The 72,089-nt window shown below is 34.5% G+C and overlaps 4 protein-coding genes and 2 pseudogenes across 6 annotated transcripts; 2 read left to right on the top strand and 4 right to left on the bottom strand.

Annotated features, from left to right (window-relative positions):
* Positions 1-22,477: 22,477 nt before the first annotated feature.
* Positions 22,478-23,531, bottom strand: LOC120148154 (annotated as a pseudogene).
* Positions 23,532-24,626: 1,095 nt separating this feature from the next.
* LOC120148234 (leucine-rich repeat protein 1-like) lies at positions 24,627-27,743 on the bottom strand. The gene is made up of 6 exons (XM_039161401.1): positions 27,363-27,743; positions 26,388-26,459; positions 26,090-26,233; positions 25,512-25,583; positions 25,329-25,400; positions 24,627-24,949 (listed from the first exon to the last, which is right to left on the bottom strand). The coding sequence occupies exons 1-6, from the start codon at positions 27,569-27,571 to the stop codon at positions 24,877-24,879; spliced, it is 642 nt and encodes a 213-aa protein (XP_039017332.1). The 5' UTR covers positions 27,572-27,743; the 3' UTR covers positions 24,627-24,876.
* A 1,593-nt stretch (positions 27,744-29,336) lies between these two features.
* LOC120148233 lies at positions 29,337-37,700 on the bottom strand (annotated as a pseudogene).
* Positions 37,701-54,643: 16,943 nt separating this feature from the next.
* LOC120148229 (zinc finger CCCH domain-containing protein 24-like) lies at positions 54,644-59,600 on the top strand. The gene is made up of 14 exons (XM_039161396.1): positions 54,644-55,252; positions 55,613-55,705; positions 55,797-56,111; positions 56,203-56,275; positions 56,415-56,547; positions 56,621-56,774; positions 56,928-57,008; positions 57,248-57,370; positions 57,492-57,665; positions 57,756-57,890; positions 58,129-58,224; positions 58,351-58,668; positions 58,976-59,019; positions 59,119-59,600. Exons 1-14 carry the CDS (start codon positions 54,698-54,700, stop codon positions 59,363-59,365), a joined length of 2,541 nt encoding a protein of 846 aa, XP_039017327.1. The 5' UTR covers positions 54,644-54,697; the 3' UTR covers positions 59,366-59,600.
* Positions 59,601-61,609: 2,009 nt separating this feature from the next.
* On the top strand, positions 61,610-64,638 carry LOC120148230. Of its 3 annotated transcripts, none has more exons than XM_039161398.1 (8): positions 61,610-61,705; positions 62,096-62,596; positions 62,757-62,919; positions 63,066-63,354; positions 63,590-63,662; positions 63,751-63,841; positions 64,112-64,191; positions 64,301-64,638. In XM_039161398.1, exons 1-8 carry the CDS (start codon positions 61,658-61,660, stop codon positions 64,484-64,486), a joined length of 1,431 nt encoding a protein of 476 aa, XP_039017329.1. In that variant the 5' UTR covers positions 61,610-61,657; the 3' UTR covers positions 64,487-64,638. The 3 variants fall into 3 exon arrangements, with proteins under 3 accessions (XP_039017329.1, XP_039017328.1, XP_039017330.1); XM_039161397.1 differs by having other exon boundaries at positions 63,063-63,354; XM_039161399.1 differs by having other exon boundaries at positions 63,063-63,354; positions 64,112-64,223; positions 64,260-64,485.
* Positions 64,639-65,454: 816 nt separating this feature from the next.
* On the bottom strand, positions 65,455-65,757 carry LOC120148153. Its single transcript, XM_039161335.1, has one exon. It carries the CDS (start codon positions 65,755-65,757, stop codon positions 65,455-65,457), a length of 303 nt encoding a protein of 100 aa, XP_039017266.1.
* Between the last annotated feature and the right edge of the window lie 6,332 nt (positions 65,758-72,089).

The following is a 72,089-nucleotide window of genomic DNA, read 5'->3' as shown; positions in this document are numbered from 1 at the left end:
GTCTCGAATGACCACATAGAAAATTCCTTAAGAATCATATGCATATGCTAAGGATCAAGTATGTGTCTCAAAAGACCTCACACATGTTCCAAAGAATGCATATATGTCCCGAAGGACTGCGTAGACCCTCTACTCTTGGCGTGCCAACTATACCTATAGTTCTCATCTACATAACATGGGCTTTTCTAAGTTTACATAGTATATCACATAGACATATCATTTACATTTCCTTACCTTCATCACATAGTACATATAACTTTGCATACATATTCGTTTAAAACATATTACACAATGCACATAGTATTAATTCCCATTATGTTTCATAATATGAGATGAATCATGTATCAATGTATTAAATCTAGACTTATCACAAGTCTAGAACTGGATACAATACAATAATCATGTTATGCATATGCATTCACCTATTTTTGTTTGCTTTTCCCTCGATCGATCTTACTGGGAAATTGTTTCGGAACTTGTTTAGGCTCTGAATCTACATAAATATAATTTTCAAAATGATTGTCAGATGCCTAAACCTTGTAATTAACTTCTAATAGTTTAAAAAAATTTAAGGAATTAATATTTCATTTTTCCTTTAGGGGGTATTGATACCCTACTTAAGGTATCAGTACCCTAATGGCATTCTGTAATTTTTCGTTCAAGGGGGGTATCAGTACCTAACTGGGGGGTATCGATACCCTTATGATATTATATAATTCTTCTCGTTTAAGAGGGTATCGATACCTGTTAAATGGGTACCGATACCCCTAGCCCAGAAAGGCCATTTTAAGCACGAAAATCTCTTTTCAGCTCAACTCTTCATATTTCACCTAATATCCCTAACTTGCATACATATACTTGCACTCATTTCTACTTAATAATCACTTCCTTAAACTCAATATCATATTCTTTATATGACATTCAAGAATCACACTCAATTTCCAACATGTTCTAATTCTCATTCTAACACTTCCTATTCCTTAATTCCACTAATGACAAGTAAAATTTAGTCTTGAAATCTAATTAATACCTTTCTATCAAGATTTCACTTATTCACCCCCTTACTTTAATCCTTCCTAACTCCATCCTCTTGTTGTTTTAGAGCAAATTAAACTTCCCTTAATTAACTATTGTCTAATAGTCATAAATCAACCATAAATTCATCAAGGAATTCACTAACAAGAGATCTTACCTTTATCTTGGGTCTCACGTATAAGAAGATGAAGAAGAGGAAAACTTTGGAAACTTGTTTTTGGTTTTCTATACTTCCACGTGGGTTAATATAATATTAACCCAAATAATTATCTTGATATAAAAAGACCATCTTGTCATTCTAATCCTCATTCTTTATAAATTGATCCTACACAATATAGCTCAAATAAGTCATTAAACTTTTCAATTATTATACTTTAATCATCAAATTCTGAAACTTTTCAATTTAGTCACTAACCTAGTATTGAGAATGTTACAAATCTCCCTCATTAAGAAAATTCGTCCTCGAATTTTTCTTGCACGAACAGATGGGGGTATTGAAGTCGCATATCTTCTTCACATTCCCACGTGGCTTCTTCTACCTTATGATTTCTCCATAGCACTTTTACCAATGAAATCGTTTTATTCCTTAACTGTTTGACTTCATAAGCTAATATTCTCATTGGCTCTTCTTCATAAGTCAAATCAGGTTGGACTTCTACTTATTCGGGTGCAACGATATGAGAAGGGTCAGATCTATATCTTCGTAACATGGACACATGAAAGACATTATGGATCTTATCCATTTCCTATGGCAAAGATAATTGATATACCACTGGTCATATTCTCTTAACAACTTCATATGGCCCGATGAATCTAGGACTTAACTTTCTTTTTCGACCAAATCGTAATACTTTTTTTTCCGTAGAGATATATTCAGAAACGCTTTATCTCCAACTTCAAATTCAATCTCTTTTCTTTTAAGGTCAGAATAAGACTTTTGCCGATCAAATGCCACTTTAAGATTATGTTGAATTTCCCAAACTTTCTCTTCCACATCTTGAATCAAATCCAGACCAAGCATGCTTCGATCTTTGAGCTCATACCAGTTTAATGGTGTACGACATTTCCTCCCACATAATGCCTCATAGGGTGCCATTTTAATACTAGAATGATAACTATTGTTATAAGCGAACTCTGCCAGTGGTAAATATTTCTCCCATGATCCTTTGAACTCAATGACATATGCTCTCAACATATCTTCCAAGATCTGAATAGTTCTTTCTGATTGTCCGTTCGTCTGGGGGTGAAAGGTTGTGCTAAAATTTAAATGAGTACCCAACGCTCAATGTAATGATTTCCATAATCTCGAGGTGAATCGAGGGTCTCGATCAGAAATTATAGAAACAGGTACTCCATGTAATCTAATAATTTCTCTGATATACAGTTTCGTGTACTTCTCCATAGAGAAATCGATTCTGACGCGAAGAAAATATGCTGACTTGGTCAATCGATCAACAATTACCTAGATTGAGTCTCTTTTGTTTGGAGTCAAGGGTAACCCCGAAACAAAATCCATCACAATATTTTCCCATTTCTATTAAGGAATGGAAAACGGTTGTAATAATCCGGACGAAACATGATATTCAAATTTAACATGTTGACATGTTAAACACTTAGACATAAATTCAATGATGCTTCGTTTCATCCTTGGCCACCAATATCGATCTTTTAAATCCATATACATCTTGGTTCCACCCGGGTGCATCGTCAATGGACTGCAATGAGCCTCTGTCAATAAATCTTTCTTCAACTCCTCATTGTCAGGTATTACAATTCTTTCTTTATAATACAAATTTCCATCCAATTTAACCTCAAAATCTTCAATCTCTTTATTTTTTACTTGCTCTATTCATTTCAAACATATTTCATATTTACTTTGTAATTCTCCAATTCGATCCAACCATGCTGGTTTAAGCTTTAACTCTGCACATAAACCACCGTCTTCAGCCAAAGATAACCTTGCATCCATAGCTCGTAAGGCTGCAAGCGTCTTTCTACTCAAAGCATCTGCTACCACATTAGCCTTCCCTGGATGATAATTAATTATTACATAATAATATCTTAAAAACTCAACCCATCTCCTTTGCCTCAAATTAAGTTCTTTTTGAGTCATCAGATACTTCAAGCTCTTATGATCGGTATACAAATAACAACGCTCTCCGTGCAGATAAGGACGCCAAATCTTGAGATCGAATACCACTTCAGCTATTTCTAAATCAAGGGTGGGGTAATTCTTTTCATGTAGTTTCAACTACCTCGATGCATACGCTACTACCTTCCATTCTTGCATTAATACACACCCCAACCCATTGTGGGACGCGTCACTGAATACGACAAAATTTTTGCCAGATTCCGGTTGAACCAATACAGGAGCTTCTGTCAAAATTCTCTTTAAAGCTTCTAAACTTTCTTGACACTCCGAAGTCCAAATAAACGGTACGTTCTTCCTCATTAGCTTTGTTAAAGGCAGTATTATCATCGAAAAATTCTTAATGAATCTTTGATAATAACCGGCAAGTCCAAGGAAACTCTGGACTTTCGATACATTCTTTGGAACTTCCCAGTCTATTATAGCTTTTATCTTTTGAGAGTCCACTCTAATCCCATCGGCATAAATCACATGCCCCAAGAAAATTACTTCATTTAACCAAAATTCACTTTTGGACAGTTTAGCGTAAAAATTCTTATCCTTGAGAATTTGCAAAACTATCCTCAGATGTGCACTATACTCTTCAATGGATATCGAGTACACCAATATGTCATCAATAAAGACAACCACAAATTGGTCCAAATATGGTTAAAATCATGTTCATGAGATCCATGAAAGCAGCAGGTGCATTCGTTACTCCAAATAGCATTACGATGAATTCATAATGGCCATATCTCGTTCTAAAAGCAGTCTTTGGAATGTCCTTCTCTTGAATCTTCAATTGGTAATAACCAGAATGTAGGTCAATCTTCAATAATACTGAAGCTCCTTTTAACTGATCAAACAAATCGTCAATGCGCGGGAGGGGATTCTTATTCTTGATAGTTACCTTATTAAGCTGGCGATAATCAATGCAGAGACGCATTGACCCATCCTTATTCTTAACAAATAACACCGGAGCTCCCCAATGCGACACACTTGGTCAAATAAATCCTTTTTTAATAACTCTTATAATTGATTCTTTAACTCTTGCAGTTCTTTCGGAGTCATCCGGTAAGGTGCCATGGCAATCGGAGCTGTTCCCGGTATTACTTCGATTTGAAGTTCTACCTCTCTATCTGGAGGTAATCCTGGCAACTCAGCCGGGAAAACATCAAGGAAATCTCGAACTATTGGAATCTCATCTAACCCTTTTTCCTTAGCTCTTGTATCTATCACATTTGTAAGAAAACCTTGATATCCTTGTAATAATAGCTTCTTGGCAGACATTACTGATATTACATTTGCTAAAGGATTAAACCTTTCACTGATCACATTCACTTTTATTCCTTCTAGACTCTTCAGGGTTACCTTTTGCAATCTACAATCGACATTCCCATAATAATGAAACTGCCAATCCATTCCTAGAATTACTTCAAACTCGTCAAATGGAAGTTCCATCAAATTAGCAGGGAATTCAATTCCCTGAATCTTTATGGGACACCGCTTACAGACCTTGTTCACCTGAGCACTATGTCCTAAAGGATTAGTTACTATCACCTCATTACTCGTAGCTTATAATGGAATCCTCAATTCCTTTACTAATTTACTTGTAATATACGAATAATTAGAACCAGGATCAATCAGTACCAATACTAATTTATCAAAAGTACCTGCTATACTATCAGGATCATCACGATCTTCACTTGTCTTTAAATTGTATACCTGTGCGGTAGACTGAACTTCAGGTTGGACGGAGGATTCAGACTGGTTCCTTCCTCTGCCTCTTCCTCGTCCTCTCTGCGAGACAGAACCCACTCTCTCAGATGGTGCAAGCTCACCAACCTTTAACGGGCAATCTCAGATAAAATGTATGGCATCTCCGCAACGGAAAAAAGTCCCAGCAGCCATCCGACATACCCCAAAATGGTTCTTTCCATAATGTTGACACTGTCTCGCTTGGCCCTGATTGGATCTCCCAGCACTATATCCCACCGACTGTGTCTGTCTAGGTCTTGCTTGACTTGCTCCTCTAGCAGAGGATCCAACTGATTATAATCTAACTTGTGGTCGAAATCCTGAATTTCTTCCTCTTTTTGGTGGTGCTGAGCTGGAAGAAGCACCCGTCCTCTTTGATGTTTAAACTATTAAGTCCCCAAATATCTCATTTTGAGCTCTTTCAAGAGCTTTTGTACGATTAATAACCTCCTGGAACGAGGACAAGTTTAATACTATCATTATTTCCTTAAGCCTAGGGCGCAAGCCCTCCACAAACCATTCACAAGCATCTTTTTTAATAGGCATAAGCTCAGCTGCAAACCGACTCAGCTTGTTAAACTCGCATTCATACTCATATACAGAGTGGTTCATTTATTTCAAATTCATAAACTCATGCTTCAGTTGCCAAATAAATCGGTCTCCGATATACTTGTTTTTAAATTCTTCTAAAAACAAAGACCAAGTCAACTGGTCACTTGACATCCTCATGGTGACGTTCGTCCACCATATCCTCGCTTGACCCCTTAGTAAAGAGACAACTCCATCTAACTTCTCCACCTCAGAGTAGTGGAGACCATCTAACATGATTTTTAAATCATTTAACAAAAGATCCGCCGCAACCGGACCTTCCTCAGATCAGAATTCATCAAAATGCTTAGAGCATACACAACTTAATAGTTTGGTTACATGCCAACATTCATTTACATAACAAAATGACCTACTATTAAGTTGCTTCTGATCTGATACTTGCAGAAGTAATGTTATCCAACTGTTTAATCTGTCTCGTCTACTTTCTCGGATCCTACATGTGAAACACTCACACGCTAAGTCGTCGACTTAGTGAGGCAATATAATAATAGCAATTAAAGTAATGAAAATGACGTAATGAGATAAAGTGCAATGAGAATATGTATTTAATCAATGCAATATCCATAACAATGTATCTTACACATAAGCATATTAATTTAACATTCATGAATTCACAATAATAAGTTTATTGGCCCATGATACCATACTGAGACCCTAAGGTATATCAGTAATGTAAGGTTGTGCACTATGCTATCACCACAGCTCGTATAAATGCACCGAAGTGCCACGTAGAATTGCACCGAAGTTTCGCGTAGAATTGCACCGTAGTGCCATATAAGATGTCTCGAATGACCACGTAGAAAATTCCTTAAGAATCATATACATATGCTAAAGATCCAGTATGTGTCTCAAAAGACCTCACACATGTTCCAAAGAATACATATATGTCCCGAAGGACCGAGTAGACCCTCTACTCTTGGCATGCCAATTATACCTATAGTTCTCATCTACATAACATAAGTTTTTCTCAGTTTACATAGTATATCAGATAGACATATCATTTACATTTCCTTACCTTCATCACATAGTCCATATAACTTTGCGTACATATTCGTTTAAAACATATTACACAATGCACATAGTATGAATTCCCATTATGTTTCATAATATGAGATGAATCATGCATAAATGTAGTAAATCTAGACTTATCACAAGTCTAGAACTAGATACACTACAATAATCATGTTATGCATATGCATTCACCTATATTTCTTTGTTTTTCCCTCGATCGATCTTACTGGACAATTGTTCTGGAACTTGTTTAGGCTCTGAATCTACATAAATATAATTTACCTAAACCTTGTAATTAACTTCTAATAACTTAAACAAATTTAAGGAATTAATATTTCATTTTTCCTTTATGGGGTATCGATACCCTACTTAAGGTATCGGTACCCTCATGGCATTCTATAATTTTTTGTTCAAGGGGTATCGGTACCCAAATGAGGGGTATCAGTACCCTTATGACATTCTGTAATTCTTCTCGTTTGACAGGGTATTGATACATGTTGAATGGGTACTGATACCCCTAGTTTAGAAATTCCATTTTAAGCACGAAAATCACTCTCTTTTCAGCTCAACTCTTCATATTTCACCTCATTTAATATCCCTAACTTGCATACATATACTTACACTCATTCCTACTCAATAATCACTTCCTTAAACTCAATATCCTATCCTTTATATGACATTCAAGAATCACACTCAATTTCCAACATGTTCTAATTCTCATTCCAACACTTCCTATTCCTTAATTCCACTAATGACAAGTCAAATTTAGTCTTGAAATCTAATTGATATCTTTCTATCAAGATTTCACTTATTCACCCCTTACTTTAATCCTTCCTAACTCCATCCTCTTGTTGTTTTAGAGCAAATTAAATTTCCCTTAAGCTTAACTATTGTCTAATAGTCATAAATCAACCATAAATTCATCAAGGAATTCACTAACAAGAGATCTTACCTTTAGCTTGGGTCTCACGTATGAAGAAGATGAAGAAGAGGAGAACTCTGGAAACTTGTTTTTGGTTTACTATACTTCCACGTGGGTTAATATAATACTAACCCAAATAATTATCTTGCTATAAAAAGACCATCTTGTCCTTCTAATCCTCCTTATTTATAAATTGATCCTACAAAATATAGCTAAAATAAGTCATTAAACTTTTTAATTATTCTACTTTAATAACCAAATTCTGAAACTTTTCAATTTAGTCACTAACCCAGTATCGAGGATGTTACAAATCTCCCCCATTAAGAAAATTCATCCTCAAATTTTCATTGCACGAACAGATGAGGGTATTGAAGTCACATATCTTCTTCATGTTCCTACGTGGCTTCTTCTATCTTATGATTTCTCCATAGCACTTTTACCAATGAAACCGTTTTATTCCTTAACTAGTTGACTCCATAAGCTAATATTCTTACTGGCTCTTCTTCATAAGTCAAATCAGGTTGGACTTCTACTTGTTCGGGTGCAACGATATGAGAGGGGTCGGATCTATATCTTCGTAATATGGACACATGAAAGACATTATGGATCTTCTCCATTTCTGGTGGCAAAGATAATTCATTGGTCTTATTCTCTTAAAAACTTCATATGGCCCGATGAATCTAGGACTTAACTTTTCTTTCCGACCAAATTGTAATACTTTTTTCCATAGAGATACCTTCAGAAACACTTTATCTCCAACTTCAAATTCAATCTCTTTTCTTTTAAGGTCAGAATAAGACTTTTTCCGATCAAATACCACTTTAAGATTATGTTGAATTTATCAAACTTTCTCTTCCACATCTTGAATCAAATCCAGACCAAGCATGCTTCGATCTTTGAGCTCATACCAGTTTAATGACGTACGGCATTTCCTCCCATATAAAGCCTCATAGGGTGCCATTTTAATACTAGACTGATAACTATTGTTATAAGCGAACTCTGCCAGTGGTAAATATTTCTCCCATGACCCTTTGAACTCAATTACACATGCTATCAACATATCTTCCAAGATCTGAATAGTCCTTTCTGATTATCCGTCCTTCTGGGGTTAAAAGGATGTGCTAAAATTTAAATGAGTCCCCAACGCTCCATGCAATGATTTCTAGAATCTCGAGGTGAATCGAGGGTCTCGGTCAGAAATTATAGAAATAGGTACTCCATACAATCTAATAATTTCTCTGATATACAGTTCCGCGTACTTCTCCATAGAGATATCGATTCTGACGGTAAGTAAATGTGCTGACTTGGTCAGTCTATCAACAATTACCCAAATTGAGTCTCTTTTGTTTGGAGTCAAGGGTAACCCTGAAATAAAATCAATCACCATATTTTCCCATTTCCATTAAGGAATGGAAAATGGTTGTAATAATCTGGACGGAACTTGATGTTCAAATTTAACCTGTTGACATGTTTAGCACTTAGACATAAATTCAGTGATGCTTCGTTTCATCCCTGGCCACCAATATCGATCCTTTAAATCCATATACATCTTGGTTCCACCCGGGTGCATCGTCAATGGACTGTAATGAGCCTCTGTCAATAAATCTTTCTTCAACTCCTCATTGTCAGGTATTACAATTCTTTCTTTATAATACAATTTCTCATCCAATTTAACCTCAAAATCTTTAATCTCTTTATTCTTTACTTGTTCTATTCATTTCAAACATATTTCATCTTTACTTTGTAATCCTCCAATTCGATCCAACCATGCTGGTTTAAGCTTTAACTTTGTACATAAGCCACCATCTCCAGTCAAAGATAACCTTACATCTATAGCTCGTAAGGCTACAAACGTCTTTCTACTCAAAGCATCTTCTACCAATTAGCTTTCCCTGGATGGTAATCAATTATTACATCGTAATCTCTTAAAAACTCAACCCATCTCCCTCAAATTAATTTCTTTTCGAGCCATCAGATACTTTAAGCTCTTATGATCGGTATACAAATAACAACGCCCTCTGTACAGATAATGACGCCAAATCTTGAGAGCGAATACCACTACAGCCATTTCTAAATCATGGGTGGGGTAATTCTTTTCATGTAGTTTCAACTACCTCGATGCAAATGCTACCACATTCTCTTCTTGCATTAATACACACCCCAACCCATTGTGGGACGTGTCACTGAATACAACAAAATTCTTGCCAGATTCTAGTTGAACCAATACAGGAGCTTCTGTCAAAATTCTCTTTAAAGCTTCAAAACTTTCTTTACACTCTAAAGTCCAAATAAACGGTATGTTCTTCCTTAATAGCTTTTTAAAAGGAAGTATTATCATCGAAAAATTCTTAACGAATCTTCGATAATAACCGGCAAGTCCAAGGAAACTCCGGACTTCTGATACATTCTTTGGAACTTCCCATTCTATTATAGCTTTTATCTTTTGAGGGTCCACTCTAATCCTATCGACATAGATCATATGCCACAAGAAAATTAGTTCATTTAGCCAAAATTCACATTTGGATAGTTTAGCGTAAAGCTTCTTATCCCTGAGAATTTGCAAAACTATCCTCAGATGTGAGCTATGCTCTTCAATGGATTTCGAGTACACCAGTATGTCACCAATAAACACAACCATAAATTGGTCCAAATAGGGTTAAAAATCATGTTCATGAGATCCATGAAAGCAGCAGGTGCATTCGTTACTCCAAATGGCATTACGATGAATTCATAATGGTCATATCTCGTTCTAAAAGTAGTCTTTGGAATATTTTTCCCCCGAATCTTCAATTGGTAGTAACCAAAACGTAGGTTAATCTTCGATAATACTGAAGCTCATTTTAAATGATCAAACAAATTATCAATGCGCGGGAAGGGATACGTATTCTTGATGGTTACCTTTTTAAGCTGCTGATAATCAATACAGATACGCATTAACCCATCATTGTTCTTAACAAATAACACTGCAGCTCCCCAAGACGACACACTTGGTCAAATAAATTCATTTTTTAATAACTCTTGTAATTGATTCTTTAACTCTTGCAGTTCTTTTGGAGCCATCCTGTAAGGTGCTATGGCAATAAGAGTTGTTCCCAGCATTACTTCGATTTGAAATTCTACCTCTCTATCTGGAGGTAATCCTTGCAACTCAGCCGGGAAAACATCAGGGAAATATCAAACTATTGGAATCTCATCTAACCCTTTTTTCCTTAGCTCTTGTATCTATCACATTTGCAGGAAAACCTTAACATCCTTGTAACAACAGTTTCTTGGCAGACATTACTGATATTACATTTGCTAAAGGATTAAACCTTTCACTGATCACATTCACTTTTATTCCTTCTGGACTCTTCAGCGTTACCTTTTTCAATCTACAATCGACATTCCCATAATAATGAAACTGCCAATCCATTCCTAGAATTACTTCAAACTCGTCAAATGGTAGTTCCATCAGATTAGCATGGAATTCAATTCCCTGAATCTTTATGCGACACCGCTTATAGACCTTGTTCACCTGAGCACTATATCCTAAAGGATTAGTTACTATCACCTCATTACTCATAGATTCTAATGGAATCCTCAATTACTTTACTAATTTACTTGTAATGTACGAATAATTAGAACCCGGATCAATCAGTACCAATACTAATTTATCATACAGCTGGAAAGTACATGTTATAATATCATGATCATCACGGTCTTCACTTGTCTTTAAATTGTATACCTGTGCGGTAGACCGAACTTCAGGTTGGACAGAGGATTCAGACTGGTTCCTTCCTCTGCCTCTTCCTCGTCCTCTCTGTGAAACAGAACCCATTCTCTCAGATGGTGCAAACTCACCAACCATTAACGGGCAATCCCGGATAAAATGTCTAGCATCTCCGCATCGAAAACAAGTCCCAACAGCCATCCGACATGCCCCAAAATGGTTTTTTCACAATGTTGACACTGTCTCGCTTGGCCCTGATTGGATCTCCCAGCACCAGACCCCATCGATTGTGTCTGTCTAGGACTTGTCTGACTTGCTCCTCTAGCAGAGGATACAACTGATTATGATCTAACTTGTGGTCAAAATCCTGAATCTCTTCTTCTTTTTGGCGGTGTTGAGTTGGAAGAAGCACCCGTCCTCTTTGATGTTTAAACCCTTAAGTCCCCGAATCTATCATTTTGAGCTCTTTCAAGAGCTTTTGCACAATTAATCGCCTCCTAGAACGAGGAAAAATTTAATACTATCAGCATTTCCTTAAGCCTAGGGTGCAAGCCGTCTACGAACCATTCACAAGCATCTTTTTTAGTAGGCACAAGCTCAGCTGCAAACCGACTCAGCTTGTTAAACTCGCATTCGTACTCATATAAAGAGCGATTCATCTGTTTCAAATTCATAAACTCTTGCTTCATTTACCGAATAAAATGGTCTCCAATATACTTGTTTTTAAATTCTTCTAAGAACAAAGACCAAGTCAACTGGTCACTTGACATCCTCATGGTGACGTTCGTCCACTATATCCTCACTTGACCCCTTAGTAAAGAGACAGTTTCATCTAACTTCCCCAATTCAGAGTAATAGAGACCATCTAATATAATTTTTAAATTATTTAACCAAAGATCCGCCGCAACCAGACCTTCCTCATATTCTCCCTTAAATTTGGGAGCTCCCAAACTTCTCAACTTTTTTGCTACATTCATTCTTTGAGTTGGTGGGGAAGAGGTTGAAGACGCGTCAGAATAGTGTCCAACGTCCTGAAAAAAGTGTCTTGATCTTGTACAGACACTCCCTGAGATGTCTGTCCTTCACCTTGCCTGGCCAGGGCAGGTGAATTACTGCTTTCAACAGGCCTATCATCTCCCGCTCCACCTCGGGAGCTACTATGTCCGGACATCTAATAAGAATAAACACATTGTTCTATTAGAAAAACAACATACTCATATAGTACCAGATCAGAAGTTCTCATTATATGTTGGCATATATTCCATTTAAAGACTCTATAGACTCTGGTTTATGCCTAGAATCGGCTAAATCATAGCTTTGATACCATTAAATGTAACAATCCCAACCTGTACCCAAACTGGATACGAGTCCGAGGTGTCATATTGACTTTTTAAAACAATATTCTTAACAAAATTATAAAACATCTGGACTTATATAACTAAAATACAATAATATACATAGGTTTATACAAAATTCATCAAAATACTCAGAGCATACATAACTTAACAGTTTGGTTACATGCCAACATTCATTTACATAACAAAATGACCTACTATTAAGTTACTTCTGATCTGATAGTTACAGGAGTAATGTTGTCCAGCTGCTTAATCTCTCTGGTCTACTTTCTCGGATCCTACGTGTGAAACACTCACACGCTAAGTTGTTGACTTCGTGAGGCAATATAATAATAGTAAGTAAATGAAATGAAAATACCATAATGAGATAAAGTGCAATGAGAATATGTATTTAATCAATGCAATAACCATAACCATGTATCTTACACATAAGCATATTAATTTAACATTCATGAATTCACAGTAATAAGTTTATTGGCCCATGATACCATACTGAGAACCTAAGGTATGTGAGTAATGTGAGGTTGTGCATTATGCTGTCACCACAGCTCATATAAATACACCGAAGTGTCACGTAGAATTGCACCGAAGTGCCGCATAGAATTGCACCGTAGTGCCATATAAGATGTCCCGAAGGACCACGTAGAAAATTCCTTAAGAATCATATACATATGCTAAATATCAAGTATGTGTCTCAAAAGACCTCACACATGTTCTAAAGAATACATATATATCCTGAAGGATCGCGTAGACCCTCTACTCTTGGCATACCAACTATACTTATAGTTCTCATCTACATAACATGGGTTTTTCTTATTTTACATAGTATATCACATAGACATGTCATTTACATTTCCTTACCTTCAACACATACTCCATATAACTTTGCATACATATTCATTTAAAACATATTACATAATACACATAGTATGAATTCCCATTATGTTTCATAATATGAGATGAATCATGCATCAATGTATTAAATCTAGACTTATCACAAGTCTAGAACTGGATACACTACAATAATCATGTTATGCATATGCATTCACCTATATTTCTTTGCTTTTCCCTCGATCGATCTTGCTGGGCAATTGTTCTGGAACTTGTTTAGGCTCTGAATCTACATAAATATAATTTTCAAAATGATTATCAGATGCCTAAACCTTGTAATTAACTTCTAATAGCTTAAACAAATTGAAGGAATTAATATTTCATTTTTCCTTTAGGGGGTATCGATACCCTATTTAAGGTATTTGTACCTTCATGGTATTCTGTAATTTTTTCGTTCAAGGGGGTATCGGTACCCAACTGGGAGGTATTGGTACCCTTATGACATTCTGTAATTCTTCTCGTTTGAGAGGGTATCAGTACCTGTTGAATGGGTACCGATACCTGTAACACCCCCAACCCGTATCCGACCCGGATACGAGTCCTAAGTGTCACATTGACTTTTCAAACATTTATTCGTATAAAATATTGAGTAATTTAAAAACTTTTATAACATTCAACTTATTCAAAACGTTTACAAAACTATTCAAAGTTTATACAATATATTCTTTTGAATACATGTCAACTAGAACTTTATATATTAAAGTACATATTAATCACCTCTTTTCTGATCTGACATTGAGTAAGGAGAACTAACATGTCTTACTCCACATCGCTCTTTACTCCTCTCCATACCTACGTGTAAATCACTTACACGCTAAGTCGTTGACTTAGTGAGGCATATAAAACATATAATAAAACCACAAACCATTTCATATAACATAATGCATACTTATACATATATCATTAATATACTTATCAGTACTCATATCATTATTACTAATTTCTTTCTATCATGTAAGCATGTATTGAAGCTTTGTATACTCACCATCGAGTATCCATGTCATTTCACAACAAAGCATATATATAGTATCATAACAAGTTATTTATTATCTTTAAAGCCCTTGCATTAACCCATGTATACATTTGAGAACTTAAGGTATGTGAGTATATTGAGGTTGTGCACTAATGCTGTCACCACAGCTCGTATCAATTCCCTCATGGGGTACCGAACCTTAGTTCAGTATTCATCCCGAAGGACCAGTCCATAGATCCCGAAGAACCTAGGTAAACAGTCCATATGTCCCGAAGAACATAGGTAAACAGTCCATATGTCCCGAAGAACATAGGTAAACCCTCGACCCTTGGCATGCCAACTATACCACTAGCTCTCTTATCACATAACATGGGCATTAACATTCATAACAGTTCAATTTACTTATTCATATCCTTTCTCTTATGAACATATATCTTTTCTTTTCAGTCACGTACCAAATGTACGTGTAATCATTGATCTTATAATCACATGTTCATTCTCTTCGGTCACATACCATATGTATATGTAAACATATATCTAATATCATATAACACACATCACAAATGCATGTATTCACATAAATCATTTCTTATAGCTTTATTCATATCACATATTCATATAAGCTCATATCTTATTTCACATATACTTTCCATATAACTTATATATCTCATAATTACACAAATAATAACATTGATCACCAATCAAATAACATTTTAGGAGTTACTTCTTACCATAGTAACTCCATCACTGGCTCATCGCAAGCCAAATGTTTATTCAATAATATAAGTACAAATTAAATTGCACTCACCTTAGTTTTGCTTTGATTCGATTATAATCCTTCAATTGATCTGGAATGGGATCACGTTCTATATCTACATCATCGTACATAGATCTATATTAGTATTATAACTAATATACTCTAATGGTTCACTCTTTAGACTAAGAGAAAAGGCAATTTCATCTTTTAATGAAGGTATGCATCGATGCACTACTGATGCATCAGTGCATAAAATGCATTCGATGTTGTATTATTACTGGGATGCATCGATGTCGATGCACTAATTGCATTCGATGTTTCTATTTTAAAAGAGTGCATCGATGCACTACCTGTGCATCGATACACCTTCAACAAATTTTTGGGTTTTAACCTTGATGCATCGATGCACTATGAATGTGCATCGATGCACTCTGCCCATAACCTCTTTTTGAACCCGAAAATTCATTCATTTTGGATTAAATCATTCATGTTTCATCCCCTTTTTCCTTCTTAACTCTAGTACACATACTTAAACCAATATATACTCATTTATTTCATCTTAAACCTTAATATTCTCTCATCTTTATTAACTTCAAGAATCATACCAGATTTTTAACATGTTTTAAATCTAATTATAATACTCCATATTCCTTAATTAGATTGATGACAAGTCAAATTCCTACTCAAAATTCACTTACTAACTCTTTTCCAGAATTTCCTTCAAAAACTCATTTTCTTTAATCTTTCATAACTTCTTTATCTTTTGATTTTAGAACAACTTAAGCTTTTCATAAGCTTAAGTATTACCTAATGATCAAAACCCACTCTTAAAATTAACAAATAATCAGCTAACAAGGAATCTTACCTTTGCAAGCTTGGCTCTTCTCTCTCTCGTACATGAAGAAGAAGAAGAAGAAGAAGATGATGAAGAGAATATCTCTTCATCCTTATCCCCTCTAACATATATATCCTTATCATATCTATTTTTAATTCATTTATTAGTCAAATGAACATTTTTCCCTCTACTTCATTTGATAATTACTAACAACTTTTAGGATTTATTTCCAGATAAATCATTGAACTAATCCATTCTTCTACTTTAATCACCAAATTTCTGAAACTTTACCATTTAGTCACTAACCCATAGTTTGGGATGTTACAATACCCCTAGCCCAGAAATGTCATTTTAAGCACGAAAATCACTCTCTTTTCAGCTCAACTCTTCATATTTCACCTCCTTTAATATCCCTAACTTGCATACATATACTTACACTCATTCCTACCCTATAATCACTTCCTTAAACTCAATATCCTATCCTTTATATGACATTCAAGAATCACACTCAATTTCCAACATGTTCTAATTCCAATTCTAACACTTCTTATTCCTTAATTCCACTAATGAAAAGTCAAATTTAGTCTTGAAATCTAATTAATACCTTTCTATCAAGATTTCACTTATTCACCCCTTACTTTAATCCTTCCTAACTCTATCCTCTTGTTGTTTTAGAGCAAATTAAACTTCCATTAAGCTTAAATATTGTCTAATAGTCATAAATCAACCATAAATTCATCAAGGAATTCACTAACAAGTGATCTTACCTTTAGCTTGGGTCTCACATATGAAGAAGATGAAGAAGATGAGAACTCTGGAAACTTGTTTTTGGTTTCCTATACTTCCACGTGGGTTAATATAATATTAACCCAAATAATTATCTTGATATAAAAAGACCATCTTGTCCTTCTAATCCTCATTCTTTATAAATTGATCCTATACAATATAGCTCAAATAAGTCATTGAACTTTTCAATTATTCTACTTTAATCACCACATTCTGAAACTTTTTAATTTAGTCACTAACCCAGTATCGAGGATGTTACAATAAAACATTCATTGGAACATATTACTAAAACTATCACTTTAAATACATTAAAAATTATTTTCTTAAGTTCAATTACATGCCAATTAAGTTTCAAAATGAGTATGATTTTCTCAATGTTACTGATGAGTCAACCTTTAATTGATGATAGTTGTTGCTGTTGCACTCCTTACTTGGCAAATCTTTGATTTTTACCTTTGTGTGAAAATAACACACGTTAAGTTTTACTTAGTGTTGCATAATATTGTAAAAGAACTATAATTTATTCATAAGCATGTCCTAACTATCAAAACCATGATATATCGTCTACTTCGTGAGACTCCTTTACAATCTTTTTAGTCAAATCAATGAATGACACCGTTTTAGGTCAAAATGCACTGTTAAACATTTATTCTTTCCTCTAAAGGCATTTAACCTTTCGTTTAACTTGCATTATTGACACCTTTCTGCCAAATGCACAGTTAGGCATTTAATCTTTTACCCAAAGGCATTTAACTTTCATCTAACTAGCATGATTGGCACCTTTATGCCAAATGCACATTTAGACATTTAATCTTTTACCCAAAGGTATTTAACCTTTAACTAACTAACATGATTAACACCTTTCTGCCAAATACACAGTTAGACATTTAATCTTTTACTCAAAGGCATTTAACATTTCATATAACTAGCATGATTGACACATTTCTTCCAAATGCACAATTAGGCATTTAATCTTTTACCCAAAGGCATTTAAACTTTCATCTAACTAGCATGGTTGTTACCTTTCTGCCAAATGCACAGTTAGGCATTTAATCTTTTACTCAAAGGCATTTTAACCTTTCATCTAACTAGCATGATTGACACATTTCTACTAAATGTAGAGTTAGATATTTAATTTTTTACTCAAAGGCATTTAACCTTTCATCTAACTAGCATGATTGGCACCTTTCTTCCAAATGCACAGTTAGACATTTAATTTTTTTACTCATAATATAAATTATACACACATTATAAACATATATCATATAAGGTAAAACATACATTAATTTAAACATTTGAGGTGGACTTATTGTGAGTTTTCCTCAATCCATATAATTACAATATATGCACTCACCTGATATGCTTCCCAAATATTTTATGGTGATGTCCAACTACTCAGTAACTTTGTCCTTGCCCTTTTTCTTGCTTGACTCGGGAGCTTGGTTATAATCTACACAAGCACACATTTAGTACACATACCATACAAATGTTAGTATATTCTCTAACATTTATACTTTAATAATACTCAAAAGTACTATTATTTTCAATTTCTATTACAATTTCAACCTATCATATAATTCATGGCTCAATAGTATCGATACTCATACCATGGTATCAATACTTCTATATTATGGTATCGATACTCCTTTTCAATGTCGATACCATTTCAACATTCTGGAATCCATGGTATCGATACCCCATCAGTATCGATACTAATTGCATCAGTACTGATATCGTTCATTGCATTTCTACCCATTTAAACCTATAGTATTGATATTGTTCTATCAGTACCGATACTCTTACCCATATTTATCATTTTCAGCTCGATTTTACCCAAATTTGGTCAAATTCCCTTACTTTAACCTCCAACAATACTATTACACTTTTCCTTACTTATCTCAACTAACTTTCCTTCATTTAGCTTCTTATAACATCTAAAATCTCCCAAAACATCTCAAACCAAGAATCATACCATTTTTTTCTAACATGTTTTTAATCATACCTAGAGCTTCCAATTTCTTATTTACTTCTTTGGCAAGTCAAATATACTAATAAACATCAATAAAAACTCATATTCCAACCTATCATTCAAAAACACATTTCCTTCAATCTCAAATAAAATATTCATCTCTTAGTTTTAATCTTCTTTAACCTTCCTTAAGCTTACACATCACTTAAGGTTGTAATAATAAACCATAATCGAAAGGAAAAACTAGTTAGATGAAGTTTACCTTTGGCTATGGAGGAGAGCACAAAACCACAGGAAGAAGAAAAAGAGAAGTAAATAACTTAACATCTTTCTTTATTTCCCCCTTTCTTAAATCCATGTATTTAAAAAAATGAGTTTTAAATTCATTTCATTCCAAAGGACCAAAATTCCCTTTCAATCATCCATTTCTTACTAATTGATCTTACTCAAATCATTCCTTATACTTTAATATCTATTAAATTAAATCCTCAATTTTTTAAATTCTTTCAAAATAGTTATTGGCCTACCATTTGGGGTATTACATTAAGGCTTTCACTATCTCAAAGGCTAGAAATCGATTAATAAAATCTTACCAAACATATCATGAATTTAACAGGTGAATTTGTATTCTTATCGGGTCAAGTTTGAGTTCTCAAGTTAATTTCAACATCCAGGACAATCCTTGTCATTTTACACTATAGGGGTATTTTCGTAATTCCATATTCAAGTATTTATGGCATTAATTGTTTTCACGGGAATATTTAGAGTTGAGGATTTTGAGGTTAAATGATTCATTAATTAATCACTGATTTTGGAATTTCCTACTAATTATCTAATTTCCTATAGAGTCATCCAAGTTTTAATCAATTTACTAATATTTTATTGCAATCGAATTGAGTTTAAATAATCAACAATAATCACAATTCCAAGCATAAATATTTATGCATTTACCAAAATTACCAACAAGTTCATAAAACATTCAAATGGTAGTAAGGTATTACCTCAAGTTTCGAGCTACATTGATCATCCATTTAAACATTATTCGATCATTCTCAAACTTGAATTCAAAGTCCCATAATATCTCGGATACATAACAAAAGAAATTACATTAAAAACGAAACTTAATTGGGAAAACAGATTAAATCAAAAGCTAAAATTTTGAAAAATATCTTATTGGGTTTGAATTTGGCAAAACTCACCCTAAAAACGGGCTTAGGATGTTGAAAAATGTCAAGATAGGTGATCTCGAGAGAAGGCAACGGTGGTCAATGGTCGGTCAATGGTTAATGGCAGTCAACGGGGTCAACGACTCAACTCGATGGCTCGATCAATGACTTGATCGTCTCAGTCAACGGCTTATTCAAAAGTTCGACCAAAGGCTTGATCGGCTCGATCAATGACTCGATCAACGGTTTGGTCGACTAGGTCAGCGGCTCAACACAGACCATACTGATTCAGGCAACATGGATTGATTCAGGTGGTTTGGACCAGTTCGAGAGATCTGCACTGATTTAGACCGGTTCTAAAAGTTCCCTATCTAGAAAACAATACCTACGCAGAGAAGACAGTGCGTAGGGAATGTGGGAAGCGTGCGACGGCCTACGGTGATCGGACTTGCAATCGAAATTTCTAAAATTAGTTTTTAGGATTTTAAGTCATTTATCGGTTTTGTTTTGCGACGGAAATACCTAAACAGGAACGATCAAAACTTTGATCTTCTCACCCCTCCTCACATAGACAACAAAGAAGATTCCGAGGATACCGATCGACTCCTCACAACTCCAAGAACACAATGATACCGACGATGTAACAATTGGAGGTCTACACGACAAATTGATGGTGGAAACTTTCTTAAAGAGAAAAATAAAATTAGAAAAAGAGAGGAAAAAGATGGAGAGATGGTTTCTAAAAATAGGTAGCTTCCAGGTAAGGGTAGCTCAAAAACTCACTTTACTTCGTTTTAGGTTCTTAAAATTTCTTCATATGATGAAATTGGTTTAAACTTTTAATTAACTTTACAATTTAATCCATATTTTTTTTCTAGAAAAATTTTAGCCCAAGTTCGGGTTGTGGCTTTTAATCATTTGAATTAACTAGTGATAGTATAAATATAGACTACCGAATTAAAATATAAAGATGAAATTTCAAATATGAGTACAATATATGGACTAAATTATAATTGGACCGAAATGTATTTATGTATTTTATACGGCAGCACCTGAGCTGGCTCCAATTATTTTAGGCTTTGGGGAGGGCATTGGTTTCACTTTATCCAATGTTTTTTTTTTTTTTTTGGTTTCTTGAAGGAACTTTATCCAATGTTATCTTTTGTAAAGGAGGATATTTTATTTAACGATTAATAAATACTTATTTATTTAAGGAATATGTTAAAGTATAAAAAATAAAAATATTACTATATATATATCTTAAATTTTTATAATTATATTGATATTTGAATAATTAGTTAAATGATGATATAAATATTATTTGTTTGACTTATAAAATAATTAAATTAAATTAATTATATTCATTTTTATTTTAATATAAATATTCAAGTTTGACCTATATTTGTTTAAAGATTTATAAATCTCAATCTTTTGATGATAAATTAAAGGTTTAGTACTAAAATAAGTGTCCAAATTATACATTTTTTCTAAATATGTGTTTAAATTAATTTTCGTCTTATCCATGTGCCTAATGTTACAAATGTTATCCATTTAGGTGTCCGGTCCGTCAACGATGTTAATTTTCCCGTTAAGTGACACGTGTCATAATCTGGTGCTTTTAATTTTTTTTAAAAAAAAATTAAAAATATCATGATATTTATAAAAAAAAACTAACTTTTCTTATATTATAAAATAGTCCAATTTCCCAAATTCAAACCTTAATCTGTCGCCGCCACCTTTCCGACCATCGCCACCGCGTAGTCCCTACCATCCTCGTACTCATATGCCGTCGTATTTTCCTTCAATTGGTCGTCGAAATCGCGTGGGATCATAATTTTAATCCTAAGGTTCGAGAGGTTTAAAAAGTTGATTCGTCGTCGATAGGCCATCGATCGGTCACAATTTCATGGGGCTTTTGGTCGATGAGGGGAGATCAGGTGAAAGCTTGTCGACGACAAAAGGCAGCGGGTGGTGTGGGTTTAGAAGTTGAAATGAATGTTTTTAAAGTTTTGAGTTTATTTCAAAATTTGTGTTTTCTATTTTTTAAATATAATTTTACTTTTTAAATTTTAAATAAAATTTTTAAAATTATCAGGTTGTGACACATGTCATTTAACGGGAAAATAACACTGTTACCGACCCAAGCACCTAAATGGATAATGTTTATAACGTTAGGCACCTGAATGTGACGAAAATTAATTTATGCACCTATTTGGAAAAATGGGTATAGTTTGAGCACTTATTTTGATATTAAGCCTAAATTAGAAGCTATTCGAGATCAAATTAATGAAAATAATGAATTTGAGTTTTTCATTAACTTCCAAGGACACTTTTATCTTTGAATTCGGATATATAAATAATTTTAGTAAGTTAATTAAAGTTAAGTAACTTTTCTTAAGACAAAAAACAGCAAAAAAATATGCAACAAATATTTATAACTTAGCATCCATGGATACTAAACTACTCGATGTCTAGCTACCAATTTAAAACTCGATAGAAGTTCGATGGAACTCTGAAGCATTAATGGCACATACAACAAAGCCTCATTTCACTGAATCCACACCACAATCAAGTTAAACTTCTGGTTTACTCTCATCTTCATCCTCTTGAATCTTGGGAACCTAATATAGCCCATCGCGGCTACATTGTACTCGACCACAACCGGCAATTCCGAAGATAAGCCTTTGTACCTCGATGAGGATGTCGAAGAAATCGGCTCATTCATCTCTATGATTGTTGCTTCTTCTGGTGGTATTTTGAGTGAGAGCGATATTTGCGGTTCGATTATCGCCTCCTGTGGTGAAACTTCACGTATAGCGATAGTATGACCAATGGTAGCAAGATCCTTGCAAATTCAGCCGATGACATCCTAACAATGGAATTCCAAGGTGCTCACTATCAATATCCATCAGCTTCATCTCAAAATCCGATATCTTGTCTAGGGTTGTAAACGAGCCGAGTCGAGCTCGAGTATTGTTGAGCTCAACTCGACTCGAAAACTCTGAAATGGAGTTCGACTTAACTAGAAAACTCGCGAGCCTAAACTTTTCAAACTCGACTCAAACTCGAAATCATGAACTGAAGCTCGTAAAAGCTCGAAATGAAAAAAAAAATCTTAAACTTAACTCGATTAAGGCCTCAAACTCGAACTCGGACATGAACCTTAAATACATGAAATATTTTTTTAAAAAAAGTCAACACATAAATGTTAAGATTATTAATAATTTATTTAAAAAATAAAATCTTAATATATTATATTTTCGAGCTGCTCACGAGCTTTTCGAGTCGAGTATCAAGTAGCTCATTTCGACTCGTTAAGAACTCAAATCGAGTATTTATCGAGCTTTGACCAAATCGATCTCAAATAACTCGTGATTTGTCTCGTCTCATTTACAGCTCTAATCTTGTCTAGTGAAAGTAATGCTATTGCTGCGATCATCCACCTTGATATCATCATTTCCCCCACACATTCCTGTCGCAACAATACTGCTCAAAACCTTCCCATCTCAGCAACAAAGCCACCCCGTCGCCCAACACTCCAACTTCGCAACATTGACCAGCCAGGTTCTTAATCGCTTCCAATACTTAATTCAGTAGCCAACCTTGAACTTGCCTAAGCTCAAGCATTTTTTTGCCCTTTTCCCCTTCTTCGACTGCTTTTCTTTGGGACAATGAACTTGACAATGAACATATGTAATACATACAAATTCTGAAATGATACATAAAACAATACACGTGTTGCAATAATTTTAAAATGTCATGCAGCAAAGTTTTATGCTAAATCAAACCCTAAATGCATTCTTTCTTCATCTTTCATTGATAGACGATACCAATTTAATCGTTGATGGTCGTCACCGATATTTCCTGTTCCTTTACTTTTATATGCCACATCTTCGGACTCTCAGAGTAATCTTCTCTGCTTTAAATTCTCGGATTAAATTTAAATATATAACTTGCATTCATGGATAATTTTCTTATGTAATTCATCTCTAGTTTGCGATTTTTCAATAGTCTTTAATAGCGTAATCCCTTTCACGGTTCATTTGCTATACGATCAGGCATGCTTATATCTATCTTTTATTCAAGTTTTTTTACTAGGTTTTTAACCTTCTCCTTGTACAATCATTGTGCGATGTTAAGTAACTAATTTCTTGCGTTAATGATTATAAAAAAAATCTCAATGATATGTCTAGTTTACCATTATTGTTCTCCACTTCATTATAATTTTGGATATTTTTTATTTTTAATAAAACTATTTTCTGCCAAAATCTAGAGAATATATAAATAATTGGAATGGTTTTTACCAACTTTCTAGCCAAGGCATTTTCATAGCCAAGCAGAGCTTTAACTTCATTGTTACTGTTTATAGATTGAAAAAACAGAGCATCAACATAAGACCAGAAATAAGACAGCAAAGAAGGAAAGCAGAAAACCAGATCAACAACATAAGTCGAGGCTCCTGAAATGGTTTGCAACAATAACTGGAGATGACCCGACCGGAGCATAAAACCAGAAATAACCCGACCAAAGAAACCGAAACGACATTAACAGGAGATGACCCAGCCTAAAAATCTAACCAACAAAATCAAATGACTCGAAAACTTTACCAATTGCCCCAATTGAAACCAACTAGACTCGCCTAACTAACATATCGAGTCAACAGAGATGGCAGATACATGCTTTAAATCTAGAGAAATTCTAAACTGACATCAAAGAGGGTGTCAAATAAGTGGGAAACTATTTTAAGGATGCACAACAGGAGTAAATATGTCGACACTATTACATCAAATACTAGTTTGTCTGGAACATCTTAGGAAGAGCATGATAGTTTCAGTTACAAATCCTAATAAATTCTGATTTACAGATAATTGATGAGGGATTGCATTTCACAAACCTCATTATACAGTGATAATCCACTTAAAATCTTGTGAGTACACAACTAATTCCAAGTTTTGTAGCATCACTTTGTTCTTCAAGAGCAGTTTGTGTCATAACTAGCAAGCCCCAACAACTCCGGACCTTCGAGTCGAGGGTTTTTCTCGAAGCTATAGAATTTGGAACGATAAGATCAGTGACTTTGCATACAGAGAAAACAAAAGAAATGAAACTTAAAATGGAGAACAAAAATAAGTCAAACAAAAAAACCCAAGAATTGAAAGGCTTTAATGTGGGTATGCTTTAAAAGGACTTCGTGTAAAGATGGAATGGAGGATTGGTGCACGACCGAGAATAATGTCAAAAACAAGGCATAGTTTACAAAAAGGAAACGGCCACAGAATCTATCAAGACTAGAAGAAAGCAAGGTGCTATGAAGATATATAATTGCACCAAAACATGCAGATACCTCTAACCTCCATGAAAACAATCATGATCAGCAACTTGATCAAAATTTATAAAGAAAATAAAGAAGAGGGGTGAACTTACTTGTTCAGAGGAATGTGTTCAAATGGTCCACTGGTAGGAATTGTTCCACACAAATCATTGTTCGAGACATCACTAGAAGAAAAAAAGGTAAATGTTTTGATAACCATAAGTTTAATGCTTTGCAAAACAGTACAAGATATTTGTATTTTATAAATAAACTATTCGAAAAATTGCAAGACTTACACAACTTTGAGGCTTGAAACCCCAACAAGTTCCCTAGGGATAGGTCCAGTTAATCTGTTGTCATTAAGTCGCCTGTAAAATGGAACAATAATGAGAGAGAGATCAGCGATTGGATTTTTATTTGTACGAAGGACACCAAGGCCTAGGGGAAATTGGGGAAGCAGAATTTAGAAGTGCCAAGGATCGAACTCTAGCCTTGAAGGAATCCAACTCATACGAGAGAATGAAAAACCATTTGGGCTGAGCCCCAGGTTCAAATACCAGTGATTGTATATTACAATGATATAATGAACTAATATGAGCGAACAAGAAAATAAAAATGACTAGTATTCCAGTTTTGTGACACGAGATAACTAGGAATAGAGTAATTATGGGGGCACAAAAGAGACTAGAACACAAAGAGATAAAACCATTATCTGATGCTCATAGTTTAGTTAAGTCCCAAACAATCTATTATTAATCTAATCCATCATCGATTTTTCAAGTCAATCTCATAAGGGAAGGCAACTGTGAGAACTAAAATCTTTGCGATAGTCTAATCCCGCATGAAGTGATAAACATTGGACTTGAACACTCACAAGAATACCAGAGACTTCAGTTTCCCAAGCGAAGGAGGAATGGTGCCGGAGATGTTGTTACTATATAGGTCCAAACTAATAAGGCTCTTCAAGTTACCAAGTTCAGTAGGGATGGTTCCTTGGATGTTATTTTTGTAGAGCTCCCTGTATTGCAGAAAAAGGACCAAAATAAACAACAAAGGTTGAATAACCAACAGCTGTATCCTACAAGTAAACATTTATACAAAGACAATAGAAATCAGGAATGCAGATATTAAGGGCGAGCGAGAAAAAAGTTCGAGAGAAAAGAAGAACATACAGATATTGCAAATGCTCAAGCCTCCCAAGCTCAGGTACCAAATGTCCAGATAGGTTTGAATTACCTAAATCTCTGTAAAAGGGGGAAAAAAGTAAACCACAAGAGGTTGGCCTCAAAAATAATCATAAATTTAACAATTAGGAAACTGCAACTAAAATTGTATACTAAAAGCCATCATGCACACAAATGCACCATTTTTATGTCGATTAAACATGTTCTTCCAGAAGGAACATGCAGACCATAAGCACATCTAGAAAAACCTGGAACTTCAACAAAAGAACAGACTAAAATATGATCTAATACTCCAAATGGAGTCAATTCTGTAACTCTTAGATTCAAACAGAACTATGTAAAAGAAATGGTAAAGTAATTCAGTTTATAACAGCCTAAACACTAATTCCTATATACGGAACTCGAATCCTCCACAGACATAAGCATTAAAACACTATTGAGAAACTACAACATTACCAAAAACATGATAATCCATCTTTTCACCACCAGATTTGAACTCCTTCAATAACTGTTTATAAGCAAAACACAAGCTCGAATATTATCCAACAGTTTTTCAGTGAATTCACCCACCTTTTGTTTCCCACCAAAAAAATTGCCATAAAAGGCCATAACTATGCGAAATAAACCAAAAGGAAATCAATTAAATGAACCCAAACCGGTTCTCAATCCAAGCAAGTATCACCCCAAGAAAAGAGAATTACAATCTCAGGTAATTAAACAGTTTCGTAGTAAAATTAAAGCCGCCATTTCTTCCCTCCAAAAAGAAAGCCCATAAAAATAAACAATAAACTCAATAAACCAAAATCCAATTTAAACGATTTATAGTATTATCACACAATGAAAACTAAGCCCTCTGCAAATAAAAAAAATTTAGAAAAAAGAACATATAATTAATGAACCCATAATCAAAACATACCAGATCTTCCAATAAAACAAAAAGAAAGAGATAGAAAAATAGCATACACTCTGGTGACCCGATTATCTTGATTGCAAGTGATGTGGAACCAAGTACAGGGATTAACAAGGGTGGGATCCCAGCTCTGGAGCACGTTATCGGGATCCGTTAGGCTTCTTCTCAAAGTGTAAAGAGCATCGCCTTCAGAGTTTCCCAAAACAGAAGGAAGCAGTGTTATGGCTACAGAAAAAGCCCATGCCCAGATCGGTGCCGCCATGGGTGATGTTAGTTGCAGCTGCTCTGTTAGGATTAGATTTTTATGCTATGAGAAAAGTAGAAGAAAAACAAAAAGCTAACTTTTTTTTTCTTCTAAGATTCTACAACTTTGATCAAATTTCTAAAGTAGAATCGGCTTTGGAAATAGCAGCGACAAACATGGTCCTCTTTGCTTTTCCTGGGTTTATTGGAGATTCAGCCCATAATTTTTTAAACAAATTATTTATTTAGTTATTCAATTATTTTTATAATCTTATTTTAATCATTCAAATTTTTTTCTCAAAATCATAATTAAATTTATGTTATTATTCCGGACAATCGATTGTTAAAAACTTAATGTTGATATTTACATGTCACCGTAAGATAATGTTACATCATTATTAAAAAAATAACACTTTAATCGTTTTGTTTATTCTTTAACAGTGGGATCAAAACATAATAAAAACTTAAATTTAATGATAATTTTGAAAAAGAAAAATAGTTAAGTGACCGAAACTAAACCACGAAGATAATTGGATGACTACAAATATAGTTTATCTTTTTTTTTATGACTTAAGGGTCATCTTTGTCCCTCTAATAAACCAAATTTATCATTTTCGCCCTTATCGTATTTTCGCATCAATTTAGCCCTCAAAGTTGTTCAATTAATCATTTTATTGTCTTCTCCTATCTTAAAACCCTAAATTATAAACCCTAAGTTAGTGTTTAGAGATAATAGGGTCATGGTTTGAGGTTTATCGATTATAATTTAAGGTTTTAAGTTAGGGGTAGGGTTATAAAATGATGCAATTAAGCAACTTTGAGAGCTAAATTGATGTAAAAATATCATAAGGGTGAAAGTGATAAATTAGGTTTACGGGGTAAAAGTTACCCTTTTCAACCTAAACATTATTTATTGTTTATGTTTTATTTTTGCTTAATACAAAAATAAATGCCCAAAAAATGTCTCAAAAAACGTTTTAGTACCTAAAAATTTTTTCGTTAAAATAGTGTCTAAGTTTTTTCCGTTACATTTTTAGGTGTCTACCTTTAAAAAAACCATTAAGTGACACGCGTCACGTCTAGATTTTTTATAAAATAAATAAAAAAATCTGGACGTGATACATGTGACTTAACGGGTTTTTTTAAATGGTATGCACCTAAAAGTGTAACGGAGAAAACTCTAGACCTATTTTTAGCGAAAAATTATTTAGCACCAAAAGTTAATTTTGATTATAGTTTATGCACTTATTTTCATATTAAGCCTTTTGTTTTGTAGGGATCTGATCAGCTCCCACCACAATATAAACATGCATAAGCTTTGAATATGTTCCACTCTTTTCCTATATATTTATTATGATCAGCCCACAAGAGAAAAGGAAAATGATATCAGTGGACCTTGACATAAGAAACCATCTAAATTCGTACTTAAACCAACACCGTTGATAAGTAATCTTTATTGAGAATAGTTTTAGAAAAAATTAATCCAAAAGCAATCAATAATGAGGGGTGATCCATGGGGACTAAATTTGGAGACAAATTGGTTTGAAAAATTCAAACTTTGAGACATTATCATGTGCAGAAGTTTAATCATTTTGCGAACAAATGGAAACAATTGTCATCATGAAATGATAAATTGCCGTGTCTCGCTGGAATCTCATCACTCTGAACCAAAATTATATATAAAGTATAATTAAAATGTGGATGGCACACAGTAAACGCTAAACAGATATTGAATCTGGGAAAACATCAAGTAAATGAATCAGGGCGTAAGATTGAAAAGTAAATCTCTTATTGCTCAATTTTCACAAAAGGTTTCTACAACTTAAAACTTGAAAGTTGTTCAGTTTCCCTTATGTACAACGATGTCAAGGAGGAAGTTGATGATCAAAGACAAACAAAGGCATTCCATGGCATCTCTGCAAGCTTGCAGATCACTCCAGAAAAAAATAAAAAGTAAGATATTACCTCGAGCCACAAAGCCGACATGAACATCGCAAAAAACAAAAATGGATAGCCTCGGGAATCGGCAGCCGCAACAACGGCGACCAAACGTAAGACCTCCTCCAATGTACAATAGACAAAACCCATCTTTCCTCGGCATTCGAAAACCAAATGGTAATTTTACAGACCGTGAAATCCTTCCTACCTCTCTGGTACGGTCATCAGGGACGATCGTCAAAATTGGTGTGCAATGACACTAGGGAGCAAGGACATCACTCGGCTAATGACGGTCCTCTCTCGTGCTACTATGCTTCTCTTTGGCACGAAAATCCTCCAACCGACGATATTCTTCGCTCAGTAACCTATCAAGTTCGGGATGTTTCTTTATAGGTTCTTTCTGGTCTCTGAAGTGATGGAATGCCCTGCAATATATCGATAATTCTAAATTTAGAAAGACGGATTGGGAATACTAGTTCAAATAGCAGCCTTAGATTTGTAAGCAAAAATAACAAAAACTCTTTCATCAAAAGAATCAAAGATTGTTTTATCTCCACCCATCCAAGTTATAACATAATTCTACAAATAAAACAATTTTAACAAAGCATTCAGGGAAAAAGAAAATTACCAGTATTTTTCGAGGCCATAAAGATTTCCCTTATGATAGAAATCAAGGGTAAGTTGCTCAAAATCCTTATAAAGATCATCAGTATGTTTCTTCTCTAAACCGTAACTGAAAAAATAACAGTACGAAAAGAAAACAAGCGAAAATGAACCAAAACTTCAGAAATGAGCTTCGAACAGCCAATAAAGTGGACATATTTTTCATCTTTTTAGCCATCAATGTTACCTATAAAATCTGAAAAGACACTCTACCCCGTAATTGTAATTAGCAGCCGCATCTTCAAGAGCGAGTTTACGGAACTCATTATACATGGAAGGGACAAATATGTCCCTAAGGAAATACGACCAAAACCTGTACAGTGAATTCATTTCCTGTGGGCAGAACCAATGGGAAAGTTATATTTATAATCTGGAGAAATAAGAAAGAAACATGTGCAAACAGATATGAAGCATTACAAATACAATTCAGTTTATTAGGTTATACATATATTCTAAGAGGAAAAAAGCAACACCAACAGTAAAAAAAATCAGGCAGAGTGATTCAATTTTCTTCTATTACAAATGGTCATAATGAGGTAAAACATGGAAACAACCAAACTACACAGTTCTTTGTAACCAAGATGACATGTTAACCAATTAAACAATAGAAGATGGCAACAGTTCTTCGTTCAAGGTAAAAATTGTTTAATAGCTAAGGAGGTTCAGATATGAAGTTAACCTCACTGCAACCAATTCCCAACTTCTTCCTGTCACTCAGGCAGCGCTTGTGAAACTTTAGGTACCTGAATGTAAAAAGAACTGAATTAGCCAATTTCTTCACAAGTTCTCTTTCCCTCTATCACCCTCCGTGGAAGCACAAGTGCACAAGAGGGGCTCAAGCACAAACTATAGTTTTTTTTTTTTTCGTGCAACAAAAATCTCAAAGTGCGATGCTATACGTGGAACAGTGCAAACCAGCGAAAGCATACACAAATACATACATATATTAGGGGTGGGGTGGGGAATCCAACATTCCTTACTTTTGTTGTTTAAAACCATTTTCTTCTAATAGTTGATGACTTGGATGCTGAAAAGGTGGGAATGACTTTGGCAAGGAACCGACCGGTGGACTGCTGGAAAGAATCCCATGAGGCAAACAGCTCAACTTTGAAGGATGCCTAGGGCTGTAAAAATCGAAACTTAGACATCCATTAGCTCAGGAAAGTTGTGGTAACTAGCCTATATTCTAGAACTTGAAAGCAATTACAAGTGAAACTTAAGGTCGTGAATTGTGAAAATTTAAATGACAAAATGGTCATTTAGAACTAACCCATGACTATCTGGAGGGGTAGAACCAAAGAAATATCCAACTGAATTACTTGGTGGACTTTCTGATATTATTGCAATGGAACTGTTACTAGTTCCACGGTTCTTTATATTGCTGGAGAAAAATCTCTGCTTATGGAATGATTGTTGCTTGGAGAAGCCTTTATTTTGCTTCCTTCGTGAACTCGACCCTCCAGACTCTTCAAGTGTACTGCTCCCAGAAGCATTTATAACAGTCTTAAGATTTGATACTCCCAATGCACCCATTGGAGACCTTGGATTCCCGTCTTTATTCTCATAAGTAGAATTATTCTTTCTACGACTCGATCTTTTAGTTTTTAGCTCCTGCTTGCAATGAAACACAAAAGGAGAAATTTATTAATGTGTAGCATAACAAAATCTAAAATGAATAGAAAAGCTAGATCCTCGACCTGTTCATAGAAGTAAAGGCCATCATTTATCACAGCAGCAAGCTCACTGGATATGGACTTTGAGTCCTTTGCACCAGCTTTTGATCCTTCAGCTGTCCTAGTATTCTGCACATCAAAAGAAAGGATATGTAATATGTTCCATCAAGATGGAATGAACCCATTTTACCATTTAATATAAGTAAGATATTACCAAACAAAGACATGCTTACAGACATAACCTCAATCAGAGAGGACAAACCAATCTCAATTAAGAATAAAAATATGTGGAAGAAATTGGGAGGAAAGGGATGCAAGAGGGGAGTTAAGTGGAGTAGATCCCAATCCACTCTAAAAATCTCTAAATTCTAAATCATTGCTGATGTGAAAAAAGGTTATCCCAATTTCACCTAAGAGAACAATGTCCTTCTTGAATCAAGTTTAAAATGCTTCAACTTCACAAAACGGAAGCCATACATTATTCATGCATATGCTTCAAAAGTTCAATGCATATAAAAAAAGATTTAGGAGGGTAATTTTTCTATATATTATTTTTAATTGCATTTCCATTGATAGCAAAATTAAATCGGACATTCTTATCATTTCTCATGACATAAAAAAACCAATATGTTACTATTGAAAGTTTGCAATAGTAAGACCAACTATTATAATTTGCTAAGTAAATCTTATCAAAAATTAATAATAATTTGCTAAGTAAAAAATAAACTCAGGTGATCCAACAATTGTATATTTAAACATTTAATAGAATAATATGGACCTACGGCTAGAGAAGAATTCGTACGGAGCTGTACCACAATACCTGGGTAACAATCACTAGTCTTTGAACATCTTGATCATTGACCATCTCATCCTCTTCATCATCAGTTCTAAACAAAAACGCCATTAAGATATTCAAGGGACCACGATTAGCATATAGAAGCATTGAAATATGCCTTTATACAGAACTAGAAATTTCCCTGGCTGAACAATAAAGGAGATATGCCAATTAAATACAAAAAAATACCTGTTAAATGCTGGAAGAGTTTTTGAAGTTTTTTGCTCAAGCTCTAGCTCTTCATCCAGCATAAATGTCTGTGCGAAATCATTTGACAGGTAAGAAACATTCTGTATTGTTACATCTGATAATAATTCCACACTTTCAGTTTTGTGGTCATTGAACCTTATGGGGTCAATTCCTTGTGACTGATCAACATCTGAGAATTTAATGAGGGAATCAACAGTTAATTTCCTGTTCAAGTTACCGATTCCACCATAAAATGCTTGTTTCTCACCATCTAATTGCACTTGCACAGCTGCATGTTTTCTGTTAATGTTATACATTACTTCTGCAGGATTTCCCTCAGTTGATTTAACATTTTCTTCGCATGTGTTCCTTGAACTATCTTCATTCACACTACCATTTCCGCAGGAATCAGTATTCTCTTTCGGTTGGTACTGGGCAGCCTGAGCTTCAGATGACACTGTTGTTGTTGAACTAGTCGGGATCCATTTGGACCATTCATCACGTCTCCGTATCTTGTCGCCCTATATATCAATTACCAAGTAGATATAAGGCCATTGAGGCGGAGAATAGCATCAAAAAGCAGTACCACTTGCCAATGTACCCACACAACAATCACAGATTGTCAACACAAGTTTGCCCCCTAAAATTCACTTGGAACACATGAGATAACGCACACTTTAAACCTTAAGGTATAAATACCAACACTAACACCACAATCAGTTTAAACCTTAAGGTATATTAAAGCTAAACCATGTGGAGAAGATAAAATTATATCGATTCAGAGCTCAAAATCAAACATGTGACCAGATTCTAACTAGTATGCATTAGTAAAAAAAATTTGATAAGAACATTAGTAAAAAATTCAAAATTAAAAAAAAAAAGAAACCCAGAAAATAAAATTCTAACCTGTGCTTCTACAGTACTAGAACTCTGAAGCGCGTCCATGATAAATTGTACGTCTGTACTCATTCGCTTAACCTGTGACTCAGAAAGTGAAAACTACTCAAAAGCATTAAACTAACAATTCTTAGGCTAGGAAGAAAAGAGAAGAGAAAAATTGTTAGAAAATCTAATACAATTAGTTAATAAAATAACAACCATGACTAAGACAGAAAACTCCAACAACACAAAAACAGAAGTAGCATACAATCTATACCATAAAAGCCACACAGTAGTGAGTTAACATACCCTTTTGAAGTCTGCAATTGTGGAGATTGGAACCCATCCTTGATCATCCATCAAGGAAATTAGGTAATGATCATGTTGAAGATTCTCATCACTGCAAAAATATAAAATAAAGGAGTAAACAAGTAATAGAAACATATGCACATTATATATCACTGCAAATAAGCTTAAATTTATGGGAGACATCAACGGAAAAAAAAATCAAAGTTCATAATTTTGGCCTCTCAACTTGGACCAATTACACAGTGAAAGAAACTAATGGTAGATATCTAAGAATATGATTTCTATGCCCAAAATTCCAATGACATATAAAAGATAATTGATATGAGGTCGTAAGTTGAAATTTTTCTAAAATGGATACCACAACATCTGTTTTTTTACAAGAACTTTAGCCCTTCAAAGGCCCCATAAATAGTATGTGTACACAATCAGACTTAAGAGCAACTACCAAAATTGATAACGGCATTGATAAACATGCAAGTGGAAGAATTTAGAAACAATTCTAGACATGTGGTACCCAGCTACAAAAGAATACAGAAAAAGAACATATATTAAATGAATAACTAAGAGGCAAAGAGGCCTTCCTCACCTGAAATAATACTCAATCTGTTTCACTATATTAACTCTCAAAGTTACCATCTCTGGAGGGAGAATATTAGTCTCTGGATTTATAGGGTACGGAACAAAGCGTGGAGGATGGGGTCCCCTTATAGAGCCTGGAAGAGCAATAGGCACATAGCATACAGCTCCTGGAAGTTGTAATTAAAAAGGCTTTACTCTACGTAAGGCACAATATAAAGCAAGAGCTCAAAAAAGAACAAAAGGCAGCATAACCAAAGAGACTGAAATGCAGGCCTTACCTTGCAGGCAGATATAAGTAGCAATGAAGTTTAACAAATAACAAGTAATAAAACACATTGTAGTGTTTTAAATGAAGGCATGGGTATTGAGTTATTACCAGGGTAACCAGGACCAATCATGAACCCTGGAGCCGGACCAAAGAATGGAGGTCTAGCGAAAGATCTTGGTCCACCGCCCGGCTGCATGGGAATGGGTTCTCTAGGATTAAAGGCCCGTTGATGATTCCAGCCTGGATTAAAATGGCCACCAGGTTCTTGCATGTTGGGTCTTCTATTAGAGAAGTTGGCAGGATGAGCATTGGGATCTCTCGAGGAGGAAGCTGCATTTTTCTGCTGGCATCAAGACCTTGAGCTGGAGAACCAAAGGCTGGCATTGTTGTCTCAGATCCGGATTTTACTAACTGAGGCTCAACACCAGGAAAAGATCCAGGGACAGGGTGGTAAGCATATCCAGGTCCAGGAACTGCAATGTGTGGTGGAGGTACCATAGGATGGAAAACAGCTGGCACCGGTTGTTGATAGTAAGGTAAAGGTATGGGAAAACGAGGTCCAGCATTAGGGTTGCGTTTAGAGTCTGAATTGTGATGACGTGCTGATGAATGCTTATATGAAGAATTGTTGTTTCCAGATCCATTAGGTTTCGGTTGCCCAGCTCCTCTCTAAAAGACACAAAAAAGTAAAAAGAAATAAATAAAATTAAGATACACCGAGGCAAGAATAAAGCTTCTCTTCTTAATACTAAAAAAATATATCAGCAACAACTAATCACACCATGACTCACATAATACGATGACCTACAACAGAATCACGCATAAAAGTAACAGCGAATGCAAGAAGAATTAAACACCGACAAGCAGACTGACAAAGAGTCAGATATGGCTAACTGATGCGGGGACTTCATCACAGAGACATTATATTCCATAAAGGTTCATTAAAAACATCCACCTGAAATTAAACTCCTACAATCATCGTTTTAACATGTCTAAGAAGAGGAGGGTCATAAATGGGGTGGTGATATACTCATTAGTAAATACAGCTTCCCTCTCCAAAAGTTTTAATCAGGCATAAAATCAAAGACCAGGTTGCTGAACATTAAGCAATGCCTTGAATGTCAGTTCTCTCAACATATTATTCAGGAAAATAAAGACATTGCTTAGAGATAAACTGATATTCAAGCAAACTTATAAGTTAAAGAAGGCCAGAAACCTGGTCTTTCAAGTTTTCCATTTGAAATGTGTTTTAGAGGAACCACATTACAGCTAATAGGCCCACATGTCACACTTGGTTAAAAAAACACAAATCACACCTCTCCAAAAGAGATGGCTAACTGATGCGGGGACTTCATCACAGAGACATTATATTCCATAAAGGTTCATTAAAAACCTCCACCTGAAATTAAACTCCTACAATCATCGTTTTAACATGTCTAAGAAGAGGAGGGTCATAAATGGGGTGGCACTCATTAGTCAATACAGCTTCCCTCTCCAAAAGTTTCAAACGGGAATAAAATCAAAGACTAGGTTGCTGAACATTAAGCAATGCCTTGAATATCAGTTCTCTCAACATATTATTCAGGAAAATAAAGACATTGCTTAGAGATAAACTGATATTCAAGCAAACTTATAAGTTAAAGAAGGCCAGAAACCTGGTCTTTCAAGTTTTCCATTTGAAATGTTTTTAGAGGAACCACATTACAGCTAATAGGCCCACATGTCACACTTGGTTAAAAAAACACAAATCACACCTCCGGATTTTCAAATTTATCAAAATTTTACACTCAAAAAAGTGATTGATCACCAGTTAAAGATATACCCATAACCATAATATGCAACGTCTGACTTGCCCTACTGGTGGATTGGGAGATAAACTGATTCAAATCAAAAGAATAGTAAAATTATTGCAATTGAGAACATAGTGGGCACAATTACGGTGATACAATAACGATTTCGGACCGCACCACTACTGCTATTTAGCTGGCACTATTGCCGTTGTGGACCGGTATTTAAATCCTGATTTTTAGCTAAACCACATTTACAACTTATAGTTCTACATGCCACACTTAGCTCACAAAAACAAACTCAAATTACATCTAAAGATATTATCAAATTCATCCAAATCTTACACTCATAAAAGTGACCAATCACCAATTAAAGAAAAACCCATAACCAAACGAGCAACGACTAACCTGCTCTATTGATGGGTGTGGAACTGCTGGAGCATACTCTTCAGCAGCAACCTGAGGATTTTCAGGTGTTTGTTGGGTATTACTAAGATCAGGCCAAGATTGGGTACCCATTACAGTAGCATCAGCCACTTTCTCCCCGTCAATTACGGCAGTCTTCCATGGTGACTTTACCTTGTTCTGACCATCCCCAGCCTCATTATCAGCCATAACCATAATAACCTCTACCACCACCACCCACCAGCAACCAGACACCAAAACCAACAAATCAAAACAACCACAACCAAAAAATGAGAACGAAAAGTCAGTAAATCAATTCAATTCGTGATAACCCAAACATGAAAAAAGAACTCTATTATTAACAAATGAAAGTGTTTTCATTCAATATCAAGGTGTAAAAGTGGATTTTGAGGAGTTTGGGAAAGATCGACAATTGCAGACAGAAACCAAGCAAATTTGCAAAACTAATGAGAAGGGTTAAACTTAAAAGGCCATGGAAGGCACTGTCTACTTGGTTTTGCTTCCTTCATGGTATCAATAGAGAAAGAACTATTGTTAGGCTAATTTTTACTATTAAAACACAGCCTAATGATTGTTAAATTCAGAGAGAATAAAATAGGAGTGGAAAACAAAACAACATGGTTTGGAAAGGTGACTCACATCAAAAACCCTAGATTAAAAAGCTTTTAAATTTGGGCTGAATTTGTTTGTCATAATTAAAACCTTGTATATATTAAAAATGGCTCTAATTTTAATAATATATAATTAATTAGTTGTTACTGAATTTAATATTTTAGTGTAAGTAATATTTTTTAAAAAAAATAAAAACTGATTTTTATAATGTGTAATATTAACCGAAATAAAATATTTTAAATCATATTTCAAAACATTTTTAAATAAAAATATTTAATTATGGTCTAACAATTTTTTTAAACAGGAATTGTCAATCTTATTGCATGTAAAGGACGTGTCAAACACTCAGAATAAGTTCAACATACTAACAAACAAAAGCAAAACAGTTGACGAGCAAAAACAAAGCCAAAAGAAAAACTAAAACTCAATAACTAAAGGAAAAAACGATTGGCACTTCAAATCATTGCTGAAGAAGTAGAAAAAACGGTGATACACTCAACTGCAAGGAACCAAATAAAAGACTCGAGCCTTCAAGCACCTAACCCAGCCACGAGAGTCTGTCGCTAAGGGGGATCCAACCAACGATGGTCCTCCGATACAGTAACTTCGACACAGCTTGGAGCTTCCTCTACCCAGAATAGGTCTCTCCTTCCCAACGATGTCTCCACTGCCAACGCATGCGCCGTCGTATTCCCACTGCGATGTGTGAAATGGAAAGAGCACGAGTGAAGACAAGTTGCATGGCCTTTTATCTCATCCGCTATAGCACTAATTTCCAAAAGATCAGGCTCCGGTGATCGTAATTTATCAATGATTGATTTAGAATCACCTTCGACTATGAAGTCCACAAAACCCAAATCAACAGCAAACAAGATCGTGTGGAGAGCAACGGTGGCTTATACCAAGAAAACAGAGGTAATTCATTGCACCCATATTCTATTTGCTCATAAAATAAACCCACAATCATCTTTAATAACAGTTGTTGTCCATGCATGTTGTTGGCCATGTATAAACCAAGCATCGAAATTAATTTTGACTGTTGGAGTTTTCCACCAGAACCAAGATAGGTTGTTGCAGGCCATAAACAATTCTATTTGCATTCTCAAAATCATTGCACTGGGTCTTAACAAAGGTAAGCACATCCTTCTTCTTGAGTATATTGCCTTGATGATACTGTAAATTTCTCGCTTACCATAAAACCCAAATGGCTACAAGAATCTCAACTTGTTTATTGACTGAATATTTCGAAAATAAACAATCCAACCAGGCTATAAAATCATCTGCTAAATTAAGACCAGACCACGAATACTATAAATCAGACCATACTAATTGCGCTAGAACACAATCATGTACAATATATAGTCCATTCTCGGCATATGTATTGCATTGCGGACAAAATGGGATCATTAACAACTAGCTTTTCGTACAAACATTGTAAAGATGAGATGTAGTTAAGAACGAATCGTCATACCTGTAATTTGATATTACTTTGACAAAAACTAGCCCAAATGTGTTTAAACACGACTTTCGTTGTCGGCGACACACTCTCCTCCTCCAATAACAACATGTACGCATTATGAACACTAAAAATCCCTGATTTTTCTCCACCTTAATTTTTTTATATATTGACTATAAACAGATAGTGGAATGTTCAGTATTAGCTGCGCTTTCACATCGTTAAAAATTTCTCTACTAAGTTGCTGCTTTCATTTCATATTGCTATCATCAATTAAATCTGAAACATTTTATAATGCATCGTCCCTTGATGATTCAACAAATCTTAGCTGAATCAGAGGGAGCCAAAAATCATTCCAGATAGAGATCCTCCTCCCCGATCCCACCTTCCAACGTAAGTCTTTCTTAAGCAGCCCTTCGTGCTCCAAATACTCCTCCAAATGTATGAAGGAGGCGAGCCAATGTGAGAGGATAAAAAATTACCTACCGAGAAATATTTTGCCTTCAATAGTCTTGCAACCAGCGATGATGTGTTTTGAAACAACTGTCAACCTTGTTTTGTAGGTAGGCGATATTAAATTTTGATAGATCTCGAAACCCAAGTCTGTCATTCTCCTTAAGTTGACATAAATATTTCCATTGACACCAATGTATTCTGTATTTTCCAACGAATTTTTGCCACCAGAACCAAGCCATGATTCCTTCTAGTTCTATACACAAACCTTTCGGCAACAAGAAATACGACATGGCATACAAAGGGATTGCCTGAAGAACAGACTTAATAAACACTTCTTTACCTCCATGTGAAAGGACTCGAATGCACTACCCCCTAACTCTACTCTAAAATCTGTCCCAAAGATAAGCAAAGGCCGTTTTTTTTTTATTTTTGCCCACTATGGTCGATAACCCCATATATTTTTCTGGGTTCAAAGTAATCGAGACTCCCATTATACATCGAACATCCTCTCTATTTTCTGCAATTACATTTGAGCTAAAAAAGAGACTCGACTTATCAAAATTGATTGCCTGACCTAAACATTCTCCATATACACGAAGAATCTCTTTGATTTGAACGACCACAGTTGTCACTGCCATGCCAAAGATTAGACTATCATCAACACACCAAGTTCATCCTCACCCGCCGCCTTAAGTAGGCTCATCGATTTCATCGCTTGCGAAACTTTTTCAATTGTAAAAGGTTGAAACAACTCAGTATTCATGTCAAATGTAATGTTAGTGGCTATGTCATTCATAATTCTATCATCCAATGGCCTTACATTGGATGTGAATAAAGGCAAGAAATAATCTCTAGCAACATCTCCTATTCTCACCTCGGTATCAACAATTAAACCATCATCCATTTTTAGGGCTATTATTTTATTTTTGCATCGTCTATTGGAGGCAAAACGATGAAAGAAAGCAGTGTTGTTATCATTAAACCTTAGCTAATTTGCCCTGGCATGTTGTTCCTAATACAATTCGGAGTTGTCCAACTCGAGATTAAGTTGCAACTTTATGTCTATTATTTCACCCAATACCTCGTCTGTTTTTTGTAATTCAACCAAAGCCTTCAATTTCTTCTTAAGAACACTAGCAGTGAAACGCCTCTTTTTACATATCTCTTTGAACCACTCATCAAGACCATGAATCACAAAATTGAGCCTTTTCGGCAAACAACCAGTAGACTCATTCCATAACTGTTGCACTTCCTCCTCACAAGAGTTTTACAACAACCAAGAAGCCTCGAACCTGAAATACCACCTACAAATCATACCACCATGAACAACTGTTTCTAGTAACAAAGGACAATGATCCGATAAAGAATGGTTAAGGTGTCTTAATTCATAGCATGGGAAAAGAGTCTTGCACGCACTATTCGCCAAACCCCGATCCAAACATTCTCTAATATTGTTTTCTGTATTGCGACCTTTCTCCCAAGTAAACTAGGTGCCCGTGTACCCAATATCCATCAGATTACAACAATCTAAAGCCTCCCGAAAATCAACCATTTGTCTTTCATTACGAACGAGGTCACCTTCCTTTTCAAATGTGAACAAAATTTCATTAAAGTCCCCAATGAATAACCAAGGGGTATTTTGGTTATCATTGAGTTGTCGTAGAAGATCACATAACTCTCGATGACGATTCTCCTCTGGATCCTCGTAAAACCCAGTACACTGCCACTGGAATCCATCTGTATCAGTTATAAAAAATCAATATGCGACCTAGAAAAAACACTCAAAAAAACATCACAAGTGTGCTTCCACGGAAAACATAGCCCTCCACAAGAGCTTTGTGAATCCACCTTTATTTTATTTACAAAACCCCATAACTTTCGTACCTTCTCCATCTGTGAACCTTGTAACTTTGTTTCCATAAAGAAAACAACCTAAGGATTAATGTCTTGTAGCTCCTGCCGGAGATGTTGAACAGTCTAGGTCATCCCCAACCCCTAGATGTTCCAACTCAATAGTTTCATTATGCCCGACTAGTCTGATCATTCAGGTCTACCGATATAACTTCACCTCTAGCATTTAATTCCCCAACACTAGACGTGGCTGCTGGACCACTCCTCTATCGCTTTACATTGTCTACCCTTTAAATGGGGTTCTCCTCATCCACTGCAACCATTATGATATCTCCCAATTTATTCTCCTCGCCTACCACATTAGATGTCGGGAAAGATCGAGACACCCAAGCTTTTGTTTGCTCTTTGGCACCCAAGACCTGATATAAAATCTTATTAGGATTAACCACCCTAGACACCCTGACTTCTCCATTTCCCTGTTCCTCACTCAACCATAGGCTCATGGTAATCCTCCTTCTTCGTAGAGCATCACGAATTGAATCATCCCACAATAGTGCCTGATCCTTCTTATCATGTAGAATTCGAAGTGTGCAATATTTTTTTACCATGCCCTAATTTGCAACACCTAAAACAAAATAATCTCAGTTTTTCATACTGAAATTGAGCTTAAGTGAAGGATCCGTTTGGCAACGTAATCTTTTTCCTTCTCTTTAAAGGTTTCCGAGTATCCAACAGAATTCTCACCCGAATGCTCCCTTTATAACCCAACGTAATAGCCGAAGAATCATACTCGACAAATTTACTAATAAAATTCCTAAATTGTTGTGCAACCTATTTAGAAAATACCCAATTGATAGGTCAGTTATTATAATCCAAAACGTAGCCCAATTTAGCTCCACCATCATCCGATCTTCCCCCTGTTTCATCCTGTGCATGACTAAAAGATGAGAAGTAAAGTATCACAGACCTTTCGCTTCTATTTGATTCACGTCATCCTCATGGAATAACCGAAATAAAAATCTACTAGCACCCAATTCAGTGATAGAAATCCCCCAATTAGTTGCCAGACATTTGCTAAAGTCACTCTCATTGCTTGAAAATTCACCATGTTCGTCGACAAGAAACATCCCACAAAAAATGATCAAAAGAAATAAAAGTACGAGATGACGATGAAACCAAGACCAAACTAACCTCCTCCTCTTCACCCATGTTCAATCCTCTAAATCACGCACAATTTCCCCATGGCAAACCCACAAACGCAAAAATCAGACTTAAAAACCTGAGAAACCTCGAGGCTACCAAAAGTAAAGAGATGGCTACTACTCGGTAGAGATAAACCCTAGCACAGAGGGTTGCTATATAAAAGTATTATTTCTTTAAATCTTATACTAGTTTGACTCGACATTTTCAATTATGATATAACAATTTAAACTATACTTCACAAAAGATTTTAAATAAATTAAACCATAAGTAATAAGCAATCTCAAATTTAAAAATGAAAATGATTTAAATTTATGAAAACAATAACTTTTAGTGATGTATATTAACAAATAAAATGAGATTATTATTATAATTTAATAAATTTATATTTTTTTAGATTATATGATATGTTTTGAATTTTGTTTTTAATTCAAATTGGTATAACTAAGTAAAGTGGCATCAAATTCAACAAACATTTTAATAATATACATTAAAAATATAAAATAATATTTTATATAAAATATATTTGTAAAATTTAATACAACAATATTCTAAATCTTTCTATTAGTATAAAATAATAAATTTAATCGATTATCAACAACAGTAACCTAAAGATAAATCATCGATCTCTTTCATCACTCTATATTTCTTCTTCATCTTATTCATTTCTCTCTTTTTCTTTCACATGTTTCTAATTTTTGTTATATATATATATATATGAATTCCTTTTGTTTTTTTTATTAGTTTTCTCATTTACTAATGAAAATTATAGATATTTTTATCTACTTGTATAACATGTTTTTATATTGTATGTTTTTTTAACGTATCATTATGTTATATTTCTTTATCATCAACAGTGGTGTTTGTTTATATCTTTTGTTTTTATATAAATTAAGCTAATAGTCGTTAACCTTTTGTCTCTTTCTCATTTTGGTCAACAATTTTCTTTTGTTACAAAAATACCATTAATGTTATCTTTTTTCTTATTTTGGTTACAAACCATTAAAAAACTAACGAAAATATTAATGTGACACTAACATATTCTTCAAATTATATGTCATTTTTATCTCCTAATTAGGAGTATGTACGTTGTTTTTTTTTATATTTTTAATCAACCAATACGTTACTATTAGGGATGGGCATGAGACTTGAACCTGACGGGTTCCGACACGACTCGATTGGGTTGAGTTTTTTTTTATAAAAAAAAATTGGGTTTAGGGTGAAAAATACCCTATCCGACCTGAAAAAAAATATAATTTTACCTTAATTTAAAATAATTACAATAATACCCCTCTATACATTATTTTTAATTAAGTCACTATTTTTATTGAATAAAAATATTTTTTTTATTATTTCGGGTCGGTTCGGGTCAGGTGGAATATTGTTTTGGTCAGGTCGGGTCGGATCTCGGGTGGAGGATTCCTTGTTCTAAGGTCGGGTCGGATCGGGTGGACCAAAAACCCGACCCATGCCCATCCCTAATTACTATAGTGATTCGTGACATCATCTTATTGAACAAATAAAACCAACGAAAATTAAAGTTATACAAATAGTGGTAAGATAAAAAACGATCTATAAACCTTTTATATGGAGGTTTAGACGTTCAACCATTGAGTTAAAGCAAATTTTGTTATATTTTTGTAAAAAATTATATTCAAATTACTTTTTATTCGTGAGACATAATATATAACAAAATTAATCCTTAACGTCTTGTTGTTTTTTAAGCTTAAATTTAGCTTTTTATAATACCTTAATATTTCAAAAAAATCAAATAAACCCTTTTTATTTTTTATATTCTCCTTACAAAAGTCAGTCCATGATGTTTCATTGATTTTCAATTTCATTATTAATTTTTTTATAATTTCAATCTTAATATTTCAGAAAAAAATAAACAACTTTTGTTCTTTATATTCTTCAAGTAGAATAGCAAAACGAGTTATCAATATTTTGTTATATAGAGGTCTAGACGTCTAACCATTGAGCTAAAAATTTATATTTAAATTAATTTTTTTTATAAAAAAATATATATTTAAATTATTTTTTACTTGCGAGACATAATAATAAAATCAATTCTTAATGTCTCGTTGTTTTTTTAAATCTTACGTTTAATTTTTCATAATAAATATTAATATTTCAAAAAAAATCAAATAAACCCTTTTTAGTTTTTATATTTTCCAAACAAAACTAGTCCCTAATATTTCATTGGTTTTCAATTTCATTATTAATTTTTTTTTATAATTTCAACCTTAATATTTCAAAAATAAATAAATAAATTTTCTATTCTTTATATTCTTCAAGTAAATTAGCAAAATGAATTATCAACATTTTTATTATTTTTTAATTTCAATCAAACATGTCACTAGGATTTAAATTAAACACAGCAAGTTACTATCTACTTAATTTAAAAATCTTGATGGAGCTTAGTATAATGGATATTAAACCAATTACTAAAATTACAATATATATATAAACTATAATTCACTAAACGGATGTGTTTTTATTGCGATAGCAAAATATTTTGATTAAAAGTGAGTTTTTGAGAAGTTTGTAAAAGATTGACAATTACAGACAGGGAACAAGAAAATATGTAAAAATGATGAGTAACGTAGAAAACTTGAAAGTCATCAAATGCATGTACGTCTATTTTTGTTTATTTTTTTTTTGTTGTCATCCATGTCGAATGTTTCATCTTGATTAATCTAGACCAACCCGAGTCGTATACATGGCGTTGGTGGGTGAGGCTCATAGCGGAGATTTTTTACATACACAAGAACTTGAAACTAAAACCTTACCTAAGCGATATTAAGCTGTTTATCACTTGAAACAATCTCTATCGATTAATTTTACTTATTTTATAGTATCAATAGAGAGGACTATTTGTTAGGGTAATTTTTACTATTCACACACCTGACCTAGTGATGTGAGAAATTTAGAGGCAAAATAAAATTGGAGTGGAAGTAGGGAAAATAATGTGGTTTGGAAGGGTGGATTTTGTAAGATGAATCACATAAAATCCCTAAACTAAATGCTATTAAATTCAGGCCGCATTTATTTGTCATAATTAAGTCATTATATATATTAAAAATGGTTCAAATTTAATAACATACTATTAAAATGGATGTCCCTTGTTCTCATATGTAATGGGGTAAGAGGGAGGTAAGATAGTAGGTTGCCCCAACACTAGGTTGATAACAGCTTCCGTAGGAGACCTCCAAATTATTGAATGCCCTCCATGGGACTCAATCCCACGACCTCAAGGTTAAGAACCTTGTGCTCTACCAATTGAGCTGGATGGTCATTTAATACATACTATTAAGTAGATGTTATTAAATATTCGAGATTCATTTAATTAAAAACCCTAACCTTTTTCTTCCTCCTCATCTCTCTTCCCCTTTTTTCTTCCTTATAACTTGTGTCAATTTTATTCATCAATTCAACTTTTTCTTCTTTAATTTTGTTTAATCGGCTGCGGCACCGATTTTGATGCTGGTTGTCGCCCACCGGTTGTTTTTTTCTTTTTTTAGTTTTTTAATGAGAATACTTATGTCTTTGTGACATGGTATCTACCTTTATGACACGTTTATCTCTGTCTTTGTATGACGTTTTTTATGTCTTTTGGTATCTTACGATTTTTTGTCCTTTTTTTTGTTTATCTTTTTTATCGGGGTTGAATTTGACATCGCCACGACTGATCAAGATGCATTGACCCTCGGATTAATTTGGATACGCATTTTACATTTGTAGACAGTTTTACATTTTAAGTTGTAGTGGGGTCAGAGAATGCTATAATGGGGTGAGGAACATTTGCTGAATGTTGAGAGGATGTTGATCGATCCCTAATTTGAGGTTGAGAAAGATGATATGATTTGGTCTTCCAAGTTGTTAAAATAAAAAAATATTTAAAATTTACATTGGGTTGTAAATGGTTAATGTAGTAAATATTTAAAATATTTAAAATTCACACTGGATTGTAAAATTTATTTGGTCTTCTACATAATTATAAAGGGTATCTTTCAACTGCTCTCGGGATTGAAAAATCATTCCCACCTGAAACATGGGTACTTCTATTGAAGCATCAGAAAATACCTTACCATTCCTTTAACAAACATTATCACCATCTGAATCTGTCTCGAAGCTACCAATATCAGAACAATCTAGATACTCAGTATCCTATCCACGATCTACACCATATGCATTTGCTTCATTTTCCTCATTCGAAATGTTTGTGTCCTTCAATACGACATCAAGTCCGAAGTCTTCTTTAATAACAAACTTCTCTTTGATTTTCTTTTTTACTAGCCTAAACTTATCTTTGATTGCAACTATCTCCTCATCATCGTTATAACAATAAATGCCCTCTGACTAACCATTCACTCTCACTATTATTCCTATCAGTAACTTTACTTCATCACCTTCAATATATTAGACCCACAACTACCACTATTGGAAGCCCCATACTCATTTTCTACAATAATTAAAACAATATGTTTATTTAATATAATTAGTAATTAAACAACTAACCCAAAATAAATCAACATAATGACGGCATGTTTATAATATCTTAAATCAATACGACACACAGTCGATCGATCAGAGTGCCACAATAAACCACTATAGTGGCTTACCAAAAATTTTCTTAAACTTACTCAATTGAAAACATTCATATAAAATTACTCATGATAAAATAAACAATAATATTTACATAAATCAATTCACGTCGGGATCTCCTTAAGTATCATTTCAAAATATACATACCATTAATTTAAAATAATTTATGCCTTGATTATATAAAATAAGGTTTCAAAATATACAAAATAAAGGGTTTATAATATACATACCCTCTAAAGAACTCAAGACGTATTCTGTTCTGAACCTGATCTGGATTATTGTTGCACAAAATGCTCCTCTACTGCTCCTCACGTAAGAATGTGCAAAGAAACAAATTTCAAACGTTGAGCTAACTAGCCCAGTGCCACACTAACAACTAAAATATATTAAAATGAGTTCATTAAATCATGCTCAAGCCAACTGATAAAATAATATAGTGAGTATACTCGTATACTCACTTTCTACTCTATGGTAGACATTGTGATGCAATTGAGGGATTTATGCATCTCGGAGTTCACGCGCCCCTCTAGTCTACAGAGGATGAGACCCAAAAATCTCTACATCGGACACAACACCCTCTACTAACCCACCATTTGCTAGTGTCGGACCTTGTGCCCCAGTTAGTCAATTTAAAGTGCCTTGCGCACTACCTAAAGATATCCAGACTGATTCTAAATTTCATCACCTTATTTTTGATAAAGGAACTTGGGTGTCCTGATCGTTTCTCAAGCATCAATCAAGGCTAGTTTTATGTCACCCTAATTTATCTCATTTTTACTGTAATTAAGCATTATTATTGCTTCCACTTTTAATCTTATTTGAGAGTAATATAGAGTTCTTGGGAACCCTTATTTCCCCTTAAAAACTTTTGGGTTTTATGTCCAAAATTGAATGAGGGTATCAATACTCACCCTTGGGTTATTGATACCTTAAGTTAAATTAAATCTGAAAATTGGTGACTAATATCGATACCACTAACCCAATATCGATACTCACAGACTAGGGTATCGATACCATCTGTGGTATCAATACTGAAATTGGATTCGATGTTGAAAATAGACATACCAAAAGTGGCTACTAGATTTCAGATCTCTTGATACCAAACCCCTAGTATTGATACTTTTATAAGGGTTATTGATACTGCCCTTACAAAATTCATGTATTTTAAGCTTGAAACAAGAACAATATTGATATTGGTCCCTCCAATACCGATACTCAAACGTGTTAATGCCCTTTTTGTGTATTCAAACTCACTCACATTGACACTTTATGTAACACCCCAACCCATAACTGACCCGGATCCGAGTCCGATGTGTCACATTGACTTTTCAAAATATTTTTCTTTACAAATTGGTTAAAATTTTAATCCATATTTCAAGAAAATGAGTACTCTATATTAATTAAAAACATTGGATTTTACAATCCAATACAAATATCTTAGTACATGCCAACTGCAATTAATAAAATAACATATATAAAATCCAAAAAAAAATTCTGATCTGAACTTCGTAAAGGAAAGGCTGACATGTCTTGCTCATCTTAACTTCTCTTCTTTCTTCCAGAACCTACGTGCGAAATATTCACACGCTAAGTCCATGACTTGGTGAGGCATATACAACTTATGATGTAACTCTAACTTCTAACAATGCATGAACATTAAATACAATAATAGTATATCAAATCATATACCAATTCATACATATTCATATACAATCATTTCCATTATTACAAATCTTGTCATTAGTCCTTATTTCATTATTCATATCTCTTAGTCATTCTTAATCAAATAATACACACAACAACTTATATTCTGCATGCAATAATTATCCATTTGCACATGTATCATCATCCACATTATTATCATTATCCTATATTATTATTAATTTTTTTAACATATGATCTTGTACTTATTATTTATGTATACCATAGAACACACATATCTTTTCACAAAGAAACGCACATAGCATCATATAATTCTTGTAATATGTTTCATAGCACAAAGTATATAAATCATATATAATGAATTTATTATTATCTCTTTATTAGCCCATGTACACATGTGAGAACTAAAGATATGTGAGTACTTAGAGGTTGTGCACGTATGCTGTCACCGCAACTCGTATAAGGATCCACTGAGTGGCATGTGAAATCTAAGTCCCGAAGGACCTATGTAACCCTCGACTCTTGGCATACCAACTATACTTCTACCTCTCATGACACATAACATGGACATTATTATTTATGTTTATCACATATGCACATGTAGTCTCATACTTCTTGTCATATATATCAAATAACATTCTTGTATATTCTCATAGCTCATTGTTATATGTTACATATTTCATATACTTATACTCACATAGTTCAATATCATTGAACTTAGTTCACTTTCTTATGTTATCACACATGCATATAATCTTATATGTCCTATCAATACCATATAAGCTTACATATATATTCATATATATTCTTTCATATAATCCATATAGTAATGACATATACTCATATGACCTAATAATTTCACCTGACTATATCTTATGTTCATTTCCATGCTTAAATCATATAACACCTAAGTCTTCCTTATATAGTTCATGCTTCATATTCATATCCTATAAGTAAATGCTACTTATCTTATCTCATTTCCACTTTATACCAGTTTACATGGTTTGTTACACTAACCTATACAATAACATATAACCTATATTTGTTTAATTCAGTTTTATATAACTCCTATAACATTCTCATAGGGTTTTATAGTTCTTCATTCTATAACTCCTATATCATAATTTCCTTTAAGTATATAAAACTTTCCTATAATGCTTATCCTATAGGTTCGTATCATCATTTATGTTCATGTCTCCCTAATTTATATACTATTCTAGCAGAGTCTCATAATTCATTATCTTATGGTTTATATTTTGTTCTCTTAAGTCTTCTCCTAGACATATATTTACATGACTCATCACTTATACATAGCTTATATTACATTCTTATGTAGCACATTTATCTTGTCACATGGCTTACCTCTGATGATCATATAATTACATAACTTATTTTATATTCCTATTATCACATAATAGTATTTTACATAAATCATGTAGCACATACAAAACATATCAACACATATAGTCATGCATACATACAAATCATGTCATTCGCATACTTATATTCATAACTTCATGTACTAGAATTATAAGAAATAGACTTATCACAAGTCTAATTTCCATGTACTCCTATATCAAAATAAGACGCACTCACCTGGCCTCACTAGTCAATACTAATCTCTTTCTCGACGACTACTACTTGGTTAAATTGTTCATACTTTGCTCTCGATCGTTATCTACATGAATATATAATCCAATAAGTATCAGAATTCAAATTACTTGCAAAGGTTCTTACTATTGCAATCTAATCAAAGTACTAATCTCTAATTTCCAACTCAAGTAGTATCGGTACTACAAGCACAATATTGATACCTCTATGCTTGTAGTATCGATACTCTTCCACGGTATCGATACCCACTTTCAATTCGATGATCCTTATTTTCAAAATGGTACTGATACTTGCTAGATGGTATCGATACCCCCAGTATCGATAATGTTACTTTGGTATCGATACTCTCTGAACAATTTATAAATTTGTGCCTTATGGTATCGATACTCATTCAACCAGTATCGATACCCATGCTTCAAATAACACTTATTTCCTCTTTGAAGTATCGGTACTGGATGAACAGTATCGATACCCCTTGCCCATAATACACTTCTTTAACCCGAAAATCTTACCAAACTTACTTAATTCTTCTACCATAACCTCATTTTAACCCTTTAAGCTTAACTACACTTATTCAGACCATCTTATATCACTTTAAAACATCTAAACGTTCAACATCTCATTAGAATTCTTAGAACTAAGAATCTTGCTTAATTTTTCTCTATGTTCTTAATTCACTACTATTACTTATAACTTCTTAATTCCACCCTTGACAAGTCAAATTTCACTTCAAAACTTATTTACTAACTCTTTCTCAATAATTCCCTTAAAAACTTCTTATCTTTAATCATTTCCAACTCCTTCATCTTTTAGTTTTAAGACAACTTAAGCTTAAGTATCATCTAAAGAACATAAACCAATCTTAAAATTAAGAAATTATCAACCATTATGGAACTAACCTTAATAACTGAGGTACACAGCTGAAGGAGGAAGAAGACTCTGGAAAATCTTGAGTTTTGCTTCCTCAAACTCCACGTGGTTACTATATAACCATAACCAAATAATTATATTAGTTGTCAAATGACCATTATACCCTTCAATCTTTTCATCTCTACCAATCAATCCTGTTAAATAAAATTCATAATTAAGTCCTTAAACTTTTAAATTTTCATAATTTGATCACCAAATTTCAAAAAACTTTCATTTTAGTCTCTAACTCTATTTTAGGATATTATGGTTTGGGGTTCCCATCTGTTATTAATATCTTATGTGTTTATATAAAACATACTAATAACATAAAACATAGAGTTCACCATGAACATGCTCCTCAAGCTTTAGTCTCAACTTTCATGCTATAATACACTTCTAATAACCCACTAAAGAGTATAAAGAGTTGTAAGTGTGGTTACCTTGAATTTCTTGGCTAATAGCAAAACCTCTAACTCACTCAAGAGGTGCCTTCTCTTTACCCTTAGCTTTCTAACTCTCTCCTACCTCTTTCAGTGAACAAGGTAGAAAATTGATTACTAGTTTAACTAGATGCTCGAAACAATTTAAATACACTCTCCATAATTCAAATCCACCTAAAAGACCTCCAAAACCCATTTTGGAAATTATAGTCGAAATCTTATAATATGGAGCTTAAAATGAAGCTTGAAGGATGGTGATTCATATTCTTACCTTAGCTTAACCAAACTAGAATGGAAATACTTGAATTCTTGACTTTTGAAAGGAAGAGGAATGAAAAATGATGAAAGGAATAAGAAGAAAGTTTGGTAAGATATTATGGCAAAGTGGTTCATGCAACCCAACTTAAAAATAAGGGGTTTTTATCTTTCAAAATAAAAATGGGTAAATTACACTTTTAATCCCTTTGACTCCATAATCAAACAAAATCACCATTATCCGTTGGGCCTAACTCCAGCCCAAACCTTAATTAGCTAAATCCATATATTTTATTGGGTCATTGGTTTGGTTTATGGGTTTCAGGTTGACCCGAACTACTAACCCGAATTTCGGGATGTTAATATTACAGTATGTTTCACATAACATGTTCACTAAATAACAACATGCTTCATACTTTTACTAGGAAAAAAATCAACATGTTTGACTATTTTAAACAATTCAACATACTCAAACACACTTTCCTATAATTTTAAGCAGACGAACATACCTACAATACAAGTTTATACTATTAGTCAACTCTTTCTTGGCAACACACAATTTGTATATATTTTTATATATAGAAAAAAAAAAAGGATGTACCAACAATTTTCTTGGCAACAACACAACAATGCTTTCACTTTGTGTGTGAACTCCACGCAAACCTATAAGAAATAAAGCATTAGATTCAGTCTTGGGTAAAAAAAACAGGAAATATAAATTTCATATTACCTCTTAAAAGTTCTGCCTGGATTCATATTTTCCAAACTAGATTACTAAGTGTTTGATTTCAAAACGTGAGTTTTCAGTTTCAGCAGTAACCCTAAACCTCAAATCATTTTTATTTTAAATTTTAATGGGTTATATTTAGGGTTTGATAGAAACAAACACAAAAAAGAAAGCAAACACTAAGAACAATAATCAAAACTCAAAGGAGAAAAAAGAAATCGAGGAAGAATGGAGGAGGAGGGGATGAGATTTTTTAGAAGAGAAAGGGGGAAATGATAAACGATAGAGAAGGAGAGAAGGAATAAGGTGGCGTTTGGTTCGCTAGAATGTTTATGAGGAAATTGGAATCTGTGAAGGAATTGTAATCTGTCAGGAATTGGAATCCAATTCTATATTTGTTTGGTTCACATACATTTCAGATGAATTTGATTTCAGTAATGTAAAATGACAGAATTGTCCTTGTTATTTTTTTGCTTTATTTTAGTTTGTTTTACAACTTACATGTAGTAATATATTATAAAAAATTAAAAAATATTAAATTTTCATTTTATTGATTGATTATTCATTTCAATAAATTATAAAAATCATACTAATAAACATCATAAGTTAAAATCATCGCAATCAAAATATGTTAATAAGTCACCAAAAGATAGAACAATATTTCGATACATTCCAATAGAAATATGTTAATTAGTTACCAAAAAATATACCAAAAACTATTTTTATTCAATATAAGAATTAGAAACTTGACCTGACACGACACAAAATAATAAAAAAAATTATTTTTATTCAATAAAAACATTGACTTAATTGAAAAATAATTATATATAGAGGGGTATTATTGTAATTATTCATAAATATATAAGGTAAAATTATATATTTTTTCGGGTCGGTCTGGTTTTTTTCACCCTAAACCCGAACCCGACCCCACCCGACCCGAATATCACACTTAAAAAAACCCGACCCGACTCGACCCGAATATCACACTTAAAAAACCCGACCCGAATATCACACTTAAAAAAACCGACGACCTGACTAAAATAAAGTTTCACCCGACCCGACCCGAAAATATGAATTAGAAACCCAACCCGAAATAATAAAAAAATATTTTTATTCAATATATGAATAAGTTACCAAAAGATTGATGAGGGTAGTATGGTCAAATTTTAATTCCCTCCAACAAGGGAATCGAATTCCATCAATTCTTGGATAGAATTCACTTTCCCTCATTTGATGGAAAGTTGAAGCCATGAGGGATTCTAATTCCCTTGGAAAACTTGAACCAAACATGAGAATGTGGTGGAATTGGATTCCAATTCCCTCCAATTCCAAGGGATTTCATCCAACCAAACGCCACCTAACTCTTGAGGATTTACTTTCTAGGTTAAAAATTTTGTTTTAATGTTAATATTAAAATATTACTTTTAATATTTTAATCATTTTATTTTTAATATGTTCAAAATTAAAAAAACCTGAAAAAAAATTAAAATAGCAACCTGTGTCATCAAATGAATGGTTAACAAATTTTATGTAACGACCGTTATGACCAAGACACCTAACCTAGTAAAGATTGTAACATTAGACACTTAAATAAGACGAAAATTAGTTTAGGTACCTGTTTGAGAAAAATCGTATACTTTAGACACTTGTTTTGATATTAAGCCTAAAAATAATATTAAAAATATGTGAAATGATAGGCAAATAAAAAAGAATTTTGAAAAAAAAAATTAAAATTGAGGGCAAGCTTAAAAACACGATCGTCACTTCAGAAAACTGAACTTACCTAACAGTGAAAGTAGTGCGATAACTCCCATGGCGGCTTCTCCAAATAACCTACTTTCTGAAACTAAAATCCTAGACTCCGCCACCCAAAACCCCCAATACAACGGCCAAGATTCAACCCAAGTAGACCCCCAACCTCTACACGAAGCAATCCCACAGTCCGATCCCCAATCAACGATCGACGCCAATCCTGGAGAGAAACGCAAGCGAGAGGACCAAGTCTCGAACATGAACTCGTCTACCCACCCTCAGTGGAAAACCTCCCTTTGCTCTTACTTCAGGCGTCAAGATGGGTCCTGCAGCCATGGTAGCACGTGCAGGTACGCCCACGGCGAGGAGGAGCTCCTCCTGCGGCCCGATAACACGTGGGACCCGACTTCGGAGCGAGCAAAGAAGGCGATAAAAGGGGAGAATGGGGAGCAGTTGGAAGCGAAGCAAGAAGAGGAGCAGGAGGTTATAATGACGGAAATGGTCATGGATGGTGAAGATGGCGAAGAGTGTGGAGACCCTCAATTGAGTAAATGCTTGGTGCATTTGCCAAGGAAATGGCATGCGGATAGTTTGAGGAAGTTTCTTAGTGAACAAGTAAGTGTTTTATAGGTTTCAGTATTCAGATGAACAGTTTTAAAGTTCTTTGGGTAAGCGGTAAGTCGTTTATGTTAATTCCGTTGAGTAATTCTTACAGAAATTGTTAGCTCAAAATGCATGTCCCACTCTGCACGAAATCACAAAGTTCATTTCTTTTATAAATTTAGTCGGATATTTTTTACATTAGATTGTTACCAAGGCGATCTAATCTGTCAATAATAAAACTTCAGTGAACTTGTTTGATGAAATCAGATAATTGTGACTTAAACTTCGATGTTAAGTTCAATGATTTATAATGTAAATTATGCAGAGTTTCTTTTTGCTTTGTATCTCATATGGATTGTTTTCTTTTTCTAGGGAATTACTTTTAAATCTGCAAAGAAAAAGAAAGGCATGGTGGTTGGTTTCGTGAGTTTTGAAAGTGTTGAACAGTTGAAAAGTGCAGTTGAGGTATCCCATATTTCAATTATATAGAGAACCAGTGATGCATAAATGTGCTATAAAATTTGACTGGTATACAAATATCTCTTCTCTGTGAAAGGTACTGGAAGGAAAGACTTTTGGCAACAAGAGTTTAAAGGTTGCAAACATCATTCCTCGATCATTCGAGAGGAAAGTGAAATCAGCAATGGCTGCACAGACTAGTGAAGATGCATTGGTTAAGGTGAATGCAAGTGTTTCAAATGCTTCAAATGAGGTTCAAGATGGTGTGCCAATTGATGATGGTTCTGCACATGATGATTCAACCTCAAAGGTGAAAAGTGCACGCGATGCAGTCACTCCACTTGCTCATATGCCTTACATTGACCAGTTGGAGCTCAAGAAGAATTCTGTCATGCAAATGCTCAAAAAACTTGTTAGAAACACTTTTCCCTTTGTTCTGTTTTTAGCTATTTTAATTTTCATTATTAATTATATTTGACCCACTGTTATTTACTATTTGGCAGACTAGAAATGCACGCAAAGCTTGTCCTAGCGGTGTTTCACTTCCTGACTGGGTTCTTAAATCTAAGGAGCGAGGTTTGCTTTCACTTTTAACACATTGAAAACCAATCCTCTCATTGAACTTGTATTTAAGGTGTAATAATTTGAATTTGCAATTAGATGGTACTTGGCCATTTCTTTTAATGATTGTTTTTTAAAATCTCCATTTGTATAGGTGGTCTTCCATGTGAACTGGAAGGTATAATTGAATCCCCAATTGTACATGGATACCGCAACAAGTGTGAGTTTTCTGTTGGATATTCTCGTCAGGGTAAACCGACTGTGGGGTTCATGCTGGGAAATTTTAGGTAAAGACTTTTAACCTGCTTGGGAATTTCTTTTGAGCTAGAGTTGTGCCTCTAAAGACAAGAATCCTTTCAGGGAGGGTGTGACAGCTGTTGAAGAACCTGTGGACTGCCCAAATGTTTCGAAAATTGCTTGCAAATATGCTTCAATCTTGCAGGAATTTTTGCAGCATTCAAGCTTACCAATTTGGAGCAGATTTAAAAATACAGGATTTTGGCGTCAGTTAACTGTATGTTCTTTTATGCAAGGGCTTTGAGAATTACATGTCCACTGATCTAGTGCTAGTACTTACATTATTTCTGCCTTTTGTTCCAATGCACTAAATCAAATTGCTGGTAAAATCTGTTTAATCTTATGTTCAAATTCTATTTCAATCTACAAGGTCAGAGAAGGAAGATCGGTTGGGAAGGTTGCAGATGAAAACTTTGAGTCCAATATTTCAGAGGTCATGCTCATTGTTCAGGTTTGTCTATTCTGAAAGCTCTATTCTCATCTTTCAAGTTATATTTTTAGCGGTATATTTTTATAAAGAAAAAAAAGCATGGAAATGCTGATTAAGAATGAAAGGGGAAAAGTTTTTGCCTCAAGCTGCCATCATCTTTTCAGTTGTTTGGGTAGGCTAAGTTTTTCTTCATGGATGGGTTTAAAATGAACAATATACTAAGTATCTGCTAAATTGTTTGTCATATGCTGATTGCATAGGTTTGTTCTGTTGGGATTGATGATGCACAAGTAACCAGTGAGTTTGAGAGACTTGCTCAAGCGTTTGCAGAGGGTGCTGCCACAAATTCTCCCCCTCTGCCTCTAACAGTTTTTGTTGTTCAAGTACTTGTTCCGTCATTATTCTTTTCTCCACCCTTGCAAAATTGCGGTTTCTTGAGCTAGGCCAGGTAGCATATGTTGTCTTCTCTGATTACTCCTTTTTGTGGTCATTTTTTTCATCCAGGATCATCAAGGAATATCAAATGTGGCACCAACTGATGCTCCATTGCGATCAATACCCATCCTGCAAACAGAAAACAGTCGTGGGCCAGAGACAGCCAATAATGTTGTAGAAGCAAGGATTCATGAATGTATAAGCAACCTCCGGTTCTCAATATCTCCAACGGCATTTTTTCAGGTTAAGACCTTGAGCCTCGATCTCTGTCTTCCCTGGTTGAAACATTCATCGTAATTCTGGATAATTTGCAATGGCAACTGTGTACTGCAGGTCAATACTCTTGCTGCAGAGAAATTATATTCACTTGCTGGTGAGTGGGCTGGTTTGGGTCCTGATACCTTGCTGTTTGATGTATGCTGTGGGACTGGAACAATTGGACTCACATTAGCGCATCGTGTTGGTATGGTAATAACATTATCCATTTCCCATCCTTCATCGTAACTGTTTCAGATTCTACATATCTGAATCTTATGACATAGATTGAGCTCCATGTTGTATAACAACTTAAAAAGTGACTATGCTGTAGGCTTGTTAATGTTGTTATTGTGAAGTACTAAACTAATTGATTATGATTTCAGTTAATCTGTATATGCATAGCAAATTCTCTCTTGTAATTGAACTTTCTAGGCATTAAAATCTGCAGGTTGTTGGCATTGAAATGAATGCTTCTGCAGTTCAAGATGCATATAAGAATGCCGAGATTAATGGGATAAAAAATTGTAGATTCATCTGTTCAAAGGTTTGATTTTCCAACTTTATCTTTGATTGATTCATTTATTTTAGAGGAAAAAAAAGTTGGGGGTACAATTGTCAAACTGCATTTCTTTGTTCCGTTATTTACTTGTGTGGTCTCTATGAGCAACAGGCTGAGGATGTAATAGGGTCTCTGATGAAGGAGTACCTAAATGTTTCTGAAGAACAAGATCGACTTTCAAGTGCCTTAGAAAGTAGTGAGAAAGGAACATTAAGCTGTGAAGAGAAAGATTTGTGCACAACCAATGCACATAATGATGGAGAGAGCTCATGTCAAGAGCCTGAAAACTGTTCTTCAGAAAATAACGGAAAAGAGCTCCAAAATCAACTTCAGGAAAGTTCCATGTCAACAGATGGAAATTCTTTGGTGCAGCAATTCAAAAATGTTGTTGCTATTGTTGATCCTCCACGTATGGGACTTCATCCCACTGTAAGTATTCTTGCGTTCTTGATATACCAGCAGTTGTCTATGTTCCAATTCCTCTAAGCTCTACTCTTATGACATGCATGCCATTGCTGCGTTTGATCCCTGTCAAGTAGCGTCATTTTGAAGATACTTAGGAATTCTCTCTAAAAACTACTGGCTTTAGTTTTAGACATGTCTCTTCTATCTGCATTTAATTTGTGTAAAACCTATAGGTTTTTAAGAAAATAATAATAAAAAAAATGGTTCATCAGATATGGATCCATCTCGTCTTCGTATCTTGGACCTCATTTATTGTTTTCTGAAAATTCAGGTGGTCAAAGCTTTACGAACTCATGCTCGATTGCGGAGGCTTGTGTAAGTTTCCACTGTGAGCTTTTCATGTTCATTCTTTGGTTGTTCCATTCCCTTTTCAGCCTAAATTCATCCCTCTCTCACTCTCTTTCTGTTTTGTAGGTATATTTCTTGCAATCCTGAAAGCTTAGTGGCAAATGCCATTGAGCTCTGCACACCACCTCCCGAGAAAGTTGAGAAAGGGAAGAAAGACAACCGGGGCTGGAGGAACATGAGCAGTGCTGGTTTAGCACGACACAGGGCCAAGTCCATGCCGATTTCAGAGCCTTTCCAACCTGTAAAAACAATGGCTGTTGATCTTTTCCCACATACTCCACACTGTGAAATGGTGATGCTCTTGGAGCGATAGTATGGCCAACACCAAGTCAAACATGAATATATATATAATGCGGAAGATTAAGTCCTACAGTCTACCAACAAAACTTTTGAAGCTGAAAATTGTCTCCTTGTTGATTGACTATTGTTTTTTTTTAAATTCCATAATGAAAATTCCCTGGTTAAGAGAGCTTTCTCCCTTTTTGGGCTCTTTTAGCTATGCTACTGTAAGAATTCTTGGATGTTCCTTGTTCAAACTTTGAAGTTGAACTTCTTACTCTTGTATATGCACTTGTTTGAGACACTAATGGAGTTAGTGGACCTGAAGAGGAAAAATTAAGATAGACTTGTCTTCACCATGAATGGTAAGGATTGCGTGGACGGGAGACGTGAGTGGTACAGTCGCCTGAGTTTTATTTGGCAATGCTTGCGCTGGCGTGGCCCGGCCTTTATTCATATATGCAAGTAGTTGTCCCTGTTTATTCTTGATTTTAGCCTAAACAGGAAGGGCAGAATGCATAAATATAATATGAAGAGTAAGTGGGTTTTGGTTTGATGGCTACCATAAAAGTCATAATGCATACCTAACCCAACTAAACTTTTAGGTGATACCGTGATACAATTACAGGGATTAAATATAAAAAAGAATCATCAAATGGCTGTTTCATCCCTCAAGTCTTTGTTGACTGCGGTGTTCCATTAATGCTCTGCAAAAACTTTGAAAATGATACAGCATAGAATAGAGTAGTGCTAAAAGTTGGGGGATGAGCATGAAACAGTGATGGTGGACTGAAATCATGAGACCCACTTTGTTATACGCCTAACAAGTAACTACTAAATAAATATTTATGACATCCATCCCAATTTAAAGTATTCTATAGTTTTAGGAGTAAAAGAACAATTTTAATTTATGGAACTCTTACGTAAACAATACTTCATTTTATAAAAAAAGAAACAAACTAAAAGTATTAATTAAATTATTCTACTATGTCGTCGTTTATCATGAATTATCACATGGGTATTATAGACTGATACATAAGTATTGTATATCAGTACCATAACGATTAACAACAATTCTTATTAGTTAAAGAATTAAAATAAATTTATTTTTCAGTCATATTAAGTATAAAATAAATTCAAAAAGAATATATTATCTTTTTTAAAAAAATTAAAGAGCCTTATAAAGACAAACCATTAGACCTTTAAATTAGAAAGAACATTTTAAAGTGTTATTTATTTATTTAAAAGAATCTGATTTTTTTATTTTTAATAGTATTAGTTAATATTACTCCTACTCCTACTCCTACTCCTACAATTATAAATATTAAGCTTTCTTTCCATTCTAAAGGCACACAAAATTGAGAATCTCTCATAGTGTATTTGTTTTCTCTCGTCCTCTTAGATTGAGTATTTTTGTCAAGAACTAATATTTATCCATCAGTCCCCTTTTTTTATATAACGAAAAGCTTATTGAATTCTCTAGATGATACATAATACAATATCTTTAAAGACAGAATTTAATATAAACCTCAAGTTGATTCAATTCTTAATCTTATTTTGGCTCATTACAATACAATTATAATTATATTTATGACACTTTATAAAATATTTAATTGAATTTTCTTTTACTCACTTCTCACAGGTAAATATAACCATGGTCATGTTGCATTATTACTTTTACTCAAAAAGTTTTCTAGTTCGCGGACCCATTGGACACACTTCCATGTATAAAGGTTCTCTTTCAAGTTTTACCCTTTTTTTATGGTTGGATATCGTGCATATAACGTCTGTAATTATGAGTAATAATTTTTCCCGGTAAGAAAAAAATATGTATCATGATTAAAATTTCATCACAAAGTTTCACCCTCGGTTAAATTTGTTTCCTTTTGCCCTATTCTCATAGTTGGCCTATAAATGTCAAATTCTGCATTTCACCCTCAACGTGACACCTACTTTTTAAGAGGAAAATAAATGAAAGATCAAATTTTTACATTTAAAAAAGTACAGGTATTAAATTTGAATAAATTAAAGTACTGAAGCCACGACTTTTCTATAGAACGGGAGACATGCAGAATTTGACCTATACGACATCAGTTGATGCTATGGAGTTTAGTTTAAGGAGAGGTGTGTCCCCCCACCAGCTTTTGCCAAAAATGAGAAAGCATTGTTCCAAAGCTCTTTCATTACTTGACAGTTGGACCTTCTTCATCTCCCCTACTTTTCAACTTCTTATTTTTTTCCCTTTTACCATCTCTTTAGACTTCAAATAAATCTACACATTCTTGTTCAGTGCTTGTGGGGTTTCTTTGATTTTGTTTATTAAAAAATGGCGTCTCAAGAGACAGCTATGGAGAAGGAACATAATGTTGCTCAGGTAATTTCCGGTTTATTATGAATCTGCCTTGAGTCATGTAATCATGTATTTAAAAATGGGGTTTTCTTTGATTGTTTCTCATATTTTTAATTCAAAATGAATTAGGGGATCTAGTTCCCTGCGTTCCTTCAGACAACCTTTGAATTTTGATTTTGGATGTTTTTACGTTACGTTTTTGTCTATGTTTCTATGTCAGTTAAGCTCTGCTCATCTTTGGTGTTATATATATGAAGCTTCTTTCTTGTAATAACTGGAGTTTTATTGATACACTTTGAAGAAATTTGGTTAGCTAGTGATGTTATAGTTAGTGGAAGTGTCTATCAGTTGCAGTCTTCTTTTGTATATTTTCTTGCATAATGATTCATCTTGGTTATTTGCTTTCTTTTTCAGGTTGAAGATTCATTAGGAGTGACAGAGGAAACCATTCGTGCTCATAATCGAAAGCGAAGCAATCTTGTTCTGGAGATACCCTCAAGAACTTTGGAAGACCCCTTTCAAGAATCTGTCACCATTAAGATGAAACCAACGCCTTGTTTGACTCCCAGAAGAGTGAATTTTCTCTTGACACCTAGTCCGTCCGATGCGAGAATCACGGGGTCCTTGTGCCCTTCCTCGTCGAGAGGCAAATCGTCCTTGAAGAGCCTCTTACCGAAACCAAGCTTCAAGAATGGAAATCCTGATTTGGATGCTGAAAAGGTTGCAATGTTTGCTCCTGAATCTTCTACCACTTCACGAAGGGAGAAACCCTCCATTGTGAGGACATTGTCGCTTACAAAGTTATTTAGAAGTCCTCGGGTGAAAAGGACGTCGTCGTTGCCTGTAACTCGTATTGTGCATTCGAACTCAGAGTCCGAATGCATTGGTAGCCTAAGTGGCTCTGTAAATTCCAGTGTAAGTTTTTGTGATGTTCTGCCATGATTGTGACTATATATGCATATAACGTGTAGTAGAACTTGTTCATAAATATTTCCCGGATTTCTCCTTCCGAAGCTAATCTTTTCGATGCAAGGATTTGAATGTTTGTTATTTAAATTTGTTAGTTCCTTTGCAGAGAAAGGGAAGCATACAACAGATTTCTCGCTCACTGTCAGTTCCTATAAACCGCAAAGAAGGAAACTTAAGGAGAATGGATTCGTTTTTTCGAGTAGTTCCCTTGACTTCACGAGTAAAGGAAGGGGAAATAAGCTCGAATTTTCCCGTGGGACCTGATGCTGGTACTTCATCGTCTTTTGTCTACGGGTTTATGTATGTGCTTGCATATGTTCAAGTTTGCAAAGTTGCCTGAGACTATCATGTTATCTGCATTTTACATTTTTTTCTATCGTACCGGATGATGTCTTAACATCTCATTTTACAGAAGACAGTGACGGTGAGGATATACCCGAAGAAGAGGCTGTTTGTCGAATTTGTATGGTCGAACTATGTGAAGGAGGTGAAACGCTTAAGATGGAGTGCAGCTGCAAAGGTGAGCTCGCTTTGGCCCACAAAGACTGTGCTGTGAAATGGTTTACCATCAAAGGGAACAAGACCTGTGATGTGTGTAAGCAAGAGGTCCAGAACCTACCTGTCACTCTTTTACGAATCCCAAGTACTCGAGCTCGAAATGCAGCAGTTATTAGAGGTCTTCAGCCTGATGTTCCTGGATACAGGTAAATAATCAATTTGTTAACGACTAGTACTGGATCATTCATTGGAAGTTATGCACATCATTGTAAAATTTGGAACAAGGATTTGTGTTTTACGAACTTCGTTTTTCTATCTAATTTGATTTTACCCTCGTCTGTTGTGTTGTTGCAAAGTATTTCTATGTTTTTCTTATTCTTCTATATTGTGAGCTCGATAAGTAAAAACTGGGAAGTAATAATTTTGGTTCGATGTTTGCAGGGTTTGGAATGAGGTCCCTATTATTGTTTTCATCAGCATGCTTTCGTATTTTTGTTTTCTTGAGCAACTTCTGGTAGGATAAACAGTTCCTCGTTCGTATATTTCCCGGGTTTTACTACTTTATATCCTCGATAGTCGGTATATGTTTCATTTGCCTGCAGGTTGGAGAAATGGGCATTGGTGCAATTGCTATATCTCTTCCTTTCTCGTGTGTGCTAGGCCTTCTTTCATCCATGGTTTCGTCAACAATGGGTAGGCTCGCACACTTCAGCTATATAATTACCCGATGTTCGATTAACACATTTATATACATATATAAGGTAAGGTCCGTTGGTAGATGAATGACATCCATCCTTGCGCAATGCACACATAGATGACCCTTGCAGTTTATAACACAGATGACTAGGCTGGGAAACGATGGTATATCGTTGAAATTTACAAGGCTGAGATCTATACAAAATTTCGACAAACTGTTATTTTAAGATTTTCTGAATTAAATACTGCTTGAATCTTTGTATTCAGTGACGCGAAGATTTGTGTGGCTCTACGCGTCAATTCAACTTGTTTTGGTGGCTGCTTTTGCTCATATATTTTATTCCACGGTAAAGAGTCTATCTTTGCTAATGTTTCAGATGTTTGGCTATTTTGCTTCATTCTTGTACCGAAATGGTCGAATAAAATCGATTCATTATAATGTTATGTGGCATGCAGGTGAAAATACAAGCAATCCTATCGATTCTCCTCGCAACGTTTTCTGGATTCGGTGTCGCAATGAGTGGGAGTTCCTTTGTAGTTGAGATCCTACGATGCAGAAGAAGATGGCAACGTGCTAGGTCAGAGCAGAGCAGTACGCATCGGACGGGTCCTAATAACGAAAACCAGCAAAGTGGGAGCTGACTCTTAATGGAGCTCAACATGTGCTTGGTAGTTTGTCCAAATTTAAGGTAAATCCAATAGGCTCACAAAGCATTCCAACATCATTCAAGGTTAAACAAGCGTGGGTCCTGTCTCTCAAGCCAAGAGACTGCAATGAAATGGTGCTCGTGTAAGGTTTGCAAAAGTAAAAATAAAATTTACTGCAAACTCTGAATCTATAACGGGTGGGATATAGGTAGGTCTTAAAATTTTAGTCTGAAGAGTTTTAATCTGCATTTGTTTCAAATCCAGAAGCATTTATACGGTAATCACCCATTTTGATCACTATGAAGCTTAAACCTTAAAACGCACAAAAATGGTGAGCCACTCCACATGTTCTGTATAAATGGAAGTTATACGTTGCTGATGTTGAGCTGCTTCACGTTTTTAGCAATGATATGTTCACCTACGTGCAGGGTTGAGCAACAAAATTGAGAAAACCGAAAATGAAATGAAAAAGACTTTAACGTGCGATATCAATTTTCCTTAACAGCAATGGACGTAAATGTTATCATAGTGCAAGCATCTGAAATATTTAATGATTACATTATAAGTTTTAAAAATTCGTTGAACAAAATTTATATGCTATAAAACTTTAGGGATATTTATGCAATTTAGCCTGGATTAGGGGGCCGGAAGGGTAACATGATTTCAAATAGTGAATCAAGTGAAAAAAATTGGATTTTGTAGATAACAATAATTTTAGAAATTTTTTCTCTATGTATGAGTTCATCTGATTTGATTCTAGTCATGAATATATAGAGATATGTCCGACCAAAATAAATAAATAATAATAATAAAAATACTAAACAAATAGATTTTGATAATCTTTATCTCATGCAAAAGTAGTTGAAAATTCCTTAAAAAGAATAAAAAATGATTTTTTTTAATATAAACCTCTTTGTGATCTCTTTTTCCTATTTTTGTTGAATCATTATTGTTATTCTTCTTCAAAGAATCTCACTTCTTGTGGCGTATCCGTACTGAGCTCTCCTGATATTATCTTGTCTCTTCTTGTAAACCAATCCACCGAGGCCAACCAAACACGCTGCCCCCACCGCAGCAATCGCCACTCTCGTTTTTTTTCCATCGCTCATTCCTCCGTCACCACCGTACTTCTCTTCGCTTCCTTCTGCATTGATGTCTCCGTGGTTGATATCGCTCGCATTGTACGGCGAAGGAGCGGGAGAACTCACGGGTGAGTTCCCTGGCGCCAGATCTGATGCAGTTGGCGCTGGTGGCGAAGCTGCCATCACCGGTGAGATTGAAGGTGCTGAGTCAGGGGGTTCAGTCACCGGATTAGGAGCGCGTTCCGGTGACTAGTAATCACCGAGTGACGGCGCAGGTGTCGGCGAATAGGCATCGAAGGTGAGTTCAACAACAAAGAACAAAACAAGGGTAAGAAAGAATTCGATTTTTGCCAATCTGAAAATTTTAAAAATGCAGTTGAAAATGATGGGAAATTTGAAGAGTTTCAGAACGTAGTAGGTCACGAGAGTGTTGCGAAAGATGACTATCGGATAGAGTAAAATTGTAACTGATAATTTGATAAAATAAAGATGAAGATAAAAAAAGACATAAAATTTACGTAGAAAACCCCTAAATAATATATGGTAAAAATCACGGGCAACGGTAGAAGAATTTCACTATGAGAAATTAGGAATTACAACTTCTCTCGATCTACCAAGGAGACAACAATGATAATTCTCTCTTGATAAATAGGAGAAAACAACTCTCAAGAAACTCTCTAAATTCTCTACTATTGGGAGAAAACTAGAATGATTTGGGATTGTTTTGAAGCTAAATGAATATGATATTTATAGTTGAAGCTTAAGGACTAATCTGTAAATACCCTAAAGCCTATAGACTAAAGTTTATAATTTTCCCTTTCATTTTTTCAACAAATTCCAGCTTGAATTCGGTGCAATAAATGCACCACTTTCATCGAAAGTTTCCCAACAATTTCCACCGAAATTAATATGCAAATGTCGACTTTTCAACAATATCCCACTTGAAGATTTGATTGGAATAATTATATCTTCACACTATTCTTTCTACCTTGTACCATCATGTTGCTTATGTCTCTGACAGGCCACAAGAGGATCGACACCAAGTGAATTTATCAGCATTGATCGCCTTCTTCATGAAATCTGCTATGTTGTCTTTGGTATGGATCTTCTCCATATCTACCGTCCATTTTTCCACCTTTTCACGAATGAAATGGTACTGAACTCGTATATGCTTTGTCCTTGAATAAAATGTTGGATTCCTTGCTAGATGCAAGACGCTTTGACTGTCACAAAACAGAGAGACATTCTCTTGATTGTGCCCAAGCTCCTCCAATAGCATCTTCAACCAAATTGCTTCTTTGTTGGCTTGTGTAGCTGCTACATATTATGCTTCTGTTGTGGACGTAGCCACAACTAACTACAATTTTGAAACCCAACTTACAGCTCCACCAGCAATTTTGAACACATATCATGTAGTAGATTTGCTTTTATCCAAATCTCCTGCATAATCAGAATCAATATACCCATTGATTAGTAAGTTTGATCCTCCGTAACATAATGCAACATTTTAGGTCCCTTTGATGTATCTCAGGATCCTCTTTACTGTATTCCAATGCTCTTTGTCTGGATTCGCCATGTACCGACTAACCACTCCCACTGCTTGTGCAATGTTTGGTCTTGTGCATATCATAGCGAACATTAAACTTCCCACTGCTGATGCATACGGTACTCGAGACATCTCCATCCTCTCTTATTCACTGCTAGGACTCATACTTGAGGATAATTTGAAGTTAATAGGAAGAGGGGTAGAAATTGGTTTACAATCTTGAAATAAACACAAGGGTCTGCATTAAGTCTGTTGTATCCAAGGCAGATAATAAAGGAATCAAATTTCTTATACCAACATCTCGACGCCTTCTTTAGACCGTACAGAGATTTGTTCAACCTGCAAACCAAATTCTTCTTTTCTTTTTCTTCAAAACCTTCAAGCTGGAGCATGCAAATCTCTTCTTCAAGATTTTCATGAAGAAAAGTTGTTTTAACATCTAGCTGCTCTAGATGTAAGTTCAATGTAGCACACATTGCAAAAACAACTCTAACTGTTGTTAGTCGAACCACAGGAGAAAATATTTCATTGAAATCAATATCTTCTTTTTGAGCATATCCTTTTACCTCCAGTCTTGCATGATACCTCTCCACTTGATCGTCATCATTTCTCTTGATTTTGAAGACCCATTTGTTACCAATTGGCTTCCTTTCTTGTGGTAGTGGCACAAAGTACCATGTATTATTTTTATGAAGAGCTTCAATTTCCTCTTGCATCGCCATCATCCATAGTGAAGCATCTGAGATGTTTATTGCCTCCTGATATGTTGATGGCTCACCGTCCTCTGTTAAAAGGCAGTATGCAATATTACTTTCTATAACAAAATCTGAGTGCCAATTGGGTCATCTTCTCATACGATCTAATTGATGAGTTGTTGGAGCTTCAGAACTCTCTGGTTCTTGTTCATCATGTGCTGGTTCTGCTTCAGAAGAATCTCCTTGTTCAAACTCCTTTTCCACATGTATCTGTGTAGTCTCTGACTTTTCAGCATTATCATCATCTTCTTTGCTTTGTAGTTTATCTTCTATAAATATAACATCCATGCTGATAATCACTTTGCGGGCAGTGGGATCCCACAAGCGATACCCCTTTACACTATCAACATACCCCAAGAATTTGTATTTCCTGGATTTTGGATCCAGCTTTGAAATTTCTTGGGAGTTGTACATCACGTACACAATACTTCCAAATACATGGAGGTTTGAATAATCAGCTGGTTTACCAGTCCACATCTCCATTGGTGTCCTTAGCTCTATTGCAGTTGATGGAGCTCGATTCACCAAATAATATGCAGTATTGACTGCTTCTGCCCAAAATGATTTTTCTAGGCCTGCAACTCTCAACATTGCTCTTGTTCTCTTTAACAAGGTTTTATTTATCCGCTCTGCCACTCTATTTTATTGAGGAGTGTTTGCCACTGTGAATTGTCTTTTGATGCCTTTTTTTCTGCAAAAGTCATCAAATTCTTCACTTGTGTATTCTCCTCCATTATCTGTTCTGAAACACTTGATCTTATTTCCAGAATCAAGTTTCACCCGTGTTTTGAAGTTTTTGAAAGTTGAAAACACATATGACTTCTTCTTAATAGGGTACACCCAACATCTCCTGGAGTAGTCATCAATAAATGAGACAAAGTATTTTGCACTGCCTAGGAATGTAACTGGTGCTTGTCATACGTCAGAGTGAACCAATTCTAGAACACCTTTGCCTTTAGAATTTGATGTGTTGAATTTCAATCGGTGCTGCTTACTTGTTATGAAATGCTCACACATAGGAAGCGATACCTTTGTTAATCCTGAAAGTAGCTTTTGCTCCACAAGGACTTTCATTCCTTGTTCTGACATGTGTCCAAGTTTTTGATGCCATAGCATTGTAGAATCTGAACTATATGAGGCAACAGAGGCTTCTGCTTTTAGCAAAGTCTCTCCCTTCAGCATGTACAAGTTTGCAGCTATTTTTTCTCCTTTCAGCACCACAAGCGCTCCACGGAACACATTCATGATTCTTTTTCGTGTTTCAATCTTGCTTGCATTATTATCCAACAATCCATAGGATAATAAATTTTTCTTCAAGCCTTTCACGTGTTGCACATCTCAAACAACTTTAATTGTTCCGTCATACATCTTCAATTTGATGGTTCCCACGCCAATGATCTCTAAGGCATGATCATTACAACTATACACAGATCCTCCTGAGACAGATTCATAATGATGTAACCATTATCTTCTCGAGGTCATGTGATTTGTTGCTCCCAAATCAATGAGCCATATATCTGTATATCTATTTCTACCTTCCACAGTGGTTGACACTTCACAACATAGAACATCTCCATCATTTGAAGTGTTTGCGGTATTGCCTTATGGATTGGAGTTTTTATTTAGACTCCAACAATCATTCTTCAAGTGACCATTCTTTCCACAGTTGTAGCACTTTAAATTATTCTTGCTCCTCGACTTCGATCTACCATGTTTGTGACTGCAGCTTTGGCCACGTTCTGTTGATCTCCCTCTCGTCGTTGTCAACGCTTCTGCTTGTTGCAGATTTACTTGTCTGTCTTCCTTGTTCTTGTGTCGATTTTCTTCTTGTAGAACAACAACTGCAACGTCATCGAAGACTAGACTGATGACATTATTGTTTGTCAAGTTGATGATGAGTTGATCATACGAATCCGATAGACTTTGAAGTAGAAGTTCATAACGTTCTTGTTCTCCTATTTTACAGCTTAAAGATGTAAGCTGAGAAAATAAAGTGTTCAGTGTATTTAAGTGCTTCGTCACTGAAGTAGATTCTGGCATACGGAGAGTGTACAATTTTTTCTTTAGAAAAATTTTATTGTGCAGCGACGTGACCTCGTATAGTTTGGTGAGATGATCCCATATCTCCTTAGCTGTTTTCTTCTCCTCGATGCTTGACAATACTTCATCTGCTAATGCTAGATAAAAGTTTGTCATAGCATTCCCGTCCATTTCGATCCATTTGTTGTCATCTGTGAAATCTACCGGCCTTTCATTGATAGCTGCTAGACAACCGTCTTTCCTCAGGATGACATTCATCTTCAATTTCCACAATGAGAAATTTCTCCCATTGAAATTTTCAATATCAAATTTCGTTGTCATAGCTTCTATTACAGATAGCTCTCACTATTTCACTATCGTGAATAGTTCTTTGGAACATTAAAAGAATGGGTAATAACTTCTTACTTTCTTATGTTGGAGGATCCACCTTTTGGTGGCAACCACAAAGACAATAAGTAGCTATTACACACTCTAATCTAGCTCTGATACCAATTGTTGCGGAAGACGGCTATCGAATAGAGCAAAATCGCTACTGATAATTTGATAAAATAAAGATGAAGATAAAAGAAGATAGAAATTTTACGTGGAAAACTCCTAAATAATATAGGATAAAGACCACGGGCAACGGTAGAAAAATTTCACTATGAGAAAATAGGAATTACAACTTTTCTCGATCTACCAAGGAGAAAACAATGATAATTCTCTTTTGATAGATAGGAGAAAACAACTCTCAATAAACTCTCTAAATTCTCTAGTATTGGGAGAAAGCTAGAATGATTTGGGATGATTTTGAAGTTAAATGAGATAAGATATTTATAGTTGAAGCTTAAGGATTAATCTATAAATACCCTAAAGCCTATAGACTAAAGTGTATAATTTTCCTTTTTATTTTTTCAACAAATTTCAGCTTGAATTCAGTGCAATAAATGCACCACTTTCACCGAAAATTTTCCAACAATTTTCACTGAAATTAACCTGCAAATGTTGACTTTTCAACGGGGAGGAGGAATTTAAGGAGGGGAAAGGGATAAAAACGGGGTAGATACAGTGAACAGGAAATTAGGTGTGAAAAATGAAACCATGCGAAACTTAGATCACACGTCGGACGGAAGTTAAAGAGAGAACGGAACGAAGCCAAACAAGGAAGGAAAGTGAGGTTTTCGATGAGGGTTTTAAGGGACTTAATGATTAAGTAAAGGGTTCATATGATAGATTAAAGAGGACGAAAATGATTGAAAATTGTATGAGCCATGATTTTTTATTTTATTTTAAAAAAATGCAGCTCAAGGCAACAACTATATTTCTCTTTTAAACCCAAATATTTTTTATTTTAGATTTTTTAATAACTTTTAATAAATTAGTAATTATTAAAAGTGTTATTCGATTAAACTGGTAAAATATTCTGATTGAAAAAATTAATAAAAATCTGATATATTTTATAGAAATATGATAAATGTTACATAGATAATTAAAATTAGGGTAAAGTATAGTAATGGTCACTGAACATTTCTGAAGCTTGCATTTAGGTCCCCCAACTTTTAAAACTTACAATACAGTCCCCTAACATTTATTCCGTTTGCAATATGGTCCCCCAACTTAAACCACCGTTAGAAATTAGGGTAAATTATATAAAAGGTTATTGAACTTTTCAGACACTTGAATTTAGGTCCCCCAACTTTTAAAACTTGCAAAACAGTCCTCAATTTCATTCTAAACCCCAATTTCCAAAGTAATTCAATTTTATTCTAAACCCTAAATTCTAAAATAATTCAATTAAATTCAATTATGTCAGATTTATTATTATTTAATTTCATCTTATTTCATGTGATATGTATTTTTTATATAAATATAATAGTATAATTCTTATCTGTTGAAGAAATTTTTTAATTAAAAAAAGTAGTTAGGATATAGAAGAGGTTGAAAATAATTCGAATTTTAAATTTATAAAATGTTATTTTGACGTATAAATAAAAGTGTAAACTACTAGGTTGACAACTTAATTATCTAGCCCTTTTTACTTTTGTCATCGATCTTTTAAATTTATCAATCATACAACATAATTATTTAACTGTTTCAACTAAGCCACTAGTCGTTACCAATTGATACAAATGATGAAGTGGCAGTTAAAAGGAATTGACATTATTATACATTTAGTCTTTATTATTTATATAATC

This window comes from Hibiscus syriacus, unplaced genomic scaffold (genome assembly GCF_006381635.1).
Source record: "Hibiscus syriacus cultivar Baekdansim isolate YM2019G1 unplaced genomic scaffold, ASM638163v2 tig00110954_pilon, whole genome shotgun sequence".
NCBI lineage: Eukaryota > Viridiplantae > Streptophyta > Magnoliopsida > Malvales > Malvaceae > Hibiscus > Hibiscus syriacus.
This window is presented reverse-complemented; position numbering and strand designations above follow the sequence as displayed.

Excerpts from the sequence above, each read along its gene's own strand:
- LOC120148234 (XM_039161401.1), bottom strand. The coding sequence starts at position 27,571 with ATGGCGGCACCGATCTGGGCATGGGCTTTTTCTGTAGCCATAACACTG. Across the intron at positions 26,234-26,387 it reads CTTGAGCATTTGCAATATCT|GGAGCTCTACAAAAATAACA; the intron begins GTATGTTCTTCT and ends TCTGCAATACAG. Across the intron at positions 25,584-26,089 it reads CTGAAGTCTCTGGTATTCTT|GCGACTTAATGACAACAGAT; the intron begins GTGAGTGTTCAA and ends TCCATTTTACAG.
- LOC120148153 (XM_039161335.1), bottom strand. The coding sequence starts at position 65,757 with ATGGCAGCTTCGCCACCAGCGCCAACTGCATCAGATCTGGCGCCAGGG.
- LOC120148230 (XM_039161397.1), top strand. The coding sequence starts at position 61,658 with ATGGCGTCTCAAGAGACAGCTATGGAGAAGGAACATAATGTTGCTCAG. Across the intron at positions 61,706-62,095 it reads AGGAACATAATGTTGCTCAG|GTTGAAGATTCATTAGGAGT; the intron begins GTAATTTCCGGT and ends TTTCTTTTTCAG. Across the intron at positions 62,920-63,062 it reads TCCCGTGGGACCTGATGCTG|AAGACAGTGACGGTGAGGAT; the intron begins GTACTTCATCGT and ends CTCATTTTACAG.
- LOC120148229 (XM_039161396.1), top strand. The coding sequence starts at position 54,698 with ATGGCGGCTTCTCCAAATAACCTACTTTCTGAAACTAAAATCCTAGAC. Across the intron at positions 55,706-55,796 it reads AGTTGAAAAGTGCAGTTGAG|GTACTGGAAGGAAAGACTTT; the intron begins GTATCCCATATT and ends TCTCTGTGAAAG. Across the intron at positions 57,009-57,247 it reads AGGTCATGCTCATTGTTCAG|GTTTGTTCTGTTGGGATTGA; the intron begins GTTTGTCTATTC and ends CTGATTGCATAG.